Source organism: Neovison vison, chromosome 11 (assembly GCF_020171115.1).
Source record: "Neovison vison isolate M4711 chromosome 11, ASM_NN_V1, whole genome shotgun sequence".
In the NCBI taxonomy this organism is placed as follows: domain Eukaryota; kingdom Metazoa; phylum Chordata; class Mammalia; order Carnivora; family Mustelidae; genus Neogale; species Neogale vison.
This window is the reverse complement of record NC_058101.1, coordinates 36,663,879-36,735,591: the sequence shown is the minus strand read 5'-3', so window position 1 is coordinate 36,735,591 and position 71,713 is coordinate 36,663,879. Positions and strand designations below refer to the sequence as shown.

At 45.1% G+C, this 71,713-nt stretch overlaps 3 long non-coding RNA genes across 3 annotated transcripts in view; all 3 read left to right on the top strand.

Moving 5' to 3' along the window:
• The window catches only part of LOC122889727, a 5,215-nt gene extending 3,719 nt beyond the window's left edge, over window positions 1–1,496 (top strand). Inside the window, exons 2-3 of the long non-coding RNA XR_006380957.1 lie at window positions 362–552; window positions 1,378–1,496. This is a non-coding gene — a long non-coding RNA (uncharacterized LOC122889727). The remainder of the gene's footprint in view (window positions 1–361; window positions 553–1,377) is intronic.
• A 17,705-nt stretch (window positions 1,497–19,201) lies between these two features.
• Window positions 19,202–21,692, top strand: LOC122889375. The gene is made up of 3 exons (XR_006380891.1): window positions 19,202–19,513; window positions 21,145–21,212; window positions 21,397–21,692. It is a non-coding gene; the product is annotated as an uncharacterized LOC122889375 (long non-coding RNA).
• A 17,001-nt stretch (window positions 21,693–38,693) lies between these two features.
• LOC122919254 lies at window positions 38,694–68,568 on the top strand. The gene is made up of 5 exons (XR_006386778.1): window positions 38,694–38,851; window positions 46,982–47,134; window positions 53,486–53,600; window positions 55,385–56,879; window positions 68,543–68,568. It is a non-coding gene; the product is annotated as an uncharacterized LOC122919254 (long non-coding RNA).
• Window positions 68,569–71,713: the final 3,145 nt, after the last annotated feature.

Sequence of the window (71,713 nt, the reverse complement as noted above, 5' to 3'; positions counted from 1 at the left end):
AAGGCTCCTTTAACGCTAAAAAGAAGAGCATCTGAGTTGCCCAGTAATTTAATAAAAGAGCTGTCCTTCTCCGGAGGCTGGGATGAGGAAGGGAGAGAAAGTGTAGGAAGGGACCCACAACCAGTTACTTTCTCACTCGCTATCAGTAGATCAGGGGTGTTCTTTGAGGTTTATGATGCTTCCTGCCGGAGCGTGAGGTACGTTAAACAAAACAAAATGATTTCTCTGTGTTTCCAAATACTTTCCAATGATTTCACTACCCAGAGAGATTCTGGCTTTTTCTTTGTTCTTGTTTTTAAATCCATTTGGAACATTTGTGTATCGAACTTCTGTTGGTTTTTTTTTTTTTTTTTTTTGGCAGAATCTCCCCTTGGTGGTTTGCTAAGGCTCCGGTGGTAGAATGGATTTTCTCACAGTTCCGGAAGCTCCAAGTCCAAGCTCAAGGTGTCGGCAGGTTCGGCTCCTGCTATGAGTGCTGAGGGAAGGATGTGTTCTGGGCTTCTCCCCCGGCTTCTGATGGTCTGCCGGCAATCCTTGGCGTTCCCCTGGCTCGTAGGTTCATCACTTCAATCTCTGCCTTCATGTTCACATGGCCTTCTCCCTGTGTGGGGGACTGTGTCCAAATTTCCCCTTTATGTATGGTGCCCGCCATACTGCACCAGGGTCCACCCTCCTCCGGTATGGCCTCATCTTAGTTAATGACTTCTGCAGTGACCTTATTTCCAAATAAGACCACGTTTTGAAGTACTGGGGGTTAGGACTTCCATGTGTGAATCCTAGTGTGGGGGGGAGGGGCTCCGTTCAACCTCTGGTTCCACCCGAGGCCCCTCCCCATCACTGGCGGAAACCAGAGTCAGGGACGTTCCTTCATCGGCGTGATTCTGGGTCAGGAGCTTTTAGCGGGGGATGCAAACTGGAATCACCTGGGGAGCCTTAGGTAAAAATAAAAAAACAAAAACAAAAAACCCCAAAAAACCCCCAGAAAAACAGCAAAATGGAAGACCCAACAGGATTGCCCCTAACAGGTGAGCAGCCTGGGCTCATACTGTTTGGTGGGGCTCCTGTCTATGAAATTAGTAAATTACAAAACACATTGCAAAGTTCGTGGACCCCTATGAGTGATTTATTGAAAAAAAATTGGAATAATAGGTAGAAAAAAGCTGTTTACAGATTTATTGTCAAATATAAAACCAGTTGATTACAAAATTTATTACAATATTCACAGGCCCATGTGAGGTGGAATGACTTAATGAAGAAAAATTAGAATTATAGGTTGAAGAGCTACATTATGTATTAATTTATTATCTGGTCATTGCACATGGGAATTCTTCATGGGGTTCACACATCCCTTTTTTTCTTGTTCTTTATTGTCCAAAGCACCATCCCTGGTTAACTGCATGTCTCCAACCATTGGAAGGGACGAACGTTGTTGTCACAGCACCGGGTTCCTTAAAGTCAGTCTGTATTGAAAGAGATCTCTCTTCAGCTTTACTCAACATCGTTTTTAAGGTTGTTACTTTGTTCCTGTACACCGTCTCACCGCTGCATTCCGGGTGAAGATCGGCTGCCATCAGTTCTCTCAAAGGTTGTACTCTGCTTCCCTCTTGGTGATGGGGAGAAAACACCGGTGTTCCCCAGTACACACACACACACAAAAGTAAAGGATAAAATTCCTTTTTGGTGACATTCAATTTGCTGTTTGAAATTTCCCAGCACAAATGTGAAATTATCTTCCCCTGTGTTCTGAACTCCTTGGGTGGCAATCATCGCCTTCCTAGAAAGGGATCTCCTTCCGTGGGGACCACACTCTTGCCGAACAGAGGGTGATGGCATGCAGAGAGGGTGAGAACAGGCCGATTCCCACAAAAAACATCCACGCTCATCAGGCACAGCTGAAAATGTGGTCAGCATGAAGTCACTACCCATGGGAGATAAGAGAGGACACTGACCAGCAATATCCTTGACATCAGGGAGGAACAGCTTGGAAAGACACCTGGGAAGAATGCAGAGCCTGCCTTGGGGGTGGCTGGTCATCCTGTGTGTCAGCTTGCGGTGGGCAGGGGAAATCACAGAGTCGGGGTGCTGCCCATCCCCCGCAGTGCCGTGGACCCAGTGGCGGAGGGGCAAGAACCAGTAGTTTCCACACATGCAACTCCAGCAGGGTGGGTGGTAGGTAAACCAGAACCCCAGATGTACTCCATATTTGATATGAGTTGTCACCCCAAATCAGGATTTAGTACCACCTGATCTCTCCTGTAAGAAACAGTGCAGCAGGCAACTGCAATATCATGAGACAATGAGCCCTAAGGGCATCTGCTGTGTTGGCCCCCTGGGGGTACAGGCACCTGCCTAGAACTGGGAAAACTGCCACGAGGTCTCCCCAGCATGCAGAGCTGGGGAGTACCGGCTTCCTTCCCAGGTCTCAGGGCCACAATGCCACACCCAAGCCCCAGAGATTCTGATTCTGATCTACCAGACTGGCGGCCAGACTCCCCCAGTATATGTAGAAAAACCGCCCCGGGGGGTTCTAATGTTCAGCCAAGGTTAAGAACCACCGGTGATCCGGCCCACTGATTCGCAAACTGGCCACACACTGGAGTCACCCTAGAGGTTTAATCAGTTCTAACACCTGGCTGCCACTCCCAGAATTTCTGCCTTCATTGGCCTGGAGTGTTAACCGGGCACAGGGACCAGGGAATCATTCATCATCTTTCACCTAAGGTAGAACCTCAGATGGTCACTTGCACTGAGCTGGCGGTCATGGAGAGCTTGGAGAGGCTCTTGAAGTCTCTGGTTTTGTGGAAGAGATCCCGCTCTTTCCACTCTGCCCTTGGGGGTGGGCTCCCAGGGGCCTTCCGTGGTGTTTTCCGCAAATCAACCAGCATGGCGGACAGCGAGGGCTCAAGGGAACTGGGACAAACTTGCCTGAAGGAGGGTTTTTGGAAGATGCTGTCACTGTGGTCAAACTCAGTCAACAGGCCTACATGTGAGGGTGAAAAAGCATTCGTATAATCAGAGACAAAGCTCTGGTCTCTGAGCGTCTTTTAAAGGCTTTCTAGTTTTCAGGCTGGGTAAGCATTGCCTTTCCCTTCCCCAAGGGGTCAACAGAAGCTTCTTGCTCCATGGAGGACAGATTTTATTTGACAAGGTATGTTTGGGAAGTCAGATCATCGTACTGACTAGAAATGGAAAACAGTATTTTAATGTCCAAATGTGAGACTGTTATAAACTATAATGCACGATTTGCACAATTTTAAAAAATGAGAATAAATATCTGAGAAATTTCACGCTACCTGAAGCTAATGTTATAGGCCGATTGATTATATTTTGATAAAAAAATTCATAAAAAAAAATCTCATGTTCGTGCTGGGTGCCTCAGACTGGCCCACCATCAGTTACCGCTGTTACAAATTATTCATTAGAAAATTGGTGACCCATTGAAACAAGTGGGTTCAGCCTGGCTTTCTATGATTTAAATGACTTTTAATATGCTTTCCCCTCTGTTTGGGATGCTCTTCGCTTTCTCAGGTACCTGATGAATTCCTACTTTGGCCTCAAAACCCACTTCAGGTCTCCCCCCTCCAGCACACCGGTACCTCCCCTCCCCCACACACTAGAGGGTCTCACCACCTTCTCTGTACTGTGCAGAGTCTGTAACTCTATTCTTGTATTTATTACACGCCCGTGTAACTTCTTTGTTTGTGCATCTATTTCATCTGTAAGACTGGATGCCCTTTGAGGGCAGGAATGACTCGCTCAGTTCTTTTTCTGTGGGCTTTTCCCTGGGCCTGACGTAGAGCAGATCTCAGTAAGAGTTGGTAAATGAAAAGCAATGCTGGGTTTTTGTTTTTGTTTTTTCCTTCTTAAAAAACAGCCAAAGAATCCCAAAAGCTCCAAGTTGCTGCTGCTTAAAATCCAAAAGGAGATTGTGTGTGTGTGTGTGTGTGTGTGTTTTCCTGAGTCAGTGTGTGACTCTGAATGTGTCCAGAAAACATAGGAGTTGGCCTGGCAGGGGGCTCAGGGAGGGCTCGCCCCCAGATCCTGGCCCCTTGGTGGGAGGGAGGGAGAGAGGAGGACGTGGACAGAGGACCAGTCCAGCAGCTGAGCCGGCGGTAAGGCCTGCCGTCTGTTCCCTCCTCCCGGGGTCTTTGAATAACCCTGTCCTTCCAGCCCCTTGGACAAGCCCTGGCATTGTTTGCCTCTGGTGCAGGGTCAGAGGCCTTATAGGAATAGCATGACTCTACTTCCTTAAATAGCGACTTGGGAATGAAATGAGTAACCGTGTCTTTAATTAGCCATACCCCAGAGGCCCGGAGGGGGCTGGTCAATGGTGGGCTCCCAGCCAAGATCCGTGCTGTGCTGCTGGCATTTAGTCTAGGCAGACTTGGTGGGATGTTTTATTTGCCTCGTTCCCCCAACTTGCCCCGTCAGCCTGCCCACCGTTCCGCCATCATTTCTGCCTGATGGGCTGCTCAGGGTTGACAGAGGGGAACAAGGGAGGAGAAAAGCTGAACTTTTCTGAGCATCTCTCCTGTGCAGGCTCTGGGCCATGCACCAGGAACAGCCAAGCAGAAGATTCGAAATGCACGGGATGGAACCCCAGGGGAAGGGTAGTCCGTGCCGGGCAGTCCCAGAGCGTTGTCCAAGAGAGTCCTAGTGACCCAAAGATACTTCCAAGACATTTTAGTCCTTTACTCGCATGCTTAAGCTCTGCAAACGGAATCCATGTGGCCAGTCCTGAGCGACCCTTAATACAACCTCTTCCTTTCTCTGTCCTCACAGCCTGAGCCTCCCCCCACCTGGCACTCTTTCTTCAACCCCCCCTTCCCCCAAACTGACCAATCCATGCCAGCTTGCTTTTTCTATCCCGGAGAACACATCTTTTTTACAAACCCCCCTTCCCATGCCTCTTATCTCTTCTTTTTTCTCTCCCAGCCTTTGATTCTGTATCTCAGAAAGTAAAAACTCTGGCAATCTCTAATCCTTGGGGGTACTAGAATGGCAGTAATGGTAGTAATGGTAGCAATGAAGTGGGAAGAGCCTTTGTAGCTGGTGAGAAAGGGGAGATAGGCTGGGAATCCTTAGAGGGTAATCATCTCTTTCCTGTCACTCCGATGTGTGCACAATATGGAACCGGGGAAATGGTACAAGGTACAAGGTACAAGGAGCGAGCAGAGAGGAAGGAATGACAACGCTCCCTGGGGTGCCGAGGGACCATGTCTTAAAGCCGGAAAGCCTGGGATGAGTGTGGAAGGAAGGTTAGGAGTTCCCCACAAGGCCAAGGAGGAAGGGGAAGGGGTTCCCATTCAGAAAGAGCAATAGGGGCGCTGATCCCTCGGATCCAAGAAGAGCAAGTGGCATCCCTCAGTGGGTTGCGTCACGTCCCTACTCTGTTTTCTAGATCTAGACCTCCGGGCTTTCTAGAACTGTAAGTGATTGCCCCTGTGGGGCAGGATCCCTTCCTTCCGGCTCTTTGTATTGAAACCTCAGCTGTAGCAGGGACCTTGGTGAAGGCTGTGTTCGTGACCTGGTAGGGCAGTGTGGACAGATGTTCCCAGCTTTCCCAAGGGAAGAGAATGCAAACACAGACATGTGTGGTTGGGAGGTAAATTTACTCTCCCAAGGAAGGAGAGAACACCTTGGGCAGGTCTGGGCTTGGGCAGGGCAGGGCTGGCTTTGCCCAGACCAGCTCCGGGACAGTTAGGAGTGAGATGGAAAGTCTGCCTCTAAAACAATCCTCTCCTGCAAGTTCTTTCGGCTTCCTCTTTCCTCAGCCCCTCATTCCTGACAGATTTGTTCTTAGGTGTCCTTCCGCTTGGGCTCCACATGCCCCCTTTCTTCACCCTCCCTCTTCGCCTCTCACACTTGTGCTTCTGGGCTGGTAAGTATCAAGTTGTCCTGGAATTGTGTTGTCAGCAGGGATTTCTAGGAATGGGTCTGCGGGTGCTAACACAGCCCCCAGAATTGCACGGAGCCATCTCTGAAGACACACGGGAGGGTCCCTAGACCAACAGCATCACCTGGGAACTTGTCAGAAATGCAGATTCTGGGGCTCTATCCCAGCCCCGCAGAAGCAGGGGGATGGTGCTAGAAACACAGTCGCTGGTGTTGGAACAAGCCCTTTGGGCATGCTTTGGTTCAGGGGCCCGAGAGTGGCTGACTGTCCCGCTGTAAAGCCGTGATGACCCATGATGATTAGGACTGAGTCCCCAGGTGTGTAGGGGTCCCAAGGCCTGGGAAACACAGGCAATGAAGGACATCTTCTCAGAATAGAGACAAAAGCCCTCTTTGCCCTTTTCCATGAGCCCTGGACGCTTGATAGCGTGCCAGACGGGTTGCATCCGAGGCGGAATTCTGACTTCTCGGCGGGCAAACGAACCTTTGCTCTCAGAGGGTGGGAGGAGCCAGGCTTCAGGCAGGCTGGAAGTCGGCGCCCAGCTCTGCGGGCAACCCCCACTGGAGGTGTTCCAGTTCCAGGGGTGACGAACCCATCTGTCCCCTCAGTACCTGCACTAAGACCTGCCCCAGCCCTTCCCCTTCCCCTTCTCAGAAGCCGCGATGCCTCATTCTGCAGCTCCCGTAGGAGCCGAGCAAGAGGAAATACGCTGTGACGGAAGTAGAGAAATCGAAATTCCCTTTAAGGGACTTTCTGAAGGCAAAGCCTGGAATCGATTTGCAAAGGCAGGTTGCGCAATCTTTTTTGGACATCTCTCGTGGGGGCCAAGAAATACAGCCGTTCATGTTGGAGCCTAGGCTAGGTACAATCCTGGCTTTCTGTGACTCAGCTCTGTGATCTTGGGGAAATTACTTAACCTCTCACTGCCTTCATTCGCTGGATCAAAAATTGGGAGTCACAGTGGCAAGACTCTCGTAGGCATGTGGGAGGATTAAATTAGATAATATATCCCCCAGTAAGGACTAACTCAGGACCTGACCTGTAAGTGTTGGCTAGGTATCTGCTATTAGCTGTTGTCGATGCCTATAGCACAGGACAGACACTCAGTGCCTGCCTGCTGATGGCACCCGCCCTCGGGGCTCTGTGTCTGGAGCAGCCCGGAGACCACCAAAAATACATTCTACCGCTATTGCGAATCCCCTTCCGTTGGTAACAATGGCATTACTGGGGAGCGGTCCTATTTCTTAAGGCTTTCAGGGAGCTCCAAGCAGGTATTTTCCACGGTGGTTTTCTATTTCTGGAATGTCTTCTCTTTTCTGGTCTGTTGTCATCCAATAGGCTGTTCGTGGGGAATCAGAGTGACTTAAATTGCTCCCTTGGATGGAGGGAGGAAACGATTAAAAAGAAATGGAGCTTCTCGGGTTGAGTTACCAGGTAGCATTTCCTGACAAGACTCAGCTCGGAATTCTCTTAGCGAGTCGGAAGAGAGCCCTCCCATCTGCCTGAGCCCTCCCGCCACGCATTCCTTGCAGCCAGAACCTTATCAGCATGGACGTCCGACAGGGGCCTCGTTGCCTTGGCTGAGCTGCTAAGGGGAAGAGAAACTGGGTTTTGTCACTCACACTTGTGCTCCCAGGGAAAGGCACCCTGGGCAGCCACGCGTCAGACCTGGAACCACAGAATTTCCTGGAGATTGTCTTCTCCATACGCTTTGATGCCCACCTCATGGAAGAGGTTTCTCCCTCCTGTTGATCCCGGGCATTTTATAGTGAGGCTCTTGAGAAGCACCAGAGCAGGTGCAAAGGGGGAGGGGTAGGAGTGTTTGCAGAGCACTTTGGGGTCCTCTCCCTTGCAGAATTCTCTGGTTGCCAGGGAGCGGGACCGGAAGCCCAGCTGCAGCAGCAACCAGGAACGCGTGCTTTTGATTTTGCCCGAGTGGCCTGATTTTTCCCCTGGGGATGATGAATCATCCAGTTCCTGCCATAGCCTCTCCCCCACGCCCACTCCCCAGGCAGGGACCTCCAGGTGACCTTGATGGCTGGACATTTCTCTGGGGTGGCCGCTAGAACTTCTGCTTGTGGGTGAGTTTTTTAACCAACATGTAAAAACAGGAACTCACAAAACAGATGAACTGGGGAAGTGGATGATTATTTGTATTGGCTATATATAGGGAAGAGTCAGTTTATAACAGAATTATTTTTATATGCAATTTTTTCCCCCCAGAGCTCCGAACAGCCATCCAATCTACTGCTGCCTGTAAGCATTTATTTTTATAACATCTCCTCTCTCCCTCCCGGGGGGTTAGACATGAGCTCTTCCTGAGTCTTCTACCACGTTTATGACTTTTCCCAGTGCCTGGCGCCGAGCTTGGCGCTCTGCAAGGCCCCTCGAGGGATCCTGACGGCTAGTTACACAAGCCAGGGGAGTCCTATGGGTGCCTTAGAGCCACTGCCCCGACCTGGTCTTTCCGGGAATGTGCTGCTCAGAGACGCAGTCTTTTTCTTCCTCTCGAGGTGGCCCCGAAATCAAAGGGTGAGACAGGTGTGTGTGTCCATGCCACCTGGCCTTGTCACCTCTTGGCTGGGAAAATTGGTGCAACGTTGGACACAGCCCGAGCGCGTTCTGTATGGGTCTGCACGTGTGCTTGTACTTGAACGTGGGCAAAGCGTGGAGCAGGAAAATCTCTGGGCTGCAAGGAAGACAGCTCGGTGCGTTTCCGCTCTCTGAGTTTCCGCCTCTCGGGTTAAGGCTGATTTATTCGGCTGTACTGGAGCCTTAGGTCTGTCCCTGAGCGAGCTGGTTAAAAATGAAGCTTCTGTTTTGGAGCCGTGTAAGGGTTTAGCTGTCAGCTTGGACGGCTCAGCCTGGGGCTCTGTGCCCTCTGGGCTCGGTGCCCGTCGTGCCTCTTTGGCTTTATTCCCAGGTGTCCCCCCACAGCCAAGTGGCACCTTCTCTCGAAATGGCCCCGTAGCTCTGCCTCTGGGACCTCGGCTTGCACCGTTTCTCTCAGCAGGAGGTCCTTGTCCTCTGTCCAGGTTGCCTGCCTGTGGAAGGGGCAAAAAGTTTCTTCTCTTTGTATCTCTGGGGCCTGAGATAATGCTTGGCACAGAGAGGCTACTCAGCAGATGCTTATTAAACGGGGGGACGAACAGACAGTTGTCTTGCACCTCACCTGTCCTGCTCAGCTGGCTTTCAGGGAAATTTATCGAGTGCCTACTATGTGCCTTGGGACACATCAGAACACAAAAAGTCTCTGCCCTTATGGAAAGAAATTACATTCTGGGGCCAGGGGTGGCAGATAAAAAATAATAAATAAATAGGGTGCCTGGGTGGCTCAGTGGGTTAAGCCGCTGCCTTCGGCTCAGGTCATGATCTCAGGGTCCTGGGATCGAGTCCCGCATCAGGCTCTCTGCTCAGCAGGGAGCCTGCTTCCCTCTCTCTCTCTGCCTGCCTCTCTGTCTACTTGTGATCTCTCTCTGTGAAATAAGTAAATAAAATCTTTAAAAATAATAATAATAAATAAATAAGCTATGTGGTGATCAGGGCGCTGGGAAAATGAAATGGAAGTTGGAGCCAATCGTGATCTTAAATAGGGGGGTGAGGGCAAGCCTCAGTGGGAATGGACAGGTCCCTCCGTGCACAGCCAGGGCACTTTCTCTACGCCTCTCCTCTGCTATTACTGCTTGTTCTCTGTACTTAGGAATTTACACACACACGTGCATGCACACATACACATACATCCCTACCCGTGTGCGTTATACCTATGTTGGCTCTCTTCCTCGGCCGTCAGCTTCCAGAAGTGGCTCTTATGTCCAATTAGTACTTGTGTCCTTCTCAGCACCTGGCACATAATAGGTGTTCAATAAAAAGGCGTCAGATGAGTGCATGCTTCCTAGTTGATTTGCTGAGGAGAATTACACGGAGTTCTTTTTTCCTTCCTGCGGAAGGAGTAAGCGTCATCTTGACTATCTTATACACACAGAACTTGCTGTCTTTATGTTAGGTATCAAATACTTTGCACACTTGGTGAAGAGCAGTCGCCCTTAAATTCGACTGAAGGGTTGATCTGCCTTAGCGGCCTTTAGAGAGAAAACAGAATTGAGCAGGGAACACTGGAACGCAGGGAGGGCAGGTGAGAGGGGGGACAGGGACCGAGCAGGCGGAGCTTTCTGTCTCTGAAGGATCTGCTTTTCCAAGCTGTGTCAGTTCTTCCATCCTCGCCAGGTGAGCTCCGGTAGATGTTTTTGCTTCAGGGGACTGGTGAATGCTTTGGTGTCCCTAAAGTATTAATGTGGTTTTACCAAAGGTCTGATACATGGACCCCGAGGGAGAACAGTGGGATTAGGTCAGGTAAATCCCTGTTTGGGAGGGAAACCAGGTGCGGAGAGATGGGGTGAGTTGCAGCATGGTGTGGTGTGAGTGCCTGGGCGCTGTTGTGGCCCCATCTGCGGGAAGGACCTTCCCTCCCTCCCCCCACTCCCCACCAGGAGGACAATTGGTCTTGTCTGCTGCTGTGAAACTTTCAGGAAGCTTTCACTCCTCAGAGTTCCTCCCTGCTGTGCTAGATCCTGTTTGAAATTGCCAAAAGAGAATACTAAAAATGGTACTGGTCATAAAAGAGCTTCCATTTCTCACCATGGACCCCTCTCCGTGTTCAGTTTCTATCCGACACTGTAATTCTCACAGCTATCCTGGGAGGGAAGGGTCACCAGTCCTTCTTTACAGGCAAGGAAGCTGCCCTTCCAGGAGGCCAGTTTCGCCCCAGGTGTCCAGATGGTAAGACATGTTACGCCTGGCTCCAAAACTGGGCCTCATGACCCCCAAAGGAGAAGATAATTTTCTTGAAAAGAATGTGGAGCATCTCCCAAAATATAATCGTGGAGACCAGGAAACACAGAGTCTAGGACTCTGCCGCATTTGTGTGGCTGTGTATGACGTGGTAACAATTCGGGAGGACAGCGTGGTACCCGTATGACAGTGGCAGCTAGCGGGCCACTTACATGTGCAAACAGGTGCTGGAAAGGTGTGGCCAGAATGAAAGAGGTTGGGTGAGCTTGGTGAGGTTATGGAGGGCTTGCTTTTTCAAAGTTTTCTTTTCTTTTTTTTTAAGATTTTATTTATTTTACAGAAAGAGAGAGAGAGCGTGTGCACAAGTAGGTGGAGAGGCAGGCAGAGAGAGAGAGAGAGAGAGAGAGGAGGAAGCAGGCTCCCCACTGAGCAGAGAGCCTGATGTGGGGCTTGATCCCAGGACCCCAGGATCATGACCTGAGCTGAAGGCAGAGGCTTCAACCCACTGAGCCACCCAGGCGCCCCCAAAGTTTTCTTTAATATTATTGATATATATTTCTAATCTCTCTTCCTCCTTCTCTCTCTCTCTCTCACACACACACACACACACACACGCATGTGTAGTATGTTTAGCCTCTTCTTGCTTCTGTGATCCAAGGCCAGCCCAACGCAAGGCTACACTGATGTCTGACCCCCACCCCCACCCCAAACCCCGCACTCTCTACCACATTCCTTTCTTGGGTTCCCATCCATCCAAGTAAATCAACAACTTTCTCAACAGTGACTGAGGGTCTTGCCCATTTCCTTTCAATCAAATCCTTTCCTTCTGTTTAATCTACCATCTATTTCCATATACCAGTTCTGGAACATGTAGACACTCTGGAAATATTTGTTGAAACAAATCCCATCCCACCTGATTATAGATTTACCCTCCCGCACTAAACTTTCAAGTTCATTTTGCTTACTAGCCATGGTTAGTCCACGGGTGTAAATGTCCCAGACTCTGCACCACCCTTTCAACTTCCCTTGCTGTCACCGTCCCCACCCACTGTGCTAGGTTCCAGCCAGGCAGATGGATTTCAGTTCCTCAGACCCACTGGATTCTTTCCCACCTCAGGGCCTTTGCAGATACCATTGCCTCCCCTTGAAGTGAACTTTCTGCCCTCTACCTCCTATCTGACTCTTTGCATGTCCTGCTGCTTCTCGGTCTTTGATCTCTCGGCTTGAACACCATCTCCTGGGAGGGGCCTCTCACCACCTTCTGCACAGTGGGTCCCTGACACTTCATTCTTTATTGAGACACCTTGTTTTCTCTGTAGCCCATCACTATTTGTAATTATGTATCTCTGGGCTGCCTTGCTTTGTGCCTTTTGTCCCCCAGGATGTCAGCTCCATGAGGAAAGGGATGGATTCTATTGTTTTCAGCATGCATACCCAGTGCCTGGAAGAGCCCGGCACAGACTCTAATAGATGCTCGAGTATTAACTGAATTGAATGAATGAATGAATGAATGAATGAGTACTTTTCATAATTTTTTTTTTTTTAATCCTTAAAGACTACTGGGTGCTTTCTCACAGCTATTCCTCTGGTTGTATAAGTGAATGCTTTTCCCTTGAATGTGGTTTGGGGTTTTCAGTGTACATTTTCCCCCTTTCAGGTTCAGGTGTCAATTTATGTTCTCTGAACCATGCAGGCAGGTCTTCTGTTTTGTTCTTCCCTGCCCTGGTGAGATGAACCCCTTTCCTTGACAGCGAACTGGGAAAATCAACAGGACTGTAGAACGATATATAGAACGGAAGACATGGGGACGCGAGGAGGCCCTGGGACCGAGCCTGAACATCAGAAAGAAGAAATACTGCTGTGGACACGTGCCCCAGACTGTTTTCTAGGGAAGAGGTACCTAGAAGTAGAGAGGATTTCTTCACCCGGATTATAAATCCAGCCTTGAGGTACGTGGCAGTCACGAGGGCGGGAGGATCTGTGCAAAGTCTGCTCTACCCACCAGCAGCACCTGGCAGCGTGTTTGAAATGCAGAGTCTTGGGCCTGGCCCTGGACCCTACGGAATCAGAATCCATATTTTTAGCCAAGCCACTCGGGTCACTGGTCCGGCCAGTACATTTTCAGAATCACCCGTCTACTCAAGATAATTGTCAGGAGTCCATTTTGCTAAAGGTGGAGGAGACTTCTAGTCAATGATGGGCACGGGCTCCCGACAAGTTCATCCACCAAGAGGGAGGGAAACCGCTTGGGTGAGCTCTGTTGGGGCCGCAAAGAAGGCTGAGGTTGACATAAGCTGGGATGATGAAGGTGATCTTCTCATTTAACCTGGAGTTCTTGAGAGCCAAGCTGGGCGCTTGGGGGACAGTCAGGTACCGTAAGACGAGAGAGGAGCAGATTTCTAAGATGAGCGAGATGCAAGGTTATTTCAGGGAAGGTGGCGTGACAAGGTGAGAGCCTTTAAAAACAGAACCTCCACTATGTATGAGACCCAAAACGGTTCCAGCGAGGAAGAAAAGGAGGGTGTCCAAAAAGGTGGGTGTGGCTGCCCAAGGTAACTTTTGGAATGCAGACATGCACAGAAGGAGGAAGGAAGAACACGCGACCGAGCATGAATTTAGAAGAGTTACTTGGATCTGTACCAAGAGCGGCAGGTGGCTAAGGAAAGAGAAAAAATGTAACTTGTTAAAGTGTTGACGGCGAGAGCTTCTCTGTGTAAGTGTGGAGCAAGCAAGGCTGGAGAGGAATGTTTCTGCTGTTCGGGAAGCAGAGGGTATCACTGGCTCAACAGGGTCTGCCTAACCGCTGCCCCCACCCCCACTCTGTCTCTATCTCATCATGCATGGCATTTATCACTGCTTGGAATTAGGTAGTCGATTTCTTGTTTTTTCATTCATTATCCACTTCGACCGCTTCTAAGAGGTACGCTCCATGAGAGCAGTGACTTTATTTTCCTGTTTGGCCACCAGATTCCCTGAGCCTGGCCCATGACAGGTGCCACACAGATGTGAATGAATGAACCAAAGTCTGCAATGGAGCCAGATGCTTACCCCCTGTTCTGGGGGAGGTATCCAAACTCTAGTTGCTTCTGTCTGCTCTGTCCATATCCGGACATGAAGCTCTCCAAAAGACAATAAGCTTATAAAGAAAAGAGGAGAGTTAGTCCCCTTCCTGGAGAACCTGCGCTGGGTCTGCACCTGTGACATAAAAGACGCCATCGAGCTGTCCCACTAATAGGGGCTGGTCTTCTCATTCCCAGTTCACAGACGAAGAGTCAAGGTTCAGGGAAGTTAAGGGACCTGCCCAGAGCTACTCAGGAGGCAGGATGTGAATGGAGTCTCTCCGGGTCCAGAACCCACCCTCTTTCTATTGTATTGTATTGAGGCTTGGCAGGAACCGGACTAAGAGAGAAATGAAACCTTTACCTGCTTTAAATAAGCTTAAATCTCCAAGCCCTGGAAAAGGTAAGTATAATTTATTGCCATAATAATGCCGCTTAAAAAACCATTCCAAAACCCTGTGGAGGGCGATGAGTGCTTCTTTCTCCGTGGTGTGTTTGTGGGCGGGCTGGGGTTTGGCTGATGGAGGCTGAGCTCTGCGGGCGTGGCTCCCAGTTGTGGCCTGGGTCCGGGTTTCCTCCGTAAGTGTTGCGTTATGCTGGGACTGGTGGGCCTTCTGGGACATGCCCTTTCCTTGGTGGTGGCAGAACACAGAGAGGATGAGAAATTCATGATACGCAGGACCTAGACGGAGAAGGGGCCCATCATTCCTTCTGCCGACGTTCCAGTGGCTGAAGCAAGTCACATGCAGCTGAGCTCCACACGAGTGAGATGGGAGATACATACCATCTCCAGCGTGGAGAACTGTAGCGTCACATGGCAAAGGGAGGCGTGAATGATGGGGAGTAACGGTACAACTGACTGTAGGAACATGTGTGAAACACACATGGCCTGCAAGGCTTGTGCCATGTGGTTTAAATACATGATGTAGGGGCACGTGGGTGGCTCAGTTGGTCAAATATCTGACTCTTGATTTTGGCTCAGGTCGTGATCGTGAGACGAGCCCATGCTCTTCGGGAAGTCTCCTTCAGATTCTCTCTCCCTCCCTCCCCAGCTGTCCTTCCATCCACCTCCCTGAGCTCACTCTCTCTGAAACAAACAAACAAACAAACAAATGTTTGAATACATGATTGCATGGAAGCCTCACTAAGATCCCATTTGGTAGGATTACTGTTACCCTTATTTTTCAACAAGAAAATTTAGGTTCAAATTGGTTAGTCACTCAACTTCTCACTGAAGTCAATGACCTAGTGGAGACAGACACCCAGGTCTTTGGAGCACCAAAGTCCATATTCTTAGCCCCGACTCAACTCTACTGGAACCACCAACAGCTATGATGGAAGAGGAGTTGTCAGAAAATTTTCAGAACCTTTGGCTGTTGAAGAAGGGGCCAGAAGACTAGACACCCCCAAATGGATGAATTTTCAAGAAGTAGGAGAAAGTGGGCTCCTGATCTGTATATAAGCTTGAGTTTCTTTTTGTGTCATGGATGGATGTCTTACAGAATCCTCTAGGGAAAAAGCCATCGCTCCTGTGCCTGGGCCAACAAATCAGGCTGGACGCTGGTAGGAGACTAGTGAATTCCTCTGAGCTTCCTCATGCTAATCCTCAGCTTAGGTGGGCAAAATTCAGCCAATCTCCTCTGTTCCCAGTATTGGTTTTATTTATTTATTTTGGTCAGGTGCTGCTCTTTAATGCCTGACTACTTTAATTCTCAATTAACCCATTCCCTGGACCTTTGATTTGGGTCCGTTCAGGGGTGGTTTGAGGGTTCCTTGTGTGAATGGCCCTTTAGTCTCCAGCTGCTAACCCTCCCTGCCTTGCATATAACTCCCGGGTTATTTGCGTAATATCCTGGGCTTTGCCTTGCACCTGGCCCCCTTCTGTCCTTGCACACCACATGGATTCTCCCAAATCCTATCACCCCCAAGGAGAGATACCTCCCTGGAACATTCTAGAACAAATTTAGAACAAGTGGCCTGTGGGGACTTCTAAAGGGGATTCACGAAGGTAGCATGAGTTCAGTAAGGATGAATGTGGTCTAGCAAATCTGATTTCCTTTGTGAAAAGACGGGGCTGGCAGATCAAGGGAGGGTCATGAGGGTAATGTCCTGTATTTTTAAGGGGCTTGAAAAATCCTTTCATGATCTCTTTTAGAAGATTGGGGAACACAGGCTGATTTATGACAAATAGAGTAGCTCTTGGCTGGTTAAAAAATTTAGCTGTCATTAATTAGATGCGCTGATTAGTGACAGCTTGAGGGAGGTTGCTGGCATGGAACAATGGGACTCTGTCCTCAGCCAGATCCTGTCCGGGTCCTCCCCAACCTCTCTGCCCCCTCCCCCCATCCTCCTTTGTCTTTCTTTGAACAACTTGGATGAAGATACAGGAGGCTGGTTTATAAAATTGGGGGAGGGGCAAAAGCAAAGGGGGAGTAGCGAACAAACACAAAAAGCCAGGGCCAAAGTTTATTAAAATAATAACATATACAGAAACTTGCAAAGCCCTTCTCTAAAGAATGATCTTCTCTAAGTTTCTAAACAACTCTATGAGGTAGCGATGATCAATGATCCTCATTTCAGGTGGGACTTAAATAAATTCCCCTTGATCTCTCAACATTATACTATAGGACATCCTGATTTATGTCCTGGTTTTTCAGATTTCAGATTCTATACTCTTTAAAATGGGCCAAAATGAACGAGAAAATGAACAGAAACATATATTTTTAAAATATTTATTTGAGAGAGAGAGAGAGAGCATGAGAGGGGAGAAGGTCAGAGGGAGAAGCTGACTCCCTGTGGAGCTGGAAGCCTGATGTGGGTCTTGGTCCGGGGACTCCGGGATCATGACCTGAGCCAAAGGCAGTCGCTTAACCAACTGAGCCACCCAAGCGCCCCAAACAGAAACATATTTTTAAAAATATACAAGCACGGGTTGGCTGGCATGGGAATGCCTCCCGGCATCACTCCTGGGTCCCCAGATCTGTGCCACAGCCCACCACCTCACTCTTGGACGGAGCTGACCTTCTCCTCCCCAGCCTGGCCTCCTCCAGGCAACTGGTGAGTTCATCCTGCTGGAGGTGGAACAGGAATGTGAACTTGGTCCCCACTCTCATAAAGCTACCAATTCCCGGTCTGATTCAGGGGTACCTGAAGCATGGTGGAAAGGCACGAGCTTCAGGGTCATCCCAATCACTCAGGGTCATCCCATCTCACTCTTTCTGGACCCAAGAACTGGCTTCAGTGATCCAGGAGACTCAAGGGGATTTTGATTCCTCTGGACACTGCCCACATAGGGTTAGTTCCGTGTTTATTCTGGTGTACCCCTTGGGGACCGTCTCAGATTGCAGAAGGTGGCTCTCTGGAGTCATCCCAATAGGCAAGTGGAATGAGTGACTCACCTCCTTTCCTTTACTTCCTGGGTGGTTTGTTAGGAGAGGAGACAGAAGAAGGGATGCAGGTGGAAGAAAGTGCAGAAATGTTGGGAGCGGGTACCTTTGTGAATTTCTTTCTTGGTGTTGCGTTTTGCTTTTCTGAGTCCTCTGTCTTCTGGGTGCTCCGAGGAACTACTGTTTGCCCAGAATTTAATGTTCGTTTTCATCCTCACCAGGACCAGGTGTGTCTTTTGGTTTTTGAAGTTCTCATCCGTGGAAGTGTACTCATTTGGTATCATAAAAACTACTTTAAACAAGACACACGGATTTATATATCTTTAAAAGTAGAAACAAATTAAGTATTTTCAAAACAATATATTTTAAACTATGTCCAGATACCGAGCACTTACCTAGAGCAATAACTGAACTCTCCTGGAACAAGAGATTGTAAAGCTGATTGATTTACTTTGTACAATAGTAGATAATATTTACCAAATCTTCCTATGATAGGGACTTTATCCACCATGCTACAGTGAGGGCAGCAAAACATCATGGCCAGAAACTATGTCCCCTCATCTCACCTACAGGTTCAGTTTCCGACCTTGGACTCTATATGAACTTCCGATCTCCAGAATTCACCTTCATAGGCACCAGAAGTTGATGTTGGTCCTCTGGCCTTGCATGCAGAATGTTGCCTTTCTGTGAATCACGGTCCCTCTTTCTTGTTCTCATCAGTTGCAGGGCTGTGGCCCGTTTGTCCCGTATTTCGGTCATCACTATTTGTCCTTCGAACGATTCCTACAGCCAACAATCCCATACACACAGACCAGCTTCGCCCATTTCTATGCACACCCTAATTTAATCTCTTGGGTAATTCTTAGGTGTGAAATTGATGGGCATAAGTCTTTTTTATTGAAGTTTCATTCATTTTAGAGAGAGAGAGATAATGCACGAGGGGACAGGGGCAGAAGGCGAGAGAGAGGAGAAGCAGACTCCCTGCTGAGTGCAGAGCCCAAGGACACAGGGCTCGATCCCAGGACCCTGAGATCATGACCTGAGCTGAAACCAAAAACCCAGCGCGGAACCGACAGAGCCACCCAGGCACCCCAGGCACAAGTTTGTTTAATAGTCATTTTAACAGTGTTGTGACGGGCAACATACAGATATACTAAGTTTGGGGAACAATGTGCAAAGGCAGTTCATCATTTGATTCAAACATTCGAACACTTAATTCGATTTAGTCGTATCGTCACTGAAGCAGGCTATTTTACTGCATCTCTGAACTGACATGGCCTCTTCTGCCAATTTGAATATATGAAGAATTACGTATATTTTCAGTGAAAATTGATCAATATTAGCATCTTTTAAAACTATGTTTTAAATACTTTAAATACTCCACCAAATGATGTTTGCCTTGCTATATTACAGCATCAAAATTCATGTTCCCCTTAGAATCCTGGACCCGAGTGGTTCAATGTCAAAATGGTATCATACTAGGGCACCCGGGTGGCTCAGTAAGTTAAGCATCAGACTCTGGATTTCGGCTCAGGTCACGATCTCAGGGTCATGAGATCAAGCCTCGTGTTGGGCTCTGTGTGGCGTGTTCTTGAAGTTCTCCCTCTCCCTCTGCCCTTCCCCCTCCTTTTCTCTAAGGAGAAAAAAAATTATCATACTTAAGAAGCCCAGTACAATAGCCAAAAGTAATTAAAGGGGAATTCTACTCCTTTATCCCATCTCCTGAAGGACAGTAAAGCAGATCTAAGCACACAATTCACAGACAGTGCCTTCCTCACACATACATACTTCACACCCTCGGCTCAAGTCCCCCGACCCCCCCCCCCCCGCCAAACCCTTCCCCTCTCCTGCGTGTGCTGTTATTTTTCTCTTCTGTCCACACCGTCTGTTCTTTCCTTCTGTGGATGAACTTAGCTTCTCTCCCAGTAAGAACAAATTCTTTCTGGATGGAAGAAGAAAATCAGATTGGCAACTTTAGAATTTCTCCTGGATGCATGAAGGATGATGAAGCCTAGTCACATGCTGTGAAGTGGGAAACACGATGAAAATGTCCTATATTCCTGCGATTTTCATGGCCGTCCACATTATCAATGATGGAAGGTGACGGAATAGATATGCCTTGTACCCCAAACAACTCACTCACCTGCTAAAACACTACGCGGTTTTTAATATTGTGTTGTATCATTTTAGAACCCCGTCCTCCCCATCTTTTAACATTCCTGAAATAAGAACGTGCCTTTCAATGAAGAATATTTCTAATCAACCATTAGCCTTTTCCACCCCTCCCCCATTTTCCAGGCTCTGAAATCTTCTCACCTGGGAGGTCTGAGCTAAGATGAGGACTATTGATGTCACCTGTTTGGTGCTGACTACCATGTGCCACGGTGAGTGCAAGTCCCTAACTGCAACTGGGAGCAGGGTTTCCAGGAAGGGGAGGAGGAAGGGGAGAGGGGTGCAGCTTGTCCATGAAGGGGAAGGACTCTTGGCGAGGGGGTGGGGGGAAAAGGGAGGGGGTCAGGCCTGTGGCCACCTGCTCTGGGGTTTGGTAGCTTACCTGACTTAGGAGCCTCAGGACCCCATCAGTACCTCACTGTGCAAACCGCAGCCCACTTCCGGCTTCCCTGCTGGGCACCTGCACATCCTCACCGACCAGTTCCAATTCAAGGCAGCCCATCCCTGAGATAGAGACGGTGTCTATAGAGTCCGGCCCCGCATTCCTGTGACAGTCACAGGGCCCCTTATAGGACAGCAGTTTGAAGTCGTTCAGGTTCGTTCATCCTGGCTGTGGCCCAGGGGCGCTGGGAAGGCGCGATCCTCTCACGGTTTGTCCGTTAAGCAGCGCGGGACGGGAAAACAGTGCAGTGGCCTGGGATGGCGATCCAGGTTAGAAATGACTTCAGAGCGGTCAGGAGGACCTAGAAGCCTTGGTCGTCCAAGCCAGAAACACCTGCGGCAGGGATCTACAGCTGCTGCTCCCAGGAAGCAGCTCGCCAGGAGAAGGGCAGAGAGTTTTCCAGCTGTTTCTGCATTTAAAGCCTGGGCTCTTAGCCATTTTGTCTTATATGTTTTATCTGTGTCCTTACCTGCTGTAGTGCTGGAGAGACCTGATTTGTAGGAAAGTCAGAGGGTGTTTGCCTGAGAGCTGACTCAAAGGCTGAGCAGAGCTAAGAGATGTTGGCCGGAGGAGGGGCGGGCGTCAGGAACCAGATGCGAGAGGGACCTGAGGCACTGGGGCTAGTAGGACCCGCCAGCCATTGTGGGTTGGTTTCCTGGTGATGAGCTGGACAATGTAGAGTAGTTGAGGTGGGATTAGTGATGGGAGAAAATGAAGCAGGGAAAAGACCAAGAATCCCAACACTGGAGTTTGCGAATGGAACGCTGCCGGCCTTTTTCCAGAGGGGAGACGGGTCTTGAGACAGAACCTTCAATGCCAGCTCACCCTTTGCTTACTCCAAGCCAAGAAATCAGACTTAGGAGAAACCTGTCTGTGAGGAAACCCTAGCTCCAAAACGTTGCTCCCGTGAGGATGAGGTCTTCATTCCCAGATCCGCAACAAAGTCCTATGGACTGAGGTACCCTGATCCAAAGCTCCAAGAACGTTCACAGAAACTGGAGGGAGGCATGTGGAAAGTTCTCTGAAAGTTCCATGAGGCAGAACCACCAGGCACATTCTTAGGATCATTTGACCTAAGAGAGACTCTAGGGGTTTACTTAAAAGAGATGATCTACAAATATTGAGCAAGCAGTTAAAAAAAAATCGAAATTCAAATAAAAAAATATATATTTCAAGGCTCTTTTTAGAAATCAGACAACTGGAAGGACACAGTCTGCATTCTTACAGTAACTGAATTGAGTTGCTGTGGTTGAGAAGAAGTCCTCACCTTAGGAAGTGCCTGTGAGGGATCTTTGCAGTCCTCACCACCCCCTATTGCCTTCTGGACACCAGGATTTTCCTGACACTCACTGTGCTTCCTTCCTTTACATCTGCCGCCTGCTTCTGGAATTCCTGTTGTAGCACAACATTCCCTCCAGCTGAGGAAGAAATGGAAGTCCACAGAGGGGATCCATCTTAGCCAAGATGAGGTAAATTAGGACTTGAACCCAGGACTTTTCCCACCCAACCCAACCACCGTGAAACCACGCTCTCCTGACTCCAGTCTACTGGCGTCCCTTACTATCTTTGGAATGTAGCAAGGACTCCCGGCAATAGGAACCAGAAAGGGAATGTGAAGGTGATGGTGATAAGATTTTTTTTTTTTTTTAACAGTAAGAGACTGTGACTTAGAGAGGAAAAAAATGTCCCCAATCACAAAGGTCAAGGAAGCAAAAATGTGGAAGAGAAAGAGGAAGGAAATTCAAGTAGCCCCAGAGTCGGAGCTCTCAGAAGCACCAAAATCCCCCCAGACTTGGAAACTGACTTGTTACAGAAAGCCTTGCTTAGTTTGGAGTCCGGGGACTGTCAACATTGAGAAACTTTAGAAATTGCAAATATTTTTTGTAGGTGAAAGATAAAAACACACTTGGATGGGGAAAGGGGAAGTTCTATTTTTGAAAGGGACACTGAGCGGGAATAAATACTGTCATAAAATAAGACCTCGGTACAGGCACCCTGCTTCAAACGCCGAAAAAGCAACTTTATTTGCATTATCTTAAATGTTTGGAAAAGCTTCTAATTATTCTATGGCCAAAGGGGTCTGTTCTCCGTTTTGCTCTCCTGATGGCATCCTGTGATCTCAGAGAGATGCTCCAACTCCAGGAAGCCACTGGGAAGGTCTCAGACCGAGTATCTATGAGAACAGATGATGTTGGTTGAAAAGTGGTTTTACTTCGTATATGGGTGTTTTTTCGTTTTTGTTTTCGTTTTTTTTGGGGGGGGGTTGTTTTGTTTGTTTGTTTGTTGTTACTTTGTTTCTAGCAAGTGTTTGTAGAAATTAGCTCCTCCAGGACAGGAGTCTTCCCCCTTGCTAGTTAGTCCTGGTCTTTATTGAGCTCTGAAGGGTGTGCGAGGCAGGCAGTGCCCTCCACCCCCTAACCCCTTGGGGGATAATGCAGACTCTGAACTTTGTGGTCCCTGCACTCCCAGAGCGCTGACTCACTAAGGCTGGATACACTGTAACATTTCCACAATTTCTAGCAAATTTTGCTTCTCCTAATACTATTTTTTATTTATTTATTTATTAAAAAAAGATTTTATTTATTTATTCGACAGACAGAGATCACAAGCAGGCAGAGAGGCAGGCAGAGAGAGAGAGGAAGGGAAGCAGGCTCCCTGCTCAGCAGAGAGCCTGATGTGGGGCTTGATCCCAGGATTCTGGGATCATGACCTGAGCCAAAGGCAGAGGCTTAACCCACTGAGCCATCCAGGCGCCCCTCTTAATACTACTTTTTAGTTGACCTGTAACATGGCCCAGGCAGTGAGCCTCGAGTATATGTCCCTCCAAAAATGCTGTGCTCTGCGTGAATGTCTTACAATTAGCAAGACTTGAATGATCTTGAAACTTTTCCCTGCTCCCGTAACCTGTTTTTACACAAAGTCAGCCTTGGGTGGACTTGTGAACTCACTGCTTGCTATTATGTGTAGGGTAGGTTTTAAAAAGAGTATTTTCTTCTTTTTCAAGTTTACTATTTTTTATCAGGATCAATGTTGAATTTTATTGAATGCTTTTCTGCATGTAGTAAGATATTAATATCAGGAGATTTTTTCTTTTGATCTGTTATATAGTCAATTAATTCTTTTCTATTATCCTTTTATGATGTGTATGTGGATTCAGTTTGATGGTATTTATAATTTTGGCAGCATATTCATGAGTATAATTATCCTGTTGTTTTCCTTTTCCAAACTGACCTTGGTTGTTGGTACAGGTTATGGCAGCCTCATAAGGTGGAAGGAGTCCTGCATTTTTCTTTCTTTCTCTCTTTTTTTTTTTTTTTTTTTATTTATTTGATAGAGAGAGATCACAAGCAGGCAGAGAGAGAGAGAGAGAAGGAAGCAGGCTCCCGGCTGAGCAGAGAGCCATGCGGGGCTCGATCCCAGGACCCTGGGATCACCACCCGAGCCGAAGGCAGCGGCTTAACCCACTGAGCCACCCAGGCGCTCCTCTTTCTCTTTTTTTAAGATTATCTCACTCACGGATCATATTATGTTCACACTGTTTTGTTTGTTTTTTTCTTTCCTTTCTTTCTTTTTAAGATTTATTTATTTATTTGGCAGACATACACACACACACACACACACACAGAGAACACAAGCAGGGGGAGTGGGAGAGGGAGAAGCAGACTCCTTGCTATGCAGGGAGCCCATGCAGGACTCGATCCCAGGACCCCGGGATCATGACCTGAGCCGAAGGCAGATGCTTAATGACTGAGCCACCCAGGCATCCTTTTCTTTTACTTTTTTAAAGATTTTATCTATTTATTTGAAAGGCAGAGAGAGACAGAGAGCGCGCACAAGAAGGGGGAAGGGCGGAGGGAGAGGGAGAAGCAGACTCCCCGATGAGCAGAGAGCCTGATGGGATCTGGGATCATGACCTGAGCTGAAGGCAGAGGCTTAACCGACTGAGCCCCCCCAGGCGCCCCTTCTGTTTGTTTACCCTGGAAAGTCAGGGGAGCGAAGCTGGGGAGAGATAAGAAATAGGAGGAAAGGTAGGTGTAAAACACATCGTCCCCCACAGCCTGTTTCTAGAGCTCTGAGACATTGTGAGTGCTACTCCACATAGCGGAAGGAGCCATTCTAGACCAACTTCACAGGGCAGACTCTCCCTGAAGAGGAAGCAAAAAAAAAAAAAAAATCAAAGGCCGTTCATTTTTTTTTTTTTTCAATTAAACTTTTAGGGAACAAACACTTAGTTTCTTTATATATACATGAACTGAATTTTTCATAAATGTGAACATATTCTGTAGTCTTTTTTTGTTCTCATCATTTTCCTTGTTTTTGATTTTCCTCTCCTGAGCTCTTCCTTATTCATCACCCATGGATCTCAGCCTCCAGCAAATAAAACATATTATAGCCCAGGATGTATTTGTCTAGCTTTTTCTCCATGCACATGTAATCATACCAATGACGATCCGCCATTATTTATTCTACAAGAATGGGTTCATATTATGCACACTTGAGTTTTTCATTCAGTAATGCCTCATGGAAATCCCTCAAAACCAACCGATACAGCTCTAATTTATTCTCTTAATGGTTATAAAAATCTCCTTTTGTGAGAATATACATAATTTATGGGATCATTCCCTTACTGATGGGCATTATTTCCGGGTTTGTCACTACAAACAAGGCTACAATAAATATTCTTGTAAACATGTCCTTTGTACCAGTAGTTTTATGTTTATGGGATGGATTCCCAGGAGTGAAATTGGAGGGGAGAAGGGTATGTGATATTTATTACATTTTAATAGACATTGTCAGATTGTTTCCAAGAGGCTGTGACAATTTACATTTCTATCACAGTACAGGAGAGTGCCCTTCTCACTGCATCCTCTAGTTTTTACTCCATTTGTAGTCATTTGATCCTTTCAATTTAAAAACATTTTGGCATATAATGGGAGTAAAGTGATATCTCATTGTAGCATAAATGTGCATTTCCCAACCATAATTAATTTAAATAGTGTTGCTATTTGGATTAGCTCTTTCCTGAATTGTCTCTTTATTATTTTGGGGGGGGGGGTATTTTTCTGAGTCTTTTTTTTCTTCTTTTTTTTGCCAGTTTATCAATGCCCTTTTTGTCTTATAGGTGTTAATCTTTGGTCTGTTCTGTGTATTATATTGTATCCCAAATCTCATTTTTCTATTAATTTTATTTGTGGTGCCTTTTTTTTTTTAAAAGATCTTATTTATTTATTTGACAGACAGAGATCACAAGTAGGTAGAGAAGCAGGCAGAGAGAGAGGAGGAAGCAGGCTCCCTGCTGAGCAGATGCGGACCCATCGAGGGGTTCTATCCCAGGACCCTGGGATCATGACCTGAGCCAAAGGCAGAGGCTTTAACCCACTGTACCACCCAGGCGCCCCTGTGGCATTTTTTTTTTTTTGACCCACAAATGCATAAGGATGTTTACATAGTAAACCGTGTTTATCTTTTATTTTTGATGTCTTTCTGGTTTCCAGTCTCAGTTTGAAAGGTATTTGTCAACTTTAGGGTTATAGGTCAGAGCAAAGAGGCCCCAGGGCCATTGGGTGAGAGGTATTTACTCCAAGATTCCCCAGCCTGGATAGGGGATAATGAAGTGAAGAAGTTTTGCTTATGACTGGGTAGACTCAGTTCTCACAATGGCGAGAGAATCTGCTTCTGGCGAATGGACCAACCAGTGAGAATTAACCAGTGAGATATTACACCTGGGACCCATCCCATATTCAGGGACAGCTTATGTCACTACAGACTGACTTGGAGCCCAAGGTGAGAACTGAAGGAGAGGGGTGTAGACTGACAAGGAAGTGCCTTCCCTTTCCCCACAAACAGGGTAGGACTTGAGAGATGAGAAGTCCACGTATGGGTGAGGAAGTGAAAGCTCAGAGAGGGCTAGGATTGGCCCAAGGCCACACAGCTTGTTTAGAGGCAGAGCTGGAACTTATTTATTTTATCTATCTATCTACCTATCTATCTATTTTTTCTCACCATAGCTCATACCTTCCCCAATGTCCATCACTCAGCCACTCTAACCTTCCTACCCACCTCCCCTCCAGCAACCCTCAGTGCATTTCCTGAGATTAAGAGTCTCTATGGTTTCTCTCTCTCTCTGGTTTCACCTTGTTTCATTTCCCCACCCCCCTTCCCCTATGATCCTCTGTCTTGTTTCTCAAATTCCTCATCTCAGTGAAATCATATGATAACTGTTTTTCTCTGATTGACTTATCTGGCTCAGCATAATACCCTCTAGTTCCATCCACATCATCACAAATGGCAGGATTTCATTTCTTTTGATGGCTGCATAGTATTCCATTGTATATAGATACCACATCTTCTTTATCCATTCATCTGATGATGGACATCTAGGTTCTTTCCATAGTTTGCCTATTGTGGACATCGCTGCTATAAACATTCGGGTGTACATGCCCTTTTGGATCACTGCATTAATATCTTTGGGTAAATACCCAGTGGTGCGATTGCTGGGGCTTAGGGTAACTCTATTTTCAACTTTCTGAGGAAACTCCATGCTGATTTCCAGAGTGGCTGCACCAGCTTGCATTCCCACGACAGTGTAGGAGGATTCCCCTTTGCGGAGCTGGAACTGAAGTCCCGTCTGCTAACTCAAAGGTCTGTGCTTTTCCTAGATTCCATAGACTCAACTCTTGGTAGAATTTTGGTCATAACCATACAGTGTCGTTGAAAGCTAACTGTGGGTCAGGCACTGTTCTGAGCACCTAGCATGCACTGTCCTATTTCGCCATCATAAAAGTCTAGGAGAGGGGACCTCATATGTCCTCAAGGGGAGAACTGAGGCATAGAGAAAATGAAATACTTCATCCAAGGTTACATGGTTAAAAATGGGCAGGGCTGCAATTCAAACTGAGGGTAACTCTAATAACCTATACCGTTAGGTAAGCTTATGTTACACAGCCTTTTGACAGAAGTTCCCCACCTCTCTTCCTCTCTTTTGCTTTCTCTCCTTTGTAAAATTGATTAGTGTACATATTTATTCTGTTTGCTTCTTTCCAGCAGATCACTTTTAAGGTTGTTTTTCTGCCACTGTAGTGAGTTCAGCTGAGTAGAGTTTGTTGGGGGATTGTTCCTTGGCCAGGCCTTGGTTACCGATGGAGTAATTGACTTCCTGAAGTGTATTTGCTGATGTTCTAGATTACAAAGACAAAGCAAACAAAGGGGACGAGTCGGAGAGGAACGACCACGGAGATACAGTTTTCCTTGTATCTCCGCACGGGGTTTGCTGGGCTCCCCAAGGTTCTCCCAGACCACCATGGTTTACCGCAGATTATTCAGAGTCGATGCGGGTGCCAGTCATAAGCTGTGCTGGTTCTTGCTCAAGAGTAAGGAGAAAAATCTAGAATACAAGATAGGGACGGCCTAGGTTTTTCCACTCTCTGTTGTCATGCTCACTTTGCTGAAGGTGGTGGGAAAGTCTTTTCTTCTAGCAGAGTCAACAAATATTTTTTAAGCCTGTGCTGGGTGCAGAGCAAGGTGCCAGGTGCTGTAGAGACTCCAAATACCCTGGCTTTAGTCCGTGCCCAATATCCTTAGGGAGGCAGATACGGATCCTCTTTGACTTAAAATTGATAGCATGAAGCGTCCTACTCAGGGTCAGATCCAAATACACAGGAAGTGCAGGAGAGAGGTGAGTTTTCAGTGGGAGTCTGGGAAGTCATTCTAGCGTGATGTACTAATAAAAACACCACTCTATTTGAACAGACGGATTTGTGGGAGGTGTGGGGAGGACACACAGGTGGTGTTTTTATTCAGGAGTTTAGAGACCTGGGCTTTGGCCCCACGTCTAATGTCCTTACCAGTTGTGTGACCTCACACAGATTTAGGGACTGAAATCCAAGTCACTTAATCTCTCTGATTAAATTTCTTCATCTCTAATGTGGGGACATTAAAAAGTATCTACCTAGTAGGTTTGTGTGGAGGGTTTTAGCCCAGTATTTGTTTGGCCCATCAGAGGCTCTCAGTGAATGCTTGAAAAGAAGTGTGTGGGCACCGAGCACTCATGGGTGTGTGTTGGGAGAGCGTTTGCGGGTGGGCAGGTGGGGAAGGGCTAAAGGTGACTGTGGGTGTGGACGGGTGGGGATGGCAAAATTGGGGGAGGATGATGGGGTGAGAGATAAGACTAGAAAGCTACATAAGAATCAAAGAGTGGAAACTCTTAGATTTTACTCTGCTGGAGACAGAGCTCACCATGTTTTTGATCTGGCGATTAGAAAGTGCCCTCAGGTCATGGAAGAAATGACCAGACCTTGTGGTTGTAGACTCAAATATTTACTTAGTGTCTATTTAGAGCAACAGATTGTACCGTCCCTGAAGCTATACCCCTACCCCATCCTTCTCTTTGTCTTAAAGACTGTCCTGCCCCCCTACCCCCCAACTCCCCGACCTCCGTGCTTAGAGACCTAGAGGACAAAGGTGATTTGAGCTTGGGCAGGGGTGAGGGGTGGGGAACAACCCTAAATCAAGTCTCATCCACTCACATCCTCCAAACCAGCTCCTTCCGCGTTTCTTCATACAGGCTCCAAAACATAATGGGGTTAGAGGGAGAGGCTTACAAGGGCAGCCAAAGATGTCAAGCCACATGAGATCTGATTCCATGGAACCGTCTTTTCTTCCCTGGAACAACAGTCTGCAAGATGGTAAAGAAGGCAGAGGAGCCAATAAATCGAGCACAGAGGGGCCTTCCTGCTGCCAACCCATCCTCTGGAGGAATCCTGAGGGCAGATTTAGGGACTGAAATCCAAAGCTGGGAAACTGCCAAAGCGCCCCTCCTGGGCCTGCCAAGTTCAGGGGAAACTTCTGCAAACTTTCTTTGCAACACTTACAGTCAGCTGTTGTGGTGGTGGCAATGCTGTCCCCACAGAGGGAATTATTGACTATGGGGTTGGAGGGGAGCTAGACTAGGCCGGGGTATTTATTTAGCTCACGAAGCTTAACCACCAATGTTAGACCCATGACTCTGGCAATCTTTTCTGATTAAAAAGCTGCTGGGAGCTGATTTGTCCCCCCCCCCCCCCGCCACATTCCTTTATTACTGTTCTTTGGAAGAAAGTCTAAGAACTGAGCCTATCATGGGAGTTGATTTCAAGTCAGTGATTAATGGCACGATCATACGTGTTTTCTTTCTGAATTAACCCATGTGACCCATGGCATTTGCCCCTCGTGTTAACCATTAGACACAGAAACGAGTCCTGTATTTATCTGGGTGGTGGAATCCTGGGGCCGGTTGTCTCACTTTGTAGTGAGAGGACTCTGCAAAGGGCAGGCCTTTTCCCGGGGCGTGGGGCTGGGAGGCCTGCCTCCTGTCCCTCTGAGCCCTGCCTCCCGTCCCTCTGGAGGAAGGAGTTCTGTTGGCCTCTGTTTGCTCCGCGCCACTGAGGCTTGTCACATTGGGACCTTTCAGTGCTTCGTGTAAAAGTCCCTTGATGATGGATTGCTAACCAAATCTAGACCCAGCCCAGGCGGTTGTGTACTTGGAATGAATCAGGCCTCTTTCTTTAAAAATGTCTGCTTTTCCTACAGCGAGCTGAGAGTTTTTACTCTTCGAACTCTTTCCGTACTTAATGGGAAAAGAGGCAGTCTGTAGAGGTGCTCTTGCCAAGTGATTAGTTTTAGGTAAAGTCAGCTTAAATTTCAGCGAGAAAATGAAAAGTCTGATTTTCAGTTTCTGTGGTGCCCCTCCTCCTGCCAGGAACCGTGTTGAGCCCAGCACCCCTCACACCCCCTGCCTTCATTGCATTGCCTGAAATTGTGCGTATGTGTTGTTGTTTTTTTTTTTTTAAAAGATTTTATTTATTTATCAGAGAGAGAGAGGGAGAGCGAGCGAGCACAGGCAGACAGAATGGCAGGCAGAGGCAGAGGGAGAAGCAGGCTCCCTGCTCAGCAAGGAGCCCGATGTGGGACTCGATCCCAGAACGCTGGGATCATGACCTGAGCTGAAGGCAGCTGCTTAACCAACTGAGCCACCCAGGCGGTGGTTTTTGTTTTTTTAAGGGCTTGTGATGCCATAGACGGGTAGGGAGGCGGGATGAGAGCTGTTTAGTTCATACTTTCCTGACTTTGGAGAGGATCACCTTCACTTTATTTGTTCCTTTAATAAGAATCGTGTGGGTATATGGTGAGGGAAAGAGAAAGAAACAGAGCCAGAGCCAGAGAGAGAGAATGTTGGTGAGGGTAGGATTTAGTTTAAGGACTTTGTTTTATTTAATTACTTCGATTTGTTGTAAGTGTTGTTGTTCAATTAGTTTATTTCTAAAGAGTTATTCATTTTAGAGAGAGAGAAAAATGAGCAGGGGGAGGGGCAAAGGCAGAGGAAAGGGAGAGAGAGAATCCCACGCAGACTCCCTGTTGAGCGTAGAACCCCACATGGGGCTCAACCTCATCACCCTGAGAGCATGACCAGAGCTGAAATCAAGAGCAGGATGCCCAACCGACTGAGCCACCCAGGCCCCCTGATTTTTAATTTATTTTGAGATTCAATAACATTAAATGAGGATGTGGCTTTTTTCTGTTTATTGAAAGAAAGCATGCGTGAGTGAATGAATCCTGGAGTCTATCTGACATGTAACATTGTGCTAATTTTAGGTATATAACGTGCTGACTTGATACATTTAATGTCTTATATGATGATTGCCACTGTAGCCATCATTAACACCTCTATCACTTTACATAATTGCCATCTCTTTTTTTGTGGTGGAAATACTTAAAATCTAATCTCTCTGCCGGTTGTACGATCATAATACAATATTGTCTAGATTCAAGATCCTGTGCCCTGGGTCTCCAGGACAGATTTATCTAGTAGCGGTGAGTTTGTACCCTAAATAACAAGGCACAAGAAAGCATGAATTTTAAAAGTCTGGGAAAAGTAAGTATAAAGTCTTCTGATACACACTTGGATCGCACTTAGATGGCTTTCCTCTCCGTCCGTCTTCTCTAAAGGCAATTGGGGAAAGGAACTCATTTCTTAAAGCCCAGCCCACTGGGCATCCCTCTCAGAAGTCTGCCCTGATCATCCCTGCTAGGAATCTTCCCTCTTCTCCAAACCCTCCTGCACTTTGTTCGAGGTGTCTCTTAAGCCTGTTTCCGATTGCAGTTCCTTTTCTGAAGGCTGTTTTGGCATCGCTGCCGTGCCTAACTCGGGTTTTGTGTAGAGGTAAGCAGGCACCTGAGGGTATCGATTCAAAAAATATTTACAATGTAAACAAAGGGATGATCTGGAAATTCTGAGAAAAAGAAAAGGATCACGTAGTTAGATGGATAAGAGACATCTCAGGTACCCGCCTGCCACAGAGCCACACCCCACGGTCACAGTGTCACAGGAAACTAGGAATGTGTTTACCCAGGAGGAGGAAGTGAGAGAACAATCAGCAAGGTCCCCGGTGATCGGCCACCGGGCCTGGGAGGGGGCAGGTTTCCTCTGTCCCTGGGACTCTCGATGGCCTGTCCTTTCACTCTTCTGGCTTCATGTATTTGATTTATTTGGGGGTCCTCGAAGCCAGATGTCCTGTCTTTGGATCCTGACTCAAGTTTTTAATTTATCTACATTTTCTTCTGAAAACCTGCCATGGACAAAGCCTTGGGACCCTACGGCGGGCTGTGTCCTGCTGCTTCCTGAATATGTTCCTCGCCCTTTAGCGCAGTCCTCTGGAGCTGGGGGCAGGGGCCGAGGGCGCACTTTCTGTATCCCTTTTGTATCATGGGAATGCCGGATTCCTATTTCCAGCTGCCTATCTAATATTTTCTGGTGGCTGTCTGGTCAGCAGCTTAGGGTTGATGTGTCCAAACCCTACCCTTGACCTTGTGCAGTGCACACCTGCTTCTCCCCTAGCTGCCCTGCTCCCCAAGATGTCAGATCCAGTCCTCAGCTGTTCAGCTAGTTATCTGGCAGTTCTCTGGATGCTTCTCTTGCCTTCCAACTCCACATCCAGTGCCTCAGCGGTACTGCGGATATAGTCCTAATTCACCCAGGCACCTCTCCCCACCCCCACTGTGGCTTCGAGGCGCCGCCATCTTTTGCGCAGCTCCTTGTAATGGCATCTGAGTTACCTGTTTCTGTCCTTGTCCTGCCTTCATGACGTCTTCTCAGCAGGCAGAACGATGGCCAAATCTGTCATTCCCTGCTCTGTATCTTCTAGGGGTTTCCTTAATCTTCCAGGATGAAATGAGAAGCCCCTCCTACTGCCTTCAAACTCTGACATATGCCCCTCTCCCCCTTCTTGATTCCATCCCCTGTCATTCTCACCTCCACACAGACCTTGCTGTTTCCGAAATGTGCTGTGTGCCTGCTTCAAGTCCCCTCTACATCTAGAATGTTCTTCCTCCAACTGTTCAAATCATGTCATCAGAGAGGACATCCTTATACACTCTCTCCCAAACAGCAGACCTCTCTCATCACCGTCTGTTCCCTGCTCTTCCCTGAATTTCCGTAGTCCTTCGAGTTTGTCAAGGTTGTTATTTTACCACCCATGTGAGTAAATGCTCTGTGAAAGCAGTGACTTTCTTTTGTTTGCTTGACCTAGCCCTGTGCCCAGACCTGGGAGGTACTCATTAAATCTTGGCTGAATGAACTGTTTGAGGTCCAGAGAGGAACACTCTGGATGATGGTTCTTATGGGATGCTGTAGCCCATGCCAGCTATTGGGGTCTAAGGAATGAGTAAAAAGGCCAAGGAGCATAGGGTAGAACGAACCCACCTCTGAGTTAAATTCTTCTGTTTCCTACTATGAGTGGCTTAGCTCTTTTGTATTATTGTCCCAAGAGAATGAGACAACTTTAATGGCTACTCAAGTTAGTAGGTTCTTGTGCCATGGACATATCCACGTGTATAACATCCTAGCCACCTTTCCCAACTGTTTCCAGCCATGCCAGAATGAATAACTGTTCTGTATTTGATCTTGGTCTGACAAACACTCTCACTGATGCCTGCAATCACAATATGATGTGGATCCTCCCGTAAGAGACTAACAGTCTATTCTGGACACCACCAAGAAGATCCAGTGATCTGGGCACCTGCGTGGTTCAGTTGGTTAAGCATCTGCCTTTAGCTCAGGTTGTAGACCCAGGGTCCTGCTCCCTGCTCAGTGGGGAATCTGCCGGGGAATCTGCCTCTCCCTCTGCCCCTCACCCTGCTCTCATGCTCTCTTTCTCTCTCTCAAATAAACACATAGAATCTTAAGAAGAAAAAGAAGGAAGAGGAGGAAGAGGGGGAGGGAAAGGGGGAGGAGGAGGAGTAAGATTCAAGGTTCTGATAAAGTTCTAAACCATTCTGAACCATGGATTAGGAACTCTGATTTGTATTGCATTTTGGACTTTCTTATTCTTTAAGCAACAACAATAACAATAATGCTAATAACAATTTAAAAAACCCTTAAAGATTATGTAAGAGAACCAATTACTAACTATCTTACTGGGAAATCTTGGAAGTACAGCAAGGCCTAAAAATGGAAAGGATTGTGGCTTCATGTCCAGAATGGTGGACTCAACATATTTATCTAAGTTAGCTTTCTCCCCAAACACAACTGAAATTAAAGAAAAGACTTAAAAAAAAAAAAAAAAGAAAAAGAAAAACCCACAAAACTCCTAAGGACAGAGAGAATAGGAGAGGAGAGAGCAGCGACACAATTTTGGAAGCTGGGTGATAGATGGACATGTAATAACTGAATTAGCAGATTGGAAAAAGCCATAGCCCATATGGCAGTGAAGAATGTGAGGAAACCAACCTGTACAAAAGGCATAGATGCTTCTAGAACTGTGCATGAAGGAGGAGCTCCTATAGGAAGTAGCGTGAACGAACTTGAAAAGTTATTGTATCTCTAGATCACTTTCTCCAGTCCAAGCCTCTGAGTATTACACAAACCTGAAAGATGTTTAGAACTTTATTTTCTGGAAAAACAGAGGATCCTTCCCTAGTTGAGAGGTATCAGGTAGATGGGCAAACATGGCTGAAATAGGGGGATTAAGTGATTGTGTGCAGACTGAATACCAATGGTACAGATCCCTACCCCAACCCCAAACTGGCAGAAGAAACTTTAAGTAAGGCCCAAGTCATAAAGGGAGAATGAGCAAAAATTAGAACTCAGTGTAACCAGCAGAGTCTTGGGCCTTCACAGAGTGATAATCATAATGTTTAACAACCCGCAAGGGCACCAGACAATTGGAAAGATGCCAGACATAAGCAATCGGTGAGCCTGCATGGTATGGTTGTGTGGTCTGTGCACTGCACAACTGTGGGCCCTAGCCTGGCCATATCAGGGCAACCAAGCTGAACATGTGTTCTAACCTTGGGTGTTCTGTCCTCACTTTTGATTTGACTTGAATGGCTTACAGGTAGAGCCAAGGGTATCTCCAGAATGATGTCTTCTGTAATTGGTTATTCTAAGAGTTGGAACACATTCTGCAGCAGGATCGTCCTGCCGGTCCCAATTTTTTCCCCCAACATTTCATATTAGTCAATTCATTTTGGACTCATCATTGTTAATGAAATAAATACAAAAAGTAACTCCTGCCGGGAAAAGAAAGATAACTACTCCAAGCTTGTCCCCCAATCAGTGTAGTTGAAAAGCGATGTTAATTGAAAACAGTTTAACTCAGCAAAACTTACAAAGTTCTCTCAAATGTGTTTGCTAAATTAATCATTTGAACGTTTATCCTGCATTCTTAAAACAAGACCATTTACAAATGGGTGACCTGACTTGCAACTTTTCATTGATTTTTGGGATGGGGGAGCAAGAGGAGAGACAGGAGGATCTAGAATTCTGGGATAACAAGGCACCTTGCTCTTCCTTTTCTGATTAGCCTAGTCCTTACTCTGAACAGTGCTTCTGGTTTTAATGAGCTCCAGGCTTGTCTGAGAAATGCCAGGGAAAATTTCTTTAGTTTGTGTCTGAATTTAGGCAAAGGTTAAAAAAAAAAGTTGCAGTTGGTAACCCATTGCCTGCTCTAGAGTTTAAGCCTTCTGGAAGCTTGCATTTCAACTATGTTTTCTTAATTTATTGTGGAAGAACGATCCAGAAAGTTAATGTGCTCCTTTCTTATAAACAGTGAGTTGTAAATCATTCACTAGTTCCTTAACTGGTATCCTTGTAAGGAGAGAAGGAAATGCTTCAGGGCCCGCTAGCCCCTCCCTTTGTCCCAGGCTTTCCCCGTTACCCGCTGATGCCCGGAGAAGCCATGCTCTCTGGGGTCTGGCTGCAGACTGGCACTCTGGGTGCGAGGCTTTGGGCAGGGTTCAAACTAGATCTGGGGCTGCTGCCTGTTGTTTTTTGAGGTGGAGCCATGGGTGTGGCTGAAAACAAAAATAATTTCATCCTGATGAACCAGATGGTCAGGACTGGTGTCAGCAGGGTGGGGCCCTGCTTGCTGGTGGCCAAGCTCAAGGTGAGAGCCTGGAGTCACACTCTTTATCTGTGGCTCCTGACCCCGGGGTCAGTGTGCCAGTGAACCTGGCTGCTTCAGACATGCCTCGTGATACATCTGGACGCTGGACTGTGGAATGTGGTTCTGAAAAAAACAGATGTTGGTCATCATCCAGCAGGGATGGAAGCCTGAGCTTCTTCCTTGGAAAAATCTGGAAGGGTTGTGGCTTCATTTCTTGGTGGATTCAAAAAGACTTCTCTGAGACAAATGGCCTTTGGAATATTCATGTGAGCGTGAGGAAGTCGATATGCTTAACTCCAGCTCTCATGTGAACCTTCAGCCCGTGCTTTGAGTTTCTGTCCAGAGCCACCTCCTGCCCTTCTCACACCAGTGCTGTCCTGTGACCTGGGGCATCGGCTGAGGCATCCAGCACGTGTTTGAGGCCTGTCTGCTGGTCAGCAAGTCCCTGTCACTTGTCCGGACCCCTGGTCTTGGCTTTCTTGAGGGGACTTCTCATGTCACTTGGCATGTGTAACCCTCATGAATAGAACGGCGGAGCAGCCCTTGTATGCTCCCGAGAACCCAGCCTATGGATTCAACTTCAGTTTTTAAACAGAGTTAGAAGACAATAAGCAAAGGCCCTGTACGTCTCTGCTAAACATCAGCTCCCTGAGGACTGGTCCTTGAAGGAAGCTTTCTCCGAAAAGGTTGATCTAGTAGGGACACTCTAAGTCTTACTCTTCTGGAAATGTAGTTGTGAGTTCAGTTTAATGGATGTAAACCTTCTTCTAGAACAAGGGCCTTACACATGCTCTTGGACTTGGTGCCATCTTCTTGGAAACCTCTGCACCATGAGAGAAAGAAGCAAATGTGCAGGTGGCAGTGTAACAAAGATGAGGCCCAGGTCCGAGTGGACCGCTGGCTTGAGCACCCTTGGAGGCCATAGGGGCAGAAATAAGGAAAGCCAGAGGCCAGGGATGCCAGTTCCAATTGTTGGACAACATGCCTACTTTCTAGAGCTTGCCTCCAGGGATTTAGAACATCCATTGCCATCCATTGACTGCAAGGACTGCAAGGACCACCCTTGGGAGACCTGCCTTGCTCAAATTGAAGCAGTGTTTTTTGGTTCTTTGCTCTGCACCTGGGACTTTCGGGACTGATCCTGTTTTCATCTGTGGCTCAGTGTAACCTGCGTACAATAAATCATCTCTTCTGCTGTCTTAGCTGAAGGCAAAAAAAGATGGGGGGGTCCTCATGCTGGGGCAGATCTTGCTGCTCCACTTCCCAGCTGCGTGACCTTGGAAAAATTACTTAACCCTTCTGAGTTTCAAGCTCCTTATTTTTTAAGTGGCAATGTTAATACCTGCCCTGTAAGGTTGGCTCGTTGGAAGATTCAACAAGATCATCAATCAAAAGGCGGGTGAAGAGACAGCATCTAATATGAGAGAAAATGGTTTATTACATATGTGGTGCCCATGGACAAGGTATGAGGCATAAAGAGAAGAAGACATGGCCCTACCAGTCCACAGCTTATGGTGTCGGGGGAAGGTGGATCCATGACCAGGTCATTTCGGTAGGGTGTGGGAGCAGAATGCTCGCCGCACACAGATGACGTGAGACGAGCTCAGCCGAGGCCCAGAACCTGGTACTACCTGAATATCTTTGTTTTGTTTTGTAATCGCCTGATAGTGATGTGTTTTCTGGCCAGTGGGAGTTATGGGTGTAATTAGGTGGGGCAGGGGAGAACAACGGCCAGGCACAGCCTGGGGAAAATGTGGGCGTGGGGAACAGTGTGGTGGGGAGGGCTTGGCAGTGCCATACATGGTCTACAGGGGTGCTACTTGCTGGAGAGGCAAGAACCCGTGTTCAACACCAGCAATGAGGTTCAAGACAGCCTGTTGCACTACTCCATCTCTCTTTACCCAGTCCATACAGGCAGTAGTCCAGATTGTGGAAATACTTGCAAGCGTACCTATTGCTGAGACTTTCTCTTCTTTCCCCCAACACACAGCCTGTTTATAGTACTTCTGCTTGGTCGTAGTCATGGAAACCATCTTGTCGTATTTGCTTTTGGGCGGCATCTTCTACCTCTGGTTGTTTTTGTGGAGCTTCAAGCTGTTAGCAACTTGACATTCTCAGAAAAATCCAAATTCTGAGCCCAGTGAAGGGTGTGGTCAACAGGGCCGTGATGGATTTAATTACATGTTCAGTCATTCTTGGGTTTGCCAACAAACTCACCAGCCTGGCATGGGAGGCTCTTCACAATTGGCCTTTATTCCTCTTCCCATCTTCACTCTCCATCTTTCACGTTCTGTTCCACGCAGCCTGTCTGCATCTTTGTTCCTTCGGCGTGAAATGCTCTCTATTCTCGACTCCCTCTGATGGGATACAATCCTTTTCTGGCACTTCTTCCAAAATACCTTACATGGCGTTGTCCTTGATTCTAGTTCTGTAAGTGCTTATTCTTCCCATGAGATGGCACGTGAGTGAGCTGAGGGTAGGAGCCTTCTCCCTTCCTTACACAGCGCCTTATATAGAAGATGTACTCGATAAATATTTGTTGAACTGAAGGATATTAAAAGAACATGATCAAACACCTAGAGTGTGCCAGATGGTGACCAGAGAAGGGTCTAAAGCCAGAGTGCCCGTTTTTCTGTCTTCCTGAAGAGCCTTGGTTTGGGGTTATAAACATTAAACTGGGGTGGGGCCTTCAGAGTTTTTAAACAACTGCTTGCCCTTGATGTGGTTAATGTTAACTTTAGAAACTGATAATGAACAACAGAAAACGATGTGTCTGTGGGTAGCTGTGATTAACAACAGTCCGTGGCTAAGGGCTGTTCTTGGCTCCATGGGGTTTCTGCAGGAACTTCAATACGACAGGAAGATCAGTAAGTTTTGTTCAGCTTCCCCCACCAGACTAGTAGTTCTGCAAATACCCTGGGTGGAGGAGGGAAACTCACCACTATAGGATGTTGTAGATTTCAACTCCAAAAGCAAGAAAAAGGCCAGAAGATGGGTGTGTAGTATTGCCCTGTGTGGAGCTGGGTGACTCAGTTTTTGTTGTGATAATTTTGTGGAACAAACAACCTCAAAGTTTCAATGACCTTCAGTAACATTCAGGAACAAACATGTATTGTTTGCTTGTGTAATTTGTCTGTGGCTGTGAGTTGGTGCTATGGCTCAGGGCTCCTCCCCTATGTCTTCTTCTTTGGAGACCCAGGCTGAAGGAACACGGCTCCCCAGTGGCCAGCAGTATCCCATATTGGAAGGCAGGTGTTCGAGTCGGGGCGGGGGTAGCAGATATTTGCACAGCCTCTTTAAGGCTTTACTTGAAAGTGGCATGTTCTCCCCTCTGCCCACACCGCATTGGCCAAAGTGCTTTACCCAACCAAGTACCAGTTCGGTGGGGCAGAGAAAGGGTGAGGGAGAGGAGACAGAGAGTATTTGCTAAGTTATAATTCAGACTACCGCAGGGACACATTCTTCTTCGGATGGCAGCACGAACTCCTGAAGAGAGAGCCCCATACCTGTGCGTTGCCTGGCACATGATGGACACTCTGTACATGCTTGTTGAGTGAATGATTAAACTCTCACGGTTCAGTGTAACCAGGCGCATGGCCTTTCTCTGCATCGTGGAGAAAGTCACACCTTTTAGAGGCACAAATCAGACGGACATTCTCCATGATCAGAAGCTATGACCCTAGGCCAAGGTGAGTGTTCGCTGCCGTCCGCGGGGTGACGCTGTCAAGAGGGGCGTAGTCTGCAGCCAGAGTCAGCCTTGAGACTCCTTGTGGGTGAGCAGATGTGAGGAGGCTGTTTGGGGTGGCTCCCCACCCACTGCCCCACCCAGCATGGGGCCAGCCTGGGATGGGGAGTAACTAGGAGGTTTCACCTGGTGAGGCTTCCCCCACCCAGCAAGGAGGATGGGTGTGCCTTGCCGAGGGAAGCTCTTATTACATAAAGTTTGAACTTACAAAGTGGGAAGCTGGAGGGGGCTACTTCTGCAGCAGAAGTGGGGTCTTTTCAAGAGAAGTTAGAACAGGATCCCTTCCGTGTGGCAGCAAAGGCAAGGAGGTTGGAATTTGGAATTTGGAATCTAGCAGGCCTGAGTTGAAGATCCAGCCCTACCGCTTGCTGTGTGACCTTGGGCAAGTCACAGGCCCTCTCTGGGTCTGTTTCTTTGACTGTAAATGGGGCAGAATGATAGTATTCACTTCTAGGACCCTTGGAAAGATTAAATAAGCCTATGTGTATAAAGTTCTCAGGGCAGTGCCTAGGATGGAGAAAATGTAGTAACTGAAAGCTGTTATTGTTATTATTATCAACATCAGCATCATTATTTTAAACATGTTGACTGAATTTCAAATGTTTTTAACTTTGCTTACTTTTAAAAAAAAAGATTTTATTTATTTATTTGACAGAGAGAGAGAGAGCACAAGCAAGGAGGAGAGCAGCAGGCAGAGGGAGAAGCAGGCTCCCCACAGAGCAAGGAGCCCAATGCAGGACTCAGATCCCAGGACCCTGGGATCATGACCAGAGTGGAAGGCAGATGCTTAACCGGCTGAGCCACCCAGACATCCCTGCTTACTATTTTCTTTTAAATTTTATTTATTTATTTGACAGACAGAGAAAGAAAAAGCAGGGGGAGTGGTAGGCAGAAGGAGAAGGAGAAGCAGGCTCCCCACAGAGTAGGGGGAGTCCGATGTGGGGCTCCATCCCAGGACCCTGGGATCATGACTTGATGACTTAACTGACTGAGCCACCTGGGCACCCATCAATCTTGCTTACTTTTAATCTCCCGGAGAATCTTTGTTCTTCAAAGCAAAGAACTCTTGTAGCTCTTCTTAGGAGAGTGAGAGGCAAAATGTAGAGAATGGAGAAAAATATAGACAGGAGAAAAGAGAGAAGGCCCAGAGGGAGAATAGAGAAGAAAGAAAAGAGAAGAACTTTTTTTTTTTTTTTTTTTTTTTGAGGCATTGGAAGAGGAGATATTAACAGGGGATTGATTAAAAGAAGAGTTCTTGGGTTTGGGACTTCTCGGAGAAGAAGGTGGTCCAGAGCTCGCGCTGGGAGCTGGGCCTCAAGGGACCAGGAGGGAGAGATTGAGAAGAGACCCCAACTTCCCTAGCCCTGGGTGGTGGTGGTAATGGTGGCCGCATGCGAGGTTCAGTCTCCTGAAGACACAGACTGGGAGGGAGACCATGTCAGGAAGAAGAAAGGGGGTACGGGGCCATTGCTGCCAGCATTCTGGGTCATGCACACCTTGCCTAACAGGCTGGGCGGGCAGGGGTGAGAATGAGGCGGACATGGGAAGAGCAGAGGCAGGGCGGATGGCACGAAGGTGACAACAGCGGCACAGCCGTGCCAAGACCGATCAGCCTGGTGGGCGCTCCAGGCAAACCTGGACCGCAAGGACACGGAGGCTCTCCTCCCTTCCACACTGTTTCTTTTGTTCAGTTGCATTCCCTTCCTATCTTCCGAAGTTCTTTTCGGATATCACGAGATGTCGGATATAAACTCTCAGAAGCAAAAGGCGCAGCTCAGCTTCGGCGGGTGGGAGGACATCTAACACAAGACACCTCTCTTTGCAGGAAGCAGTTCTCTGCAGAACACTCAGGGTGACTGGTGTCACCGCGCCAGCATGGAGCGGGGCAGCTTTGCTCACAGTTGTGTGCACGCTGTCGAGCTCAGCGTCTAGCACGTCGTAGGAGGTGCTCAATAAATATTCGTTAAATGAACGCACGGAAAATGCTCGAACACCCGCGATAGCTCTTGTTAAGAGAATGTCGAAGTTCTTAATGAGAACTCCAAAAGTGCTAAACATTTATGGATCCGAGAGAAGGAGAGGCTCAACTCCAGAAGGGACCTGGGCTCCCTGCAGTCTGTCTGATGGACCTAGGTAGGCCACGTCCAGCCCAGCCCCCTAATAGCATTATCCCCGCCCTATTTTATCAGTCAGGGTTCTAGTAAAAAACAGATGTTTTTTTTAGATGGCTCTTACTGGGTAACTTGAGGAGAGTTCAATAAAGAGACTATTTACAAGGGATGGGCAAGGTGTCAGGGAGCCCCAGGGATGAGTTGGAAGCCCGAGGGCTTATACCACCCTTGAGACTGAAAGGGCAAGGAGAGGGTGTGGGTGGAAAAACCTAGAGAGAGAGCTGGGAAAAGAGGGCTTCCTGACAGGGCAGTGACTTTTGGTGGAAGGACCTGGCAGCAATTCCAAGGGAGATAGCTCAGTGAATGGATGCCCCGGCCTCACGCTCCTCCCTCCCCCGCATTCCCTCTAGGGCTCCCTATTGCCTGAACCCAAGTGGATGCCAGAGGGCTGTGGAGTCTCTTGAGGGCAGCCCCTCAAGGTCAGCCCGCGTAGGTCTAGAGCAAGCAGGGAGAAGGACGGAGCATGCAGATGGAAAGGTTCATGGAAAGTTTGCTGCCTGGGGGGAAGTGAGGTGGAGTCTTCAAGTTCCTAGGTGTGGTCACCACTGAAGGCACTCTGTGGGCTGACCATGGAGTCCGGCTTCTTCAGTCCGTATATGATCACCCGGGATGGAAATCAGAAAACACACCAGTGTCCTGAAGTCCGGGCTGAAACCGACGCAGGGTGGGGCCCTGGGCAGGGCTGGGCGGACCCGCTTAGGTGTGGCCCATTTAATCTGGACTCATGATCCATAAGGTGGAAACACCTTGATGAAATTGGCCAAGGCGACCAAATTATAAGGTGTTACAAACTCTGGCAGAGAGAAACTAATGACAGACCTACCAGTGGAAAATGCCCCTGGCCTTAAAAGACAAAATTAGGGCCCAATGAGATGCAGAGATCCAGAAGCCAGCGTTGAGTGTGATTCAAACACACCCATCCACTAGGAGGCAGAAAGCAGGATGGCCAGGTCATGAGCAACCAGGAGGACTCGAGAAACAGGCTGCCGGAGACACCAGCCTTCTGGAGACTGTTGGCAGAAGGGAAAAACCAACCTGAGCTAAGCTCAGGAGCTGTGGGTGCTAACGAAGGCCTCTCACGAAATCTGAACGAAGACACTGTCTCTCCCGGAATAGAAAGAAAAGAGTAGTTTCAAATTTTTTACATACCTGTTGACCCAGAATTCTACTTTAAGGAGTTTATCCTAAAGAAATAATCAGGCTGATTCTTAGTTCTACTGGTACAAGGATGTTCCCTGGAGAATTTGTTACAGTGATGGCAAATTAGAAAAAAGCTATATGTCCAGTGGCAGGGGATTGTTGAAAAAAAATTTATAGAAAAATTTTAATGACTTTGGAGTAAGTTCAATATGTGGTTTAGAGAGGAGAAAACAGATTCCACAACACTTCGATCTCATTTTGGTTATACACACACACAAAGTGATCAACTCTAAAAAAGATGGTATTAATAATAATTTCACTGTTTTTTTCTTTTTTCTTACTCAAACTACCTACATTTTTGGAGTGGATATTCATTACTTTATGGTATGAAAGCAAATTATTTTTTTTAAACCCAGGGAGAGGACTTTCTTACCTTTCCTGCAGCCAGTTAGCTCTCTGGTGTTTACCCAAATCAGTAAGGTAGGAAAGGGAAGGAGGTGCACAGGTGCTTACAGGAGGTTGGGCAAAGGACTGGGGTGGGGGGGTGGGGGGTGGCTGGAAGCACAGAGGAGGTCCTTGTGTATTTTAGGGTGATGCTGAGGAGTGTGTCTGAGACCAACAGAAGATCATGGGTTACTGAACCTCAAGGAGAACTATCATTTGGCTCATGCACTCTTTATTACTTGGCTTTGAATGAAAATCATACCAAAGCCAATTGCAGGAGAGGATTAGAGTTGGGGTACATCTATTACTAGGTGGTCAGGACTGGAAAGGATCATAGACCTCATTAGTCAGACATGCCAGAGGCCCATTCTAGTACCAGATACCAAAGCAGAACATTGACAAACATCTGACATTCTAATAGGAGGGGATTTTAAAGTGAAGTTACAGAGAGCAATCTCCACCAGTCCTGGCAGGTGGCTTCAGGGGAAACTCCTCAGGTTTGCAGAACACGATTTGTCAACATCTGAGGTCCTCTGAGCTCTAAAATACTATGGTTTCACGACTCGAAGATTGCCGACTGCCCTGGAGAGCCTAATTTAAGAGATGCCTAGAGGACCAGGCTGTATTTGCATTCAAGAAATAAAGAAGAAATGTTTCTACCTCTCCATGTATAAACATTTATTGAGCATCTGCTCTACGCCACGCCTTATGCTAGGTGGTAGAAGTAACAAGAGAAAGAAGACCCAATCTTCTCCTTTAAGGGGTTTACATTAAAGTGGAGGAAACTGACCCTGAAACAGATGATCATAAGAAAGCAGGCAAGTTCTAGGATAAAAGCTCATACAAAAGAATATGGAACAGCATGGAAAAGAAGGACCTTGAGGGGGTGCCTGGGTGGCTCAGTGGGTTAGAGCTTCTGCCTTCGGTTCAGGTCATGATCCTAGGGTCCTGGGATCTAGCCCCGCATCGGGCTCTCTGCTCCTCAGGGGTCCTGCTTCCTCCTCTCTCTTGGCCTGCCTCTCTGCCTAGTTGTGATTTTTCTCTGTCGAATGAAATAAAATAAATAAATAAATAAAAGAAGGACCTTGAGTATGACTTAAGAGAACCTGGGCCTTGAAGGATAAGTGAACTTTAGGCAGTCAAGGAGGAAGTGTGTGTGTGTGTGTGTGTACACCCATGTGCACGCACCTGAGGATAACACACTCACTGGGATTGAAAAAAGCATAGCATTTTTGGATATATTTTCTTCAGTAAAGTGTCCGATGTTTTGCCCATTTTTTTTTAAAGATTTTATTTATTTATTTGACAGACGGAGATCATAAGTAGGCAGAGAGGCAGGCAGAGAGAGAGAGAAGAGGAAGTAGGCTCCCCGCGGAGCAGACACCCCGATGTGGGGCTTGATCCCAGGACCCTGGGATCATGACCTGAGCCGAAGGCAGAGGCTTTAGCCCACTGAGCCACCCAGGCACCCCTCTTTTGCCCATTTTTATTGGGTTGCTTATTTCATTACTATTTAGTTTTAACGTTATTGATATTCTGGAGTCAAGTCCTTTATCAGAAGTAAGTATTGTAAATATTTTCTCAGGATCTCTGGTTTGCCTTCTCATTAATGTATTTGAGGAGCAAACATTTTTAATTTTGATGAGGTCAATTTATCATTTTTTTTTTCTTCTGTGACTCATGTTTTTGTGTCCTAAGAGATCGTTGCCTACATTAGAATTACAAAGATTTTCTTCTGTTTTCTTCTCCAGGCATTTTTATACTTTCAGCGTCTATTAGCATTTCCAGTTAATTTGGGGATATGGTGTAATTACAGGTCAAGGTTCGTTTTTCCCATATGACTATCCAGCTTTTCCAACATTATGTGTTTAAAACACTGTTCTTTCCATTGTAGGAAATCATTGTCGAGACTCAATCGACCATATCTGAGTGGGTTTATTTATGGACCTTCTTCTGTTGCATTGATCTACCCCCTTATTCTCATGCCAAAACCAGGCTTTCTTAATTACGGTAGCTTTATAGTAAGTGTTAAAATCTTGTATCGTGTCTAACACTGTTCTTTTTAAAAGCAGGTTGGCTAGTCTAGATCTTTTGTCCTTACATATGAATTTTAGGATTAGCTTGTTAATTCCTATTAAAAAAAATGGCTCTAAGGATGTTGACTGGCAAATTGTTGAATCCATAGATCAATTTAGAGGGAACTGACAATGCTATCGAGTCTTCTACTGCATAAACATAGCATATGCCTGCCTTTCTTTAGTTTTGCCTTGATTTTTCTCAGCAAGGGTTTTGTATAGGTTTTACACATATTTTGTTAAAATTATCTCATAAGATACTATTTTTTGATGCTATTGTAAAGTGATTTACCTCAGTTGCCAATTGTTTTTTTGTTCGTACCTAAAAATATTTCTATACGGATTTTCTATCCTGCAGCCTTATTAAGCTCGTTTATTAGTTCTGGTCATTTTTAAAAAAAATAGTTTCCCTAGGGGGCACCTGGGTGGCTCAGTCGACTAAACATCTGACTCTTGTGTTCCTCTCAGGTCATGATCTCAGGGTCGTGAGATCGAGCCCTGCCTTGGGCTCTGTGCTCAGCATGGAGTTGGCTTGTCCCTCTCCCTCTGCTCCTTCCCCCAATCTCTCTCTCTATCTCTAAAGTAAATATAAAATCTTAAAAAAAAAAAAAGTTCTTAGGATCTCTTTTTACATGCAGAATCATGTTGTCTTCAAATAAAGACAATTTTATTTCTTCCTTTCCATTCTCCATGCATTTCCTTACTTCCTTTTACTCTCTTTCTTTTCGCCTTTCTACCCTGGCTAAGATCTCAGTACAATGTTGAATAAGGGGTAAAAGTGGATATACTTTGTCTTGTTCCTGATCTTCAAAAAAGAACATTAGCAGAGATCTTTGAGATGAACACCAACACACCTACTTCTCACTTCTTCACTCTGGACTTTGGTGCCCACGACTACCATCTCCCCACAGAACCCTTGCCATGGGTTCCCGACTTGTCTCCCTGCCCCCGCTGCATCTCTCTTCTTCCCACTCCCAGTTCTCATTTCCATGTTATCCTTTTAAGACACAGGTCAAACATGGCCCCAAGGGCTCCTCTTCTCTCTACTCCTCTATGTTATGGCAGGGTCTTGATTCACCTTCCCCAGGAGGGATGTGCCTGCTCTTTCTCCATGGCCTAGAACACTGGTGGGTCTTGCTTCTTCTCTCTTAGCTCCTCCTGAAGCCTGGGACTAGGGTCACTGCACTCAACAGGGTGGTTGGTGAGGCCCTTAGAGCCTCCTACTGTCTGCATCTTGGTGGCCAGAGTACAGAAAAGTCTAGGAAAGCTGGTAGATTTGCCAAGTCTCAGAAGACAGACGTTCCCTGGGGCTTCTCATTGAAAACCCTAAGTAATGTGAGTGCTTCCTAAAATGAGACATAATGACTTTTTATCTTTCCTGCAAGTCTTTAATTAGAGACTCCATCACAGACATGTCACATTAAATGGGTCAGGAATTCCACAGGAGGAGGGAGGGAGTAGGAAACTCCTTGGCCAAAATACCATCAAACCAGTTTGATGCTTGTAATAATGTCTTTCCCCCTGAAGACTATATCCATTATCCCTTAGCTTCTGGTAAAAAGTGTTTTTAAAAAAAGCAAGAAGGCCTTCTCCCCCTAGGCATTATCAATCATTGGGGCAGTCAGTCAATCAACAAAACATTTGCGGGGTACCTATCATCAGCTCATTTGTGGAAGGCACTTTCCTATGCCTTATCTCATTTTTCTCCTTAACCACCCTGTGAGGTGGGCAGGACACATGTCAGTCTCAGACAGATAAGGAGTATGAGTCCCTAGAGGCTGAGTGGCCTGATCACGTTGCTAGATGGTGACAAAGCTGGGGCTGGAATCCTGTGATGGGGTTCAGGGCTGGCTGCCCTCAGATACAGTGTTCTGGCATCTTGATTATTTTGAATTCAAGTTAATTCAGAAACAGCCAATGCAGGAAGGATACTTTGACCCTCCTTTGTCCCCCTGAGAGCAAAAAATAAATCTCCCCCACGAAAGGTACCTTACCTATAAGATGGGGAATTCAGGGCCAAGAAGGCATATAAACAAACACTGTTACTTTACCAATGTAGTACCCCAAGCCCAAACTTCTTTGTCTTGTCAATTCTTCACAAATATATTATTTCTTTGTCTAAAAGGTAGAAAAGCCATCTGCTTTAGTCACTTCTTTGAGTCTCATATTTCTATAAGCTCCCATACGTACAGAATTACGATTTGTTTTCTCCTTTGTTAATCTCCTTCATGTCTATTTCATCAGACCAAGCAAAGAACCTAGAAGGGAAGAAAGAAAAAGTTTCCTTCCCCTCCAGTTTTGCTGCCCAGTGGGGGGCACTTCACGGGCTGGGCACGGCTCGTTCTGCTGCTGTGGCCACTGAGAAGTCCCAGGACCCCAGATGAGAGCAGGCAGAAGGTAAGAATGACCTTCGTACCACACCAGCTTTCTGTGTTTCTGCCTACAAAGTATAGTATACACATGAGTGGCTGCCAGAGTCTTTTTTTTTTTTTTTCTTCATTTACTAGGATTACCAGGGGAAGATTTTTGTGTTAACTAATTCTTTGGGTATAGTGAATCTGGTAAAGATTTGATATAATCAAACTGATATAATCAAATTGATATAGTCCCCTTGATTTCTATCAATCTTGTTCTTTCCCGGCGATGGTCGTTGTTTTCTCTTGTCTCTGTCTTTCGTGTCATTTGTCATAAGGAGGAAAACCAGAGGGTAGAACAAAGGCATAGGCCCTATTAGCCCGTTGGAGCCGCCCTCATAGACGGGTGAACTCACAGTTCTCACCAGCCTGGGGTCTGCTCGGGTGAACTTTGCTGTGGGTTCCCTCTGTAAGAAACTGGATGAGGTTTTCCTTGTGTTTTGTTCTATGGCTTGACAGCTTGGCTTTGTGGCCAGTGAGAATATCCTCTCTGGCCTCTACCATCTGGAAGGTTCACAAACTTATATACATCTGGTAGCCAGTCGAATAGACTGGGGTTCTGAGACATGAGTCCCAAGCGGCCCTCTCTCTGTCCCACTGTGCCAGCTCTCAGGGGACTTGGTCATGAGGGGTCCCAGTCCATAGGGGACTTTGTCATCTTAACCTTCGTTGTCTTGTTAGTGGTGGGAAAGTCCTGTCCCAGGAGTGCCTGCCAGGTATCATAGACTAGTGGGTCTGTGATTAGAGGCGTCTTAGCTTTTCATGAGAGACTGAAGACACAGTTTACACCACACATGCCTTTGCTTTCTTAGGCTAACCAATCCTGGGTGCGAACTTTCTGGATCTTGTGGGGGCTGCATCTCTGGCACTCTCCTTCGGGATGTCTCTTACCTCCTCTGTTGAACTATAAGGAGCCATATTGGTCTGAGTCACTATTGAAATGGGCAGATGATGGATATTTTGATTTGGAAAAGTTTCTAATTAAGAATATTTTCTTTAGAGAATTCTCATTCTAAACAATTGTCTTCTTGGTACCAATGGAAAGTGCAAATTAAAGACTGGATACAAAGAAGTAAAACAGCTAGCCTTAGGGAGCCTCTTAGCAAGATGAAAGAATGGAAATTAAACTTAAAACTAAAGTCCACATCCAATATGAATTCCCTTTCTTAAATTTGGTCTCATCTCCTCTGTAAATCCCCTGAGCTTCCCAAACTCCTCCACCTTCCCTAGAAAAATCCAGGAAACACCCAGCTACCAGTTCTACCCTTTCTTTCCCTACAAGATTTAAATAGAGCTCTGCAGCCTAATCTTTCCGCCCAGGGTTTGTATTCTTTCGGTCCCTTAAAGATGTAAATCTTACCAGGTCTTTAGAATGTAAATACCCCAGGAGGTAATGAAAACTCACTTGAGAGTGGAGAAAAAAAGTAAAAGGGTGGGGGGAGCCTTTTAAAAATACAAACTGCTATTTGTTTTTTGGTGTTAAGTTTTAGAAATTCTTTATAGATTTTGGATACTAACCCTTTATCAGACATGTCATTTGTGAGTATCTTCTCCCATTCTGGAAGTTGCCTTCAGTTTTGTTCACTGTTTCCTTTGTCGTGCAGAAGCTTGTTATTTTGATGTGGTCCCAATAGTTCATTTTTTTTTTTAAAGATTTTATTTTATTTATTTGACAGACAGAGATCACAAGTAGGCAGAGAGGCAGAGAGAGAGAGAGAGAGGAGGAAGCAGGCTCCCTGCTGAGCAGAGAGCCCGATGCGGGACTCGATCCCAGGACCCTGAGATCATGTCCTGAGCCGAAGGCAGCGGCTTAACCCACTGAGCCACCCAGGCGCCCCCAATAGTTCATTTTTAAATTTTGTTTCCCTTGCCTCAGGAGACATACCTAGAAAGAAGTTGCTGCGGCCGTTGTCGAAGAAGTCACCACCTGTGTTCTCTTCTAAGATTTTCTTGGTTTCAGGTTTCACACTGAGATCTTTCATCCATTCTGAATTTATTTTTGTGTTTGGTCCAGTTTCATTCTTCTGCGTGTGGCTGTCCTGTCTTCCCCTCGCCATTTGCTGAAGAGACCGTCTTTTCCGCGTCGCATTTTCTTTCCTGCTTTGTTGAGGGTTAACTGACCACACAATTGTGGGTTTTATTTCTGGATTTTCTGTTCTGTTCCATGGGTCTGTGTGTCTGGTTTTGTGCCAGCACCATACTGTTTTGATCACTACAGCTTTGTAATAGAGCTTGAAGTCAGGAACTGTGATGCCTCTAGCTTTGCTTTTTTTCCCCCTCCTTTTATTTTCAAGATTGCTGTGGCCGCTTGGGGTCTTCAGTGGTTCCATACGAATTTTGGGATTGTTTGTTCTAGTTCTGTGAAAAATGCTGTTGGTATTTTGATAGGGGTGGCATTACCACATGATTTTACTCACATGTGGAATTTATGAAACAAAGCAAACAGGCAAAGAGAAAAATGAGAGAGAGAGAGAGAGAGAGAGACAGAGCAAGAAACAGACTCTCCATTATAGACAACAATCTGATGGTTGTCAGAGGAGGGAGGGTAGGGGTGGGGGAAATGGGCGGGGTTGGGGATTAAGGAGGACACTTATGGATGGAACTGTTGAATCACTATACTGTACCCCTGAAACTAATATAACACCGTACGTTAACCAACTGGAGTTAAAATAAAAACTTAAGAAAAAATAAAATTACAAACTGTTAGACAGGCTCTCTTGCCCACAGCCTCCTTAAGATCACTTGTCAAGGACAAATTCAAATCTTAAAAGTCTTCTCCACAGATACTAGCAAACAACAACAAATAACCCCCAAACCCCTTTCAGTGGGTAACCTTAATTTGTTCTGTCTGCCAGAGACACGCTTCTTCTTCTTCTCCTTTTTTTAATTTTTTTTGGACACACTTCTTTTAAAATGAGTTCAGTTTTACATTATACCCCATTCACGGCATCAGTTTTGGGATTAAAGCTAGGAGATCGTTGTTGGTGTGTGTCTGTCTGTTTATGTATGTCTATGTATGTGCATTCCAAACGGGATATCTTTCTACCACTGCATGATATTGTGAAAATTACTCTGTAATATATCTCAATTTAATTGGCTTAAAAATAAGTGTGTATCAATTAAGTATTTTTAAATTTTAGAACATAATTGAAACTAACCCAAGTGTTTTTCAAGTGCACATGATCTGGGATAAGTTTTAGTAAACAAAAGCTAATTTAAGTTTGTTGGTTTAATTAATAAAGGCATGGCTTTAAATTGACGAGCATTAAGTATAATATGTTTATTCTACATAGATTTACTAGAAGTCAAATAAGCGGGTGCTATCTCAGTTACAAAATTGGTCAGCATAAAATAATAATAATAATGATAGGAGCGCCTGGGTGGCTCAATGGGTTAAGCCTCTGACTTTGGCTCAGGTCATGATCCCAGGACCCTGGGATGGAGCCCCCCATTGGGCTCTCTGCGCAGCAGGGAGTCTGAGTCTGTTTCCCTTCCTCTCTCTGCCTACTTGTGATCTCTCTGTCAAATAAATAAATAAAATCTTAAATAATAATAATAATAACTTAAGATGAAGGCTAACCTCTTTAATATTTCATGAAATTTTCATGAGTAATCTATGGTTGTTAAGAACAAATGAATTAAACAGATGTAAGGGAGGTAATCGTTTTTAAGTGAATTTTTTACAATGATTGTTTCACGGTATGTCTACCTAAAAATAGTTACTCCAATCTCTTTGGTAACTTCCACTGTTAAAAGTTTTGCTATGTTAAATTAAATGACAGAATTTTATTATCTAGATCATTTCCAAATAAGATAAAACACTAAGACATTAATTGATAAAACCAGGCTTCCTTTCTACAGAGAAACTAAAGGTAGTTGGGTCCAATTGTAAATATACCCTGTGACAAACTGAAAAATTTACTGTGAGGAAACATATTTCCAGAAACTGTAAAAAAGTATTTGTAAATTTGCCAACACAAAAAATGCTAATATAAAAGTTAATAATCATTTATTTCTTTATTTTAACTAAAAAGTTAAGGTTTTTAAGGGTTAAAAATGCTAATATATGTAATTAAAGCCACCGGAAATAATAAAGGAAACATCTTTAAATGCCAAGAAAGCAGGGTGTGTGTTTTCAGTTAAAAAAAAAAAAAAAAAAGGTATAAGGAATGGGATATGTATTTTGCTGAGGGGAATTAAATAATTCTGTCCTAAAGAGAGGCTAATTATTTCAAAATGGAAAAGAGGAAAAACACAAGACAAAATCTAAATGTATGAAGAAAGTTGTAGAAAGTTTATGGAAAAAGAAATCTTTGGAAAGGCTTTTAATGTGTAGTCAAGCTGACTAAGATTAGAACGAATTTAGTTAAGGAAATTTTAATATCAAAAATAAGTTGGTATGAAATTAGAATTTGGTTTTCTCTCTGTTAAAAGGACAGAGTTTTCCCTGAGTCTTCCCTGTTACAAGAGCTAAGGTTTTTATTTGCTTTTTATAACTATTTAACTTTTTGCATTTGCCTGTGAAGTCTTTACTTGCCGCTACGGTTAAATGGATAACTAAGTATTGTTTCCCAGTGGCCTAAGCTCCTATTTGACCAAATATTTTAAAACTTCTGTGATATTTTATGCCAACTTTCCCCAGATCAAATGCTACATTAACTCTTTTTGACCTTGAACTAACTTTGTGATATTTCTGAGGGTCCCCAGAATATCTCAAAAAAGGTGTTTGCTCTTTTCATAAAAAAGGACACGTTAAACTAATTTGGCCTATTTGGTATGTCAAATGCATGAGAAGCATTGCCAAATAAAAAGTCATACTAAGTCTTCTTCATGTTGTATAGAATAGGGACTCTACAAATTGTAGAAAATTCCCACAAGTCCAATATGTCCTGGTGTTATGTTATCAGTCATAATTCCAGTTTTATCTCAAAATGTGATGTGTCAGAGACATAAGCAAATTTCCTTGTCAGTTGCTCCTAATGAACTCTGAACAGATCTTGGATTATGGCCCTTTTTAGGTCCTTTGTCATTTACATATGGTTATTGTTTCACTCCGATGCTCTTGCAAAAGTGTTTGCAAAAGGCTCGTGCAGAGCATTCTAGAATAAAGGTTTCTGACATCTTTACTATATACTAAAAATCCCCTGAACCTGCTAAGACTTTGCAGAACCTGTAGAAAAACTGGATTCAGGCAAAACAAAGGATTGAATAAACTGAGGAGGAAGTTGATAATTTTTTTGACTTTTTGCTTAAAACATAGCTTTTATTTTTAATATGTTTTTCCAATTCAAAAAACACTTTTTTCTCTTTTCTCTGAAGTTACCTGTGACTTAGAGCAATTTGGTAAAATAGACCTTTGTGAACAAAGAGGAAACGTTTATCTTTTTCTCCCCACCTGATCTCCCCCCCCAACCCAAGAATTCAGAAACTCTCAGGGAGGAAACTCATTTCCAGGCCTCTACAGTTACTTACATGCATTTACAAAAACTATTGTTCTTGTAACAGGACACAATTGGGAAACGTTGATTACATTACCAAGCCTTTAACTGGAATGTCGAGTTTGAGGGAGATCTACAGACTCAAATATGACCAGATAGCTTTAAGGAACTAAAACTGACTTTAATGGAGCAAATATATTCCCCTGGAAACATCAGCCTCATGCCTTGCTTACAGGGTTACCAGCAGCCCTTAGTAGGTGAGCAAGTCACCAGGGCTAACTTCCTGGTGGATGTAAGAATCTCGGGATATTTTGGGGACCTTGAAAAGAGAGAAATGAACCCAAATCTACAGGTATTTTAGGCAAAGTCTGATGACAAGTCCTTGGCTTGGTTTCTTAGCTTTGAGAAGCTTTTAGAAGTCCAATCTGAGGGGCGCCTGGGTACCTCAGTTGGTAAAGCGTCTGGCGCTTGATTTCGGCTCAGGTCATGATCCCAGAGTCCTGGGATTGAGCCCTGAGTCGGGCTTCTTGCTCACCACGGAGTCTGCTTGAGATTTTCTCTTCCTCTCTCTTTGACCCACCCCTGTCTTTTTTCCTAAGCCATCATGCAAGCTAAATAAAAAGACTTGATAGAAAGTCCAGAGAAATTACCACGGCAGCTCATAGAGACAGAGACCGTCTTCGTGGCTGTTGACATGTGCGCCACCCGGAAAGGTCACCAGAGACATGCAAACTGCAAACCAGGAAAATCTGTCAGATGGCCCCTGTCTGCGCTCCATCTGAAGATGCTGCCAGCCTCACATTTAGAAATCTTCTCCTCTAGCCAGCCTCAGAATTCATAAATGCGCTTCTACTTTGCTCTAATAATGAACGATTATTTTTCTTTTGTTTCCGTAGACATGCCTCTTTTAAATACCTCACTGCCTGGACAATATAGGACTAACCTTGGGAAGCCGCCTGCCTCACTGCTCCTGAAATGAGTCACAATGTTCTCAGGACTGAGACTGGTTAAGTAAGAGACAGAAAAATCCACTACTGAGCTCCTAACCTGACCCTGCTCTCCACAGACGTTAGCTCAGGTTTTCATAGGCAAGATGTCCAGGGAAGTTTCTGAGGAGAGAACTGATGGGCTTCAGGGAGGGCTGACCCCACATAGGCCACTTTGGGATATTGATAATTTTGAATTTAACTTACTCAAGAAACAGTGCGTGAAGGACACTCTGACCCTCCTTCGTTCCCCTAAAAGTAGGAAATAAATCTCCCCGGTGAAAGGTACATTCCTTGTACCAAAAGGTAAAGAGACAAGCCTATCACCAGGGATATGGAATTCAGGGCTAAGAAAGTGATATAAACCTACTGTCTTCCTTCACTAATTTACTACCCCAAACTTCGCTGTCATGTCAATTCTTTTTCTTGTCACAAGTTCACTGTTTCTTTGTCTGTAAGGTCTAAAACTGTCCACTTGGGTCACTTCCCGGTGTCTCGTATTTCTACAAGCTCTCTACATCGAAAATTAACATTTACTTTCTTCCCCCTCCTGCTGATCTGTTTTGCGTCAAATGAATTATTAGACCAAAGAACTAGAAGGGAAGAAAGGACGTTTTCCTCCCCTACACCGGGTCTCCTGATCAGGATTTACTCTTCTCGACATTCAGATAAGCTCTCCCGGGCGCCTGACACTAACGGGCTCAGCACCCCAGGACGTGGTGCAGCGGGAGAGAGGCCACGCTCTCTGGCGTCAGACTTGGCCTTTGTAATGACCTGGGCTTCGAGTTTGCTGTAGATACTATCTTAAAAAGACGTTCTCACTCAACACAAAGTCAAGTATGACAGGAAAAGCCTGGGGCGTTAGGGGTGACCACCACCCACTGCAGAGAGAGGACAGGAAGGAGGGCGGGGTGGGCGCCACAGGGGCGGTGGGGGGCAGGGCAGAAATGCAGGGAGGCCTCCTGCAGGGTTTTGCTGGCTTCCCAGGCTGCTGTATCCCTCTGAGCTGTCAATCTTGGCTCCTTTCTGACCACTAATTTCCCCTTAAAGAGTTGTTTCCCCCACCTCTCCCCCTCTGTCTTTCTTGAAGGGCCCTTTAAAGCAGGCCCTAAGTTAAATAACACAAAGGGAGACAAGCCAGGGCAGTCCGATGCAGGCAGGAAGGTCAGGGAGGCCAGGGTCGCAGGCATGGGTGTGTATGTGTGTGTGTGAGGGTGTGTATGTGTGTATTTGTGTGTGTGTGAATGTGTATGAATGTGTGTGTGTATGGATGTGTGTGCATGTGTTTGGATGTGTGTGTGTTTGTGTGTGTGTTTGTGCGTGTATGTACATGTGTGGGGATGGGTGCTGGGTACCCCGTAGCCCTTTGCCTCCTCCTCCTCTCTTCTGTTTCCTGGGCCTCCCATGAGTCTCTTAGGCAACCGCCATCTTCCCAGATAGATGTGCCGATGCTCATCTTCAACTCGCTCGGTTTTAACCCGCGCCTGCCCTCCGCCCGCTGGCCTTCCTGCTCTTCCTTGCTCCCTCCCTCCCTTTTCCACTCCTTCCCTTCCTTTGTTTACTTTTCCAGTGGAATAGAACTTCCTATGATTTTAAAAAATGAACATGCGGCTACATGTAGGAAAGAACAGGAAGGGACTGGGCCGTGTTCTGAGCTCAGCTCTCCACGCTTTATGTGGATTACAGGGCTAACTGTGGTGACCCTATGGGCGGTGGAAGATGTGATGGGATAACACACGTAGAACATTCAGAGCAGTGTCTGGCATGTCATCGACATTCAGGATTACTGAGCACTCCCTGTTATTGCAGGATTTCCTGTCAGCAGCTCGGTGGTCACAGCCACAGGTCCCACTCTGGATCCACAGACCCGTCTGCCTCACAGTATATAAATGCCATTTTCTGTGTCATCAGTTTTTTTGCTTACCTGACTTGGAAATGGCTGGACTACATACATGATTTTCATGAGATCCCTAAACCTAATGGAGAACAGAGAGACTTCTAGAAAGATCTGGAGCCTAAGAGTTGGCCCTACCTACCGTTGGGACAAGGCCCCTCAAAAGGAGATAGCAGAACTGCCCCTGCCTTTTCTAAGAACTTCGTGGCTGGGGAAATCCATTCCTCGTTCTGCGTTTCAGTTCTTAAGCAACAGAAGAGGGACAATGAACCACGGCACAGTATTTTGTGAGGGCTAGCGAGCTGATGTCTGTGACAGCCCTGGAAAGTCTGAAAGCTAGACAGATGGGGGCTGCACTGGCAAAGCTATTCTTTCTCACCCAAGGAAAGAGCCCTGGGGAAAATCACAGTAATCTGGAGCTGGACTGAGCTTGACATTTATAGTTCAAGTGAGGCATTTTACACATGAGAAAACAGGACGGGGAAGAGGGGGGTGCCTCGGCCGTCCCCACGCAGAGCAGACACCAGGGTCACCGCACTGGCTCCTCTCACTAGACCACGTGGAAGATCACCCAGGAAGTCCAGGTGTGGGTCTGGTCCCACTGACAGACTTGCCATGGGCAGTTCTCAAGGCACCTGTTGGTACTGACAGGTGCACACGCTCAGGTAACCGCCACGACTGAGGCATAGAACCCTTCTGTCACTGCGTGAGAATTCCCTCGTGCCCCTTGGCCGTCAGCCCCACTTTCCACCCCACTCCAGCAACATCGCTCTGGGTTTTGCCCCTCTATCATTCTGCCTTTTTTCAGATCATCCTACATCTTCATCCATCATCAGAGCTCTTACAACAAATAGACCATAAACCGAGTAGTTTAAGCAGAACTGAATTCGTTTGGTCCAGTTCAAGACATGGAAGTACTAGGAGATTCAGCCTCCCGGGAAAGCCTGCTTCCTGGTGCTTCTTGCAGAGTCCTTGCATGACCCAAGGGGCAACGGCCCGAATCCCCTGCATGCCAACGCCTCCCCGCTGCAAATGCCATCACACTGGGGGTTCTGGTTTAACACATAAATTTTGGGGACACAAACTTGCCGTCTATGGCATCCTATACATGGAAAATTGAGCGAGCGGCCTTCTGAATCTGGAGTTGTCACTCGGCCGGATGCACTGGACATTCATCAGTAACTGTCTCACGGATCAGAGGGGGGCATTTTATATTAGCAAAGTGTTCATGCATGGAAGCATTACAGACTGTTTAACCACACACCAACTAATGCACATGCGGGCGATTGCAAGTCTTTGACTATCAAAATAAGGCTGCTATGAAAAGTCACCTACTCGCGCCTTCCCCTATCCCTTCCTCCCCGGGAAAATCCCTGAAAGTGAAATCCTGCATCGTCGGGCAAGTATATGGTAGGTAACTTTAGAAGGAACTGCCAAACTGTTTTTCCAAATTTGCATCCTTGCCAGCAACATAGGAGAGCGCTACTTGCTCCGAATTCCTACCCTGTCCTGACAGTCCTCTTATTATTCGTTCCATTGTCAGAGGTGTGAAGCTCTATCTCGGGTGTGAAGTGGTTTTAATATTTGCCTGGTTACTGGTGACATACAGCGTCTTTTTGCATGCTAATTTGCCATTTTTATGCCCTCCTTGGTAAAGCGCCAGCTGAGATCATTTGTCCACTTTCTAAAATTGGGCTTTTGTTTTCTTGAATTTTGAGAAGTATTTAGATTTACTGGATATAAGTCCTTTAACTGATTTATACGTGACAAATATTTTTGTCCCTGTCTGTGCCTTACCTTTTTATTCTCTTAGCAGTGTCTTTTGAAGAGCAGAAACTTTGTAGTTTTGGTGAAATCCAATTTATCAGTGTTTTTCTGGAGTCTGCTTTTGGGGCTGTATCTAAAAAAATCTTTGCCTACGATTTCTAAAGTCGTGAAGATATTTCTCTCATATTTTTATGGCTTCAGGGTTTACATTTATGTCTAAGATCAAGTTTGAGTTAATTTTTGTGTGTGTGCAAGGTATGTACTGAAGTTGCTTTTTTGCATAAAGAAAATTTGCATTTGTTGAAAACACTATGTTTTCTCAACTGAATTACTTTTGCACTTTGTCAAAATCAGTTATTCCTCTATGTGTGTCTATTTCTAGATATTCTGTTACTGCTGTACTGAGCTATTTATCCACTGCAAGTCTAATACCACACAGTCTTGATTAGTGTCAGTTCATAATGTCTTGAAATCAAGTAATGTTAGCTCTTCCAACTTTGTTCTTTTAAAAAGTTGCTTTGGAGGGGAGCACCTGGGTGGCTCAGTTGTTAAGCTCTGCCTTCTGCTCAGGTCATGATCCCAGAGTCCTGGGATCGAGCCCTGCCTCAGGCTCCCTGCTCCACAGGAGACTGCTTCTCCCTCATCCACTCCCCCTGCTTCTGTTCCCTCTCTCCTTGTCTCTGTCAAATAAATAAGTAAAATCTTTAAAAAAAAAAAATCGCTTTGGCTTGTCCATGTTCTTTGCCCTTCACGTAAATTTTAAGATCAGTTTGTCAATTTCTATAAGAAAAATAAGAAAACAAAAACAAAATCCAAAAACCCTGCTGGCATTCTGATTGGAATTGTGTTGAATCGATGGATCAGTCTGAGCAGAACTGACTTTGGAATAACATTGAGTGACCCTTGAACACGGTATCCTGTATCTCTTTTTAGGTGTTTTTCAGTTACTTTCAGCAATATGTGTAAGTATCCAGATTTATCGGCACGTATTTCATATTTGGGTGCTATTGTAAACAACATTTTAAAAAAATTCAATTTTGTATTATTTATGGCCAGTATATAGATATACCTTTGCTTTCTGTATATAGATCTTATGTACTGTGGTCTTGCTAAACTCACATGTTAGTTCTACTAGTTTTTAACAGATTCCCTCAGATTGTCTACACAGCTGATCATGTGATCATTCAGGAATAAATACTTCTACCTTTCATACTGACTTTTTATTTTTCTTGCCTATTTTCACTGGCTAGAACCTTTCGTAGAATGTTGAATAGAAATAGAAATAGTAAATATGTCTTGTTCCTAGCCTCAGGGAGAAAACATTCACTATTTCATCATTATGTGTGACGCTGGCTGTAGTTTCCATCGCCGCTCTTCTTCGTCACATTGAAGAGGTTTCTAGTCTCTGTAAGTTTTTGTCAGGAATGGATGTTGGAATTAATAAAATGTTTCTCTTGAGTCTACTGAAGTGCTTAAATAATTTTTCTTTCTTTTTTTAAAAGATTTTATTTATTTATTTGACAGAGATCAAATAAATAATATTTATTTGATATTATTGATATTATTTGATATTATTGATATTATTTGATAATATTTATTTATTTGACAGAGAGAAATCACAAGTAGGCAGAGAGGCAGGCAGAGAGAGAGAGTGGAGAAAGCAGGCTCCCTGCTGAGTAGAGAGCCCGATGTGGGGCTTGATCCCAGGACCCTGAGAGCCGAAGGCAGAGGCTTAACTCACTGAGCCACTCAGGCGCCCCATACAATTTTTCTTTCCTTTCTTTTTTTTTTTTTTTGTTAACAGGGAGAATCTTGAATGTTATGTCAATCTTGCTTTTCTGTGATAAACCCCACTGAGTTTATCCAATTTTTATCGATTTGTTAAAAGTTTGCTTAGAATTTTTGTATTAGTCTTCATGAGAGATATTGGTCTAAAGCTGTCTTTTCTTGAAATATCATTGGTCTGGTTTGGGTATCAGAGTAATGCTGGCCTTATAGAATGAGTTTGAGAAAATGTCCTCCTCCTCAATATTCTGCAGGAATCTGTAGAATTGGCATTTTTCTTCCTTAAATGTTTGGTAGAATTCCAGTGAAGCCATATGGACCTGGGGTTTTCCTTGTGTGAAGGTTTTGAAACTGAAATTTCAGTTTCCTTAATAGATATGGGGTTATTGATGTTATATTTGGAGGGTTTGGGTAGTTTATCTTTTTTTTTTTTTAAGATTTTATTTATTTATTTGAGAGAGAGACAGTGAGAGAGTGCATGAGAGGGGAGAAAGTCAGAGGGAAAAGCAGACTCTCCAAGGAGCCGGGAGCCTGATGGGGGACTCGATCCCAGGACTCTGGGATCATGACCTGAGCTGAAGGCAGTTGCTTAACCAACTGAGCTACCCAGGTGCCCAGTAGTTTATCTTTTTTAAGGAACTGAACCATTCTTCTATAACTTGTCAAATTTATTGACATGGAATTTTTCACAAGATTCTCTTTTTTTCCTTTTCGTGTTTGTAGAATCCTTAATGATATTGCCTCTCTTGTTCCTGATATTGGTAATTTGTATCTTGTCTCTTTTTTCTTGATCAGTCCAGCTAGATGCTTAGTAATCTCACTGATCCTGATGAAGAGCCAGCTTCTGGTTTCATTGACTTTCTTTTCTTTCTTTCTTTTTTTTTTTTGCTCTCTCTGTTTTCAATTTCATTGATTTCTGATTTCATCTTTACTATTTCCTTCCTTCGGCTTTTTTGGGGTGTAATTTACTCTTCTTCTTTATAGTTTCTTAAAGCAAAAACTTAGATAAATGATTTGTACCCTTTTATTTCTAATATAAATATTTAATCTTATAAATTTCCCTCTATACTGTTTTCGTTGCATCTGCCAAACTTCATAAGCTTTATTATTTTTATTCAGCTCAAAATATTTTCTAATGCCTCTTGTGAAATACTCTCTGATCAATGAGTTATTTAGAAATATGCTGCTTAACTTCTAAGGACTTAGGGGTTTTCCCGATATATTTTTGATGATTTCTGATTTAATTCCACTGTGGTCTTAGGAATTATTTGCATAAGATAACTTTTTTTTTTTATTATTATTTATTTGTTTATTTATTTGACAGAGAGAAATCACAAGTAGGCAGAGAGGCAGGCAGAGAGAGAGAGAGGGAAGCAGGCTCCCTGCTGAGCAGAAAGCCCGATGCGGGGCTCGATCCTAGGACCCTGAAATCATGACCTGAGCCGAAGGCAGCGGCTTAACCCACTGAGCCACCCAGGCGCCCCATCATAATATAACTTTTTAAAAATTGTTGAGGTATGTTTTTTGCCCCAAAACATTGTTTACCTTGGTGAATGTTCAATGTGTATTTCACAAAGAAAACATGCTGACAATTTGGAGTCTTCCATAAATGTTGATTAGGTCAAGTTGGTTGATAGTGTTAGGAGGTTTCCTCTGGCCTTACTGATTTTTTCTGTACGCTTATTCTACAGATTACAGGGAGAGGAGTGTTGAAATCTCCAACGGAGATTGAAGATTTATTTCTCCTTGCTGTTCTAGTAATGTTTGCTCTATATATTTTGTGCCTTTTTTAAAAAAAAGATTTTATTTATTTATTTCAGAGAGAGACAGAGTGCAAGCATGAGTGGGGGGAGGGGCAGAGGGAGAAGCAGCCTCCCCACCCAGCAGGGATCCTGGGACCCTGGGATCATGACCTGAGCAGAAGGCAGATGCTTAACCAACTGAGCCGCCCAGGTTCCCATAGTATTCATTGTAAATCTCTATTGCCATCCCTGGAACACAGGAAGTGCTCATTAAGAATCTGTTGAGTGAATAAATGCCTAAACTGAGAAAAAAAGGATGTTCCCTCTATGTCCGATCCATACTGTGACCATGTCCTTTTCTTTGAAAGACATGCGTTAGTCAGCTTTTGCTGTGGTAATAGTGTATAATAAAGAACTCAAAAAACCTCAGTGGCTTACAACATTAGCTATTTTTCTCAGTGATCTTTGGGTCATGGGTCTGTGGGATGACTGAGTGGCTCTTTCATTTGGGGCTTAAGTCTGTTCTCCAGATCTGGTGTTGGGAGAGCAGCAGCTGCCAGAAACACACATTTCCCCAGGCTGGATCCAGAAGCTTAAGAGGCCAAACCAAACCACAAAGGTACATTTAAAGTACATCTGCTTGTATCTCATGTTCTAACATTTCATTGATAAAAGTCATAAAGCCTTGGGGCACCTGGGTGGCTCAGTGGGTTAAGCCTCTGCCTTTGGCTCAGGTCATGGTCTCAGGGTCCTCGGAGCGAGCCCCACATGGGGCTCTCTGCTCAGTGGGAAACCTGCTTCCCCCTCTCTCTCTGCCTGTCTCTCTGCCTACTTGTAATCTTTCTCTCTGTCAAATAAATAAATAAAAACCTTAAAAATATTTTAAGGTTATAAAGCCTAAAGTTAGCCAGGGAGATTTTAAACACACACACACACACACACACACACACACACACGCTTTACATTGTCTTTATAGATACTCTAAGACGTATAGCAAAGCCATATGGCAGAATGTGGACCTATCATTCCACCGTAGGGAGAGAGTGAAGAGCCAGTAATGCAACTGGCCATGGATGCCTTCAGTAATAATTGTGAACACACGTGTATCTATACACAAGGCATTGTTCTAATCATTTTGCCAATATGGACACATCAGGTTTAATAATGCCTTTTATACGGGCTTAAGGGTGGATGGAGATGTAAAAGTTCAAACTGGTTTTTGTATAGACTTATAGAGTTGTTGTTTTTTTAAAAATATATTTATTTATTTACTTATTTTGTGAGAGAGAGAGAGAGAGAGCGAGAGCCCGCAGGACGAGGGTGGGGGGAGCGGGGGAGGGGAAGCAGACTCACTGCTGAGCAGGAAGCCTGATGTGGGGCTCGATCCCAGGACCCAGGGATCATGACCTGAGCTGAAGGTGGACATTTAACTGACTGACCCACCCAGGTGCCCTAGACTTAAAGGTTTGTAAAGGATACTGAAAGTTATGTATGTTATAATGTTGCAAAAGGTGCTCAAAATTTTAAATTCTATGTGAAAAACAAACCCATCATGGGAGGAGTCCAAATACTTCACATTGTTATTCAAGGAGTTGTCTGAAAATATTGCTGTTAAAAAATCCATATATACCCTTTGTATTTATATCAACGAGTATCAACCAGCAGATATTTATGGCATTCCTGTTGAATACAAGACTTTAGATGGTGTACTGTGGGGATTCCTGTCTTTGGGGAACTTCAAATCTAGCCAGGAGGGAAAAGGCATTTCCATGAAGACAACGAACTGTAACTCAAGGCAGAAAACACCAAGTGCTAAATGACAGCTGTGAGGACAATGGAATTTCAAGGAAGGCCTTGTCCATGCCTTTGCCCTACAAAAATACTGAGAGGTCTGCTATTAAAGGTTCTGTAAAGACTAGTCATCATTAAGCCCAGATGCCTTCCCATATTTTTCTATTTGGTCATGTCCTGTCCGAAGATTTGTTTCAGACATTCAGAAGAAAGGTGGATTGTCATTGATTACAGTACTTTCTAGAACTCCAAAAGTGTCCTAGAGAAGCAGGGCGCAGACTGTATTACACTTTATTGATTTGGTGAACATACTTAATACCTCTGACCCTTCTTCTGTCTTCCACTCTCTCTCTCTCTCTCTCTTTTTTTTTTAAAGATTTTATTTATTTATTTGTCAGAGAGAGAGCACAAGCAGAGGGAGCAGCAGGCAGAGGGAGAAGCAGGTTCCCCACTGAGCAGGGAGCCCATTGTGATATGGGGCTCCATCCCAGGACCCAGGGATTTGACTTGAGCCTAAGGCAGACGCTCAGCTGACTGAGCCACCCAGGAGCCCCTGCACTCTTTATTTCTAGGTTTTAAGAGCATGCGGTCCACCAGAAACAGATGTTTGTTCAAAGTCTTCACACCAATGCTCACATAACCATTGCCTCCTTGTACTTCATTCTTCAGTCTTGATTCTTTTTGTTTATCCAAGGGCACTAAGGCAATGTCTGTCTACACATGGAAATTTCTGTTCACGACAGAAAGGGAACTGGAAGTTCATTTCTTTTCAAGGTCATACTGTTTTTGCCAATCCCAAACCTAAGACTAGGGTGGTGGTGGGGGGTGCCATGATTCCTGAATAAGTACTATGAAAAGTTATGTTTGACCTTGAGTTTTTCTCTTTGAATAAGATCCTAGAGATAAGGTATTTTTCTTTTCCATTCTGATTTTTCTCTCAACCATCGATTTCAAGGTTTTTGTTCAGACACATTATATTTTTCGTGATATATACGTACATATATGTATATACCGGCCCTTAATTCATAGGACACATGATGTAAAATGGAGGTCAGTTTGGGGACCTGAATCCCTGTGGCTCATAAAACACTTGCAGCATGGATCTGGTCTTATTTGATCCATGAAATAAGATACCCGTCTAAATACTCCATTGACCTGGAAATCAGGTTCCCCATTGCCTGGGGTTTCAGTTAACATCCACACTCAAATATTTGGATTGAAAGTGATGAAATATGCCTTTCAAAACCAAGTAATAACAAGTTTCTTTGTAGTCACTTATTTCCACAGAGCCATCCCCATTGTATTTAAATTTTGAGGTACAAGAGGAAAAAATGGGTGCCCATGTCACTTTTGAGAAGTGACTCTGAAGAGAGTGAGTTTAATAATCCAGCCCTAAGGCTGCTGCTGCATCTTTCTGGGATTCTACCCACCAGCTTTGCTCATCTATCTGTCTTATGTTTTTGATTTATGTCCAAATCCCAGTACACAGAAGCCTTCAAGAGGAGCTGGGCATTCACTCACCATCATTTTACACTCTGTATGCATCTTTGGGCTTTCTTGGCTGGCAAAGGAAGGAAGGAGAGAAGAGGGGAGGAGAAGGAAGGGAGGGAGAAAGTAAAGAAGGAAAAAGGAAGAGGATAGAGAGGGAAGGGAAGAGAGAAAAAAGTGTTTTGTGTTTTTGTAAATATAAAGTGAGGATATTCACACAAATCATAAAAATTGGTTAATTTCACTTCAAAATTAAATACTTCTTTTCTTCAAAAGATACGATTAATGAACATGGAAGATCAGGGCACATATTCAGAGAAAATATTTGCTATACATATGTGATCAGAGACCTGAGTAAGCAAGCTCTGGAAGAAAACACAGGAGAAAATCTTTGTGACCTTGGGATAGAAAAGATTTCTTAGATACCATAGAAAGGCACAATTCATAAAGAATTAATAAATTGGGTTTCAGCTGTTATTTGAAAAATACTGTTACGAGATGCACCATGAAGCAGGAGAAAATATTTACTGATCACATATTGATAAGGGATTTGTGTCTAGAACAAATAAGGACTCTTGTAACTCAGTAATAAGAAAACAGTCCTCCTAAAATGAGTGGAAGATTTGAATACACTTCACCACAGAAGACGCACAGATGCAAATATGCATATGAAAGGACACCCGGGAGAGCATTAGTCATGAAAGAAATGCAAATTAAAAGTGTAAGATACTCCTACATTCTTATCAGAAAGGTTTTTGAAAAATAGACAAACAAATCTGGCAAAACCAACTGCCCATGAGGCTGGGGGTGGTGCAGCCGGTCTGGAAAACAGTTTGGCTACTTCTTCTAAAGATAAATATTTTGCTTGACAAAGCGATCCCACTTCTAAGTATTGATAAAATACATAGGAAAACATGTCCACACCAAGCCCTGAATGAGAATATCTACAATAGCTTTTTTCATGGAGCCCAAAACTGAAAACAACTCAAATGTACCTCAACTCATGAATGGAGGTACAAACTATTGTATCCACAGTGTGAACTATTGATTTACACAAGAGTATGAATTAATTCCAGAAAGTTTGATGCTATGTTAAAGAAGCCAGACCCAAAAGGCTACACATGATATGATTCCATTTCTGTGAGAGAAACAGGTCAGCGATTGAGGCGGGTGAAGAGACTGATGACACAGAGACTCAAGGGAACTTATTTGGGGTGATGAGTGACTTCTATCTTGATTGTGTTTGTTGTGATTGATTGTGTCATATGTGTTTGTCAAAAGTTAAAGGATTATGTACTAAAATGTAATCTATACATCTAAAATAGATCTCATTAAACCGGATTAAAAGTAATGATCCACTTTTAACAATAACATTAATAGATGCAGTTAAGGGGGTGCCTGGGTGACTCAGTTGGTTGAACATCTGACTCTTGATTTTGGTTCAGGTCATGATTCCCGGGTCATGAGAATAAGCCCTGCATAGGGTGCTGTGTTCAGTGGGGGAGTTTGCTTGAAATTGTCTCTCCCTTTCCCTCCGCCCTCCTGCCTCTGCTCACATACACTCTCTCTAAAATAGATAAATCTTTAAAAAAAAAAAAAAGTAGATGAGTTAAAAAAAAAAGATAGCTGAGCCAAATTGAGTATAAAAGGTTCAGAAAATAAATAAACAAGGAAAGAGAAATAATCACCTATAACTATAGCTCCTACAGATGGTCTGTGTTAATAGCATGAGGTACATACGTTTTTTATATAAAGTTTTATAGCTCACTTGGATTTCTTAATATCTTTGCATGGCCATTTTCTCCTATGCTATCATCCCCGTTGCCACAGGGTACTCCACTGTATAAACATACCCCAGATGATTTAACAAATTCTCTATTATTGGACATTAAGGTTATTTATAGTTTTTCACTTTCATAAGTGGTGCTGCTCTAAGCATTCTTATATGCATATTTGTGGATAAACGTGATTTATTTCTTTAGGATAAATTCGTAGGAATGACATTGCTGGTTCAAAGGAAAGGCGCATTTTTAGAGATATTTATATAAGTGTTATCAAATCGCCCTGCAGAGAATTTGCACCAGTTTCCCTAAGCCTATTTTTAGGTTCTCTTTCTTTTTATCCCCATTTCACAACTTTCCTTCTAAATTCATCCTGCCCCTCTCTTAATAGAAAAATTCCAGCCCAGAAACTACTCATCAGAGGACTTTCTGAAGGGCTGCATATAGAAGAAGAGGGCCTTGTGAAAGGATCCTGTTGTAGTACCTCTCTCTCCTCCTGCCCTCCTCACTTCCTGTGGGCTGGAGCTTCCCCCCACCAACTAAATAAGCTTAATTTATTAGTTAATAACTCATTTTTTTGTTTTAAAGATATTTTATTTATTTATTTGAGAGAGAGTGAAAGAGAGAGCATGAGTGGAGGGAGAGGCAGAGGGAGAGGGAGAAGCAGACTTCCCATTGAGCAGGGAGCCTGATGCAGGGCTCGATCCCAGGACCCTGAGTTTGGGAACTGAGCTGAAGGCAGATGCTTAACCACACAGGTGCCCTAGTAATTCATTTTTCTCACAGAATGATTTTAATTATCAAGCTAAAAGGACTGAAGCTCAATGGGAAAAAAAAAATCAACTTCACATTTAATTTAGTATACAAACCTATGCTAATGTGTGATTTCTGATCAATGCCATGTGTGCTGAAAACCTCTTATGGAGCCCAGTGCTGGTGTCAAGGACTATCAGAGGTTTGAGACCCCAGGCTTGGGCCCACGGGTCTGGAGGAAACAACCAGGAATAAGGGGTCCCCCGTTCTAGGGAGCACCCTGTCGTCAGTCAGTTCTGAGCTCCACACCTGTCCACTCACCGTCTGGTAGTCCCGGGTCCTTAAATAATTACTTTAGTGAAGCCTAATAATGTCCCTCTTACCTGATGTTGTGAGGCCAAAAGAAGACATTGCTTCTGAAAGCATCTGAAAAGAATCAAGTATGATTTGAAACTACCTATGAGTATTATTATTTTTTTGTTGTGATAACACTGGAGAACATTCCCAGAAAGGATCAGCTCAAGGGTTCAAGAACCCTCGGTTCCACTCCCAGAAACTTGAATGAGTGTGATGACCTTTTCCCTTGCTGGGTCCCGGGTTAGACCCAGGGTGGCCGAGGGTGGTGTTCTAAGAGAGTTCCCCTCGGACCAGCCTCTCAGATATACTCCTATTTTTAGTTTTATCCCTTCAGAAACTGGTCTTAATCCTGGAGATGGCAAGGAGCTGTTCCGATTACATTTCAGGGAGCTGGGACAAGGAAGTCAGGTCTGCATTTTGGAAAGAACAGTGGGGTGGCAGGCTGGGGAGGAATGGGAGGGACGCCCACAGGTTGCCTGTCTGCCTCCAGTCCTACTCTGCACTATTATCGCTCCCTTGCTACTGGGTTTCCAAATAGATAGGGCCCTTGGAAGACCCCAGATGCCTGGTGGAGAGCAAGTTAGGGAGAAGTCAGGGTTCTTCCACTCCTTCCCTCTCTGGCAGCATCTCCTTTAGACGCTGCATCTCTCCAACCATTCCAGCTCCTACTGAGTTTCAGCCCTGGTCATACCCCTGACTCCACCTCTGGGCTCTGGCCAACTTTTCTCCTTCCTGCCCTGGGAGCCCTAGCAACTTCCTGCAACTCTTTGAATTGCCTCCAACCTCCTGTGGACCTCCCAGCTTTTCTATCAATTGCGAACCAATTCCCTATGCTCAATCTCCACTTTTGGAAACACCTAGAATGGCTTCTGTTATCTGGATTGGATTCTGAGGGACTAAGAGGGGAGGAAGAGCAGGTGGCAATTCAGTTCAATAGCCGTTCATGAAAAATTCAGAGTGCAGGTCCAGTCTCCAAGGGGAAGACAGGCATGCAGAGGGACAGTTGCCTTGGACTGTTGTACCAAGTGCACCATGGAGGTGTGGACAAGGACATGGGAGCCTGGTCACAAGGTAATGGCTCTCGCTAGCGTCTGCACATCAAGACTCAAGAAGACCTTGAACAAAGGCAGAGGCGGATGATTGGAAAAAGGAATTGATGGGCAATTGGATATGAAAGATGAGGGAAAAGAGGGACTGGAAAAGGTCCACAGGGAACCTTGGAGGGTCTCTCTAATTCTGGAGGGGACCTACAATTCTGTTTCTACCCCTTTAGAGTGTGAAATTCTCTCCATCTTTCCAAATGTAGTTCAAAAGCTATCTCAACCATGATTTTCTCTGCTGAGAACATGAATTTTAAAAGGCTTATTTAAGGGGCACCTGGGTGACTCAGTTGGTTAAGCTTCTGCCCTCAGGTCATGATCTCGGGGTCCTGGGATCAAGTCCTGCATCGGGCTCTCTGCTCAGCCCAGAGTCTGCTTGTCCCTTTTCCCTCTGCTCCTCCCCGCTGCTTGTGCTCTCTCTTTCTCAAATAAATGAATAAAATCTTTAATAAATAAACATAATAATAATTAAAATTAAAACCTCATTTTTTGTTTTTGTTTTTTAATAGCCTCCAGGCCCAGCATGGAACCCATCCTGGGGCTTGAATTCAAGACCCTGAGATCAAGACCTGAGCTGAGATCAAGAGTCAGATGCTTCACTGACTGAGCCACCCAGGTGCCTCCTGGCTCTTTTGTGTTTTAAGGTCAACACCATTGACCTCCCCAGTGGAAATTCTTTTTCCCATCTCTGTACTTTCCTACCACTTCATCTTGGCACTGTTCAAGCACATACCCACTTCTCTTATATTCTAACAAAGGGTCTGTAAGAAGGACTAACACTTACAAAGCACCTGCTATGTGCCAGAAAATTATTAGCTTGTCCCCCATTTTGTTCCCACAGTGACCTATGTGGGGAAGGGGCAGCTATTACTAGTCTCTGTATTACAGATGAGGAAACTGAGCTGTGGGAAGATTTAAGGATTTTTGCAAGGATGCACAGCAGCTGAACAGCAAAGCCCAGATTAGTATGTCTTCAGGGTTTACACTGTTAATCACCCCATCACATAACCCCTTCTGTATACTCTCTCTCCATACTATGTTCAGAATTTTTTCCTACAGAGAACATGAAACTTCTTAGGACACTGGTCTTGGATATACTGATGAAATATACTAAACCCATTTCTTGAACACCCCAGGCCTTTGCACATGCTGCTCCCTTGTTGAGAACATGTCCCCTGACCTTTGCCTCCTGGCTTCTGCTCAGTCTTCGGGTCAGGTTTGGATACTACATCCTGAGCAAGATCCCTCCTGCCCATCCTAATAAATCAGACCCCTCTCCCCTGTTCATTTCCTTCAGAGAACATTGTTCAAGTTATGTATTTGTTTGTCTCCTTGCATGGATTCTGCCTTCCTCAACTAGATTACAAGTCTGAGAAGGCAGCACACACACCTGTTGTACTCACCACTGGTTGCCCATAAGGGCATCTAGCACATAGTAGAAGACAAATTAATAAGGAAGGATGGTATCTTCTCACTGGGGTACATAAAATATGTTCTCATCCTCATGTGACACCATTATTAAGAAATAATTCTGAGTAGAAATGTGATGGAAGGAGCAATCATACAGAAATTGGAAACTGGGAGTTTTTAAAAAGATCCTAAAGGTAGGAAATGTAGTGATCTGAAGGGGAACATGTACCCGAATGTTTATAGCAGCAATGTCCACAACAGTAAAACTATGGAAAGAACCTAGATGTCCATCAACAGATGAATGGATAAAGAAGATGTGGTGTATATATGCAATGGAATACTATGCAGCCATCAAAACCCGAAATCTTTCATTTTCAACCATGTGGATGGAACTAGAGGGTATTATGCTAAGAGAAATAAGTCACTCAGAGAAAGACAAATACCATATGATCTCTCTGGTATGAGGAATTTGAGAAACAAGACAGAGGATCATAGGGGAAGGTGGGGAGAATGAAACAAGATGAAACCAGAAAGAGAGGGAAACTATAAGAGACTCTTAATCTCATGAAACAAACTGAGGGTTGCTAGGGAGTGGGGGGGTAGTCTTAAGGTGGCTGGGTGATGGACATTGGGGAGGGTATATGCTATGAGGGTATATGCTGTGAGTTGTGTAAGACTGATGATTCACAGGCCCTGGTGCAAAGAATACATTATATGTTAATAAAATTAATTAATTAATTAATTAATTAATTATTTTTAAAAAGATCCTAAAAGTAAGAAAAGAATGATACAAGATATTCTCAAAGAAGACAGTTCTAGTGAGCCCATCAGTGGAATATATAACTTCCCTTAAAAAAAAAAATGACTAAGTCTGTTTGGCCTGCATTTACTTACTTACTTATCATTTTCATATCTGAGATGAACCCAGCCCGCATTTTGGTTCACCTGAGTCATGGATGCTTTCCCAAAAAGTCCCTTCACACCCTGACTCAGACTCCGGGGGAGATGCCATGGAAAACCAAGACATCAGGGTACAACTGGTGAATTTCATGGTTAGTCACGAAGCCCCTGAAATTTAACACCTGTTAGATTGCAACTATAAATTTTGCAATTTTGAGATGAATGATATGTCGTTGAACCTGAAAGCAAATTATAACAAGAAGGCCTTATGATAACAAATGCTTGTCACTGAGTTATGAAATCAGCGTACACAGGCCCTGCCTTTGCTCACAGATTATTACATTATCAGTATATTGGTTAACGTCCCAAATTACAAGATCCCAGCCGCTTTCAAATTTTTCTTTGAAGAACTTTAACATTTGAAATAATTCAGTTCCTTTGTGTAATATATTCTACTTTAGGAACGGATGTTTGGCTAATAATAGTACAAAACCTGAAATAGGAAAAGGATTTAAAAAACTTTTCTTAACTAGGTGAAGAAAATACCGACAAGATGTAAGAAGCAGCAGCTTGGCAAGTCTCCTAGGGATCTTAAAATATGTGTGCACATACGCGTGGGCACACACACTATCATTCAGTCACCAAGAGTTTGGTCAGCACTGTGATCGAGTCAAATATGCAACAGATGGACCCATAGTCATGTTTCTTTGACCCCTGGAGGCCCATTTTATAGACTAGGAAACTAAGGCATAAAGAAGCTGAGGACTTTAGAAAGTCATCTAGCACAGTGCTCCTCAGAGAGGAATCCTTGGACCAGTAGCATCCCTTGGAAGCTTTTTATAAATACAAATCTCAGAGCTTCCAAGACCGAGAGAATCAGAATTGACATTTGAGTCAGATCCCCGGGGGATTTGGATCTAGTCCTCAAGTGTGAGAAGCACCAGTGTGAATTACTCATGCTGGAGGTGAGATGGCCCTCCCGACCTTCTGGTTTAGATACAGTGCCCCACCTTGGGTCTTGGTTGGGATGCCATCTTCCTTCAGGGAACTTCCCATGACCTTCCTCATTCTATTTGTTCTCCTTACCATGAGATTTCAGGGTACCCTCTACTTTCAAAGTCATGAAAACTGCCACATTTTATAGCCAATGAATGCAGACAGACAGTTCAATAGGCAACTACAAGAAGCTCCATGAGGGCCAGGATCCCATGTTCTATATCCTGGTGCTCAAGGCTCACTGGATAGACAAATGAGAGACATGCATTCAGGGGAATCGTCTTCCCCAGAATAATTTCATTACAGAAACACCAGGTACATGTCTGTATTTGAGATGACCTTTTGGATCTGTCTTCACTTAAAAGCTTCAGGGC